The sequence below is a fragment of the Amblyomma maculatum genome, chromosome 10 (assembly GCF_055883805.1).
Source record: "Amblyomma maculatum isolate TAMU_Amacu chromosome 10, ASM5588380v1, whole genome shotgun sequence".
NCBI lineage: Eukaryota > Metazoa > Arthropoda > Arachnida > Ixodida > Ixodidae > Amblyomma > Amblyomma maculatum.
The window spans coordinates 62,918,482-62,986,288 of record NC_139353.1 but is presented as its reverse complement, the minus strand read 5'-3'; the positions used below and the strand labels follow the sequence as shown (position 1 = coordinate 62,986,288).

General features: G+C 43.9%; 3 long non-coding RNA genes across 5 annotated transcripts; 1 reads left to right on the top strand and 2 right to left on the bottom strand.

Moving 5' to 3' along the window:
• Nucleotides 1-14,335: 14,335 nt before the first annotated feature.
• LOC146176677 (uncharacterized) lies at nucleotides 14,336-31,757 on the bottom strand. Of its 2 annotated transcripts, none has more exons than XR_014701198.1 (4): nucleotides 31,640-31,757; nucleotides 29,791-29,863; nucleotides 28,633-28,734; nucleotides 14,336-14,441 (listed from the first exon to the last, which is right to left on the bottom strand). It is a non-coding gene; the product is annotated as an uncharacterized LOC146176677 (long non-coding RNA). The 2 variants fall into 2 exon arrangements; XR_014701199.1 differs by lacking the exon at nucleotides 14,336-14,441 and adding an exon at nucleotides 27,460-27,572.
• On the bottom strand, nucleotides 15,623-17,914 carry LOC146176678 (uncharacterized). Its single transcript, XR_014701197.1, has 3 exons — nucleotides 17,822-17,914; nucleotides 16,983-17,055; nucleotides 15,623-15,726 (listed from the first exon to the last, which is right to left on the bottom strand). It is a non-coding gene; the product is annotated as an uncharacterized LOC146176678 (long non-coding RNA).
• A 12,967-nt stretch (nucleotides 31,758-44,724) lies between the features above and the next one.
• Nucleotides 44,725-47,913, top strand: LOC146176676 (uncharacterized). 2 transcript variants are annotated; one of them, XR_014701195.1, is made up of 4 exons: nucleotides 44,725-44,821; nucleotides 45,480-45,552; nucleotides 46,599-46,700; nucleotides 47,744-47,897. It is a non-coding gene; the product is annotated as an uncharacterized LOC146176676 (long non-coding RNA). The 2 variants fall into 2 exon arrangements; XR_014701196.1 differs by having other exon boundaries at nucleotides 44,768-44,821; nucleotides 45,483-45,552; nucleotides 47,744-47,913.
• Nucleotides 47,914-67,807: the final 19,894 nt, after the last annotated feature.

The window sequence follows — 67,807 nt, the reverse complement described above, 5'->3', positions numbered from 1 at the left end:
CAAAGATACATAATATCTCCAGCTGCGGATGACAACAGCGGCGTCATTGCCTTGCATTCAGAAACCTCATTTCCTTCGCTGTTAGAGCCACTGAAGCGCTACTAAGACAATCATCCTCTATCTTCGTGATTTCAACGGGTTACACGGGTTAGCTGATTGCGGTGTTTCTTTATCACTTTCGTTTGTTCAAATTGTGGCGTGCAATTATCACAATCCCTGCAGTGAATGCCAAGGTGCCCTTTCACTGCTTCGTGCACATTGTAATGATGTTCTTTGAGGCGTTCATTGAGGCAACGTCCCGTCTGCCCGATATATTGTTTACCGCAAGAAAGCGGAATAGTATAAACAACACTTTCCTGACAGGGCACAAATTGTTTTTTGTGTCTAACTGAGCAACGTTGTGCAACGAACACGGCGTTGTTAACTTTCTTGCAAATCATCCCCAGCTTGTTGGGTGTCGAAAGGGAGACTCTGATACTAAATCAGCTTCCTATTTTCTTCAACTTGTGTGAAAGCCCGTGAATATATGGAACCATTGTAACTTTTTCTTTTTTCTGAATGGTCGCAGGTGGAGCCTCGTCCTCATTCCTTTTCTTCGACCTTAGACCTGAAAGAATTGATTCTGCTGTTGTGACAAGCAGCTGCTCAGGATACTCGGCATTCACTAGATGTTGGGTTTGATACTCGAAGCTGTCTTTCATGGAATGGAAGCATGACTTTTTAAGTGCATTGATATAACAGGACTTGACAACAGCTCTTTTTACTAGTTTTGAATGAGATGATGCAAATGGAAGTAATGGTTTACTGTTTCGTGGTTCGTACATCCAGCATGTATGACTAGGTGAAAAGGACAGCTTGAGGTCAAGAAATCTGATCGTGTTATCTTTAGGAAACTCACAGGTTAACATCAGCGGATAAAGGCACTCTTCAAAAAATAGATGTAATGTCTGGCATAATTTTCTCAAAGTCATTACGTTAGTGTCGATCAGGACAAGAAAGTCATCAACGAAACGGAAGCACTGCACAACCTTCGACCCTTCCAAACTATTTCTCAACTTTCTGCCTTTTTGCGCTAAACGAAGATCACTTAGCAATGGTGCAATACATGAGCCAATGCATACCCCTTGTTTTTGCAAGTAGGTTTCGTTATTCCAGGTGGCAAAGGTGGAAGTCAGATACGTTAGTAATAATTCTAAAAAACCTGCCACAGACAGGCCTGTCTCGTTCTGGAACGACAAGACACCTTGACGGTCAATACAGTCTTCTATGCACGAAAGGAGCTCGTCGTGCGGTAGCGAGTAGTACAAATCTTTCACGTCAAACGAGCAAGCCATTAGACCTTTGTTCTTATGCACTTCAAAAAATTTTAACACATGCTCCGAATTCTTTACCTGGAAAGGGTCGTCTAAGGTTAATGAATCTAAGATTTTCTTTAAATAAGTTGCCACAGAGCTTTGCCACGTGCCTTTCTCGGAAACAATTACTCGAAATGGGCAGTCTGGTTTATGGGTCTTAGCGCTAAAGAATAACTGTAAACTAAGACCTTTACTATTACCAAGTGAATTTACCACACGACGAGCTACTTTCGTGCATAGAATACTGTATTGTCCGTCAAGGCGTCTTGTCGTTCCAGAACGAGACAGGCCTGTCTGTGGCAGGTTTTTTAGAATTATTACTAACGTATCTGACTTCCACCTTTGCCACCTGGAATAACGAAACCTACTTGCAAAAACAAGGGGTATGCATTGGCTCATGTATTGCACCATTGCTAAGTGATCTTCGTTTAGCGCAAAAAGGCAGAAAGTTGAGAAATAGTTTGGAAGGGTCGAAGGTTGTGCAGTGCTTCCGTTTCGTTGATGACTTTCTTGTCCTGATCGACACTAACGTAATGACTTTGAGAAAATTATGCCAGACATTACATCTAATTTTTGAAGAGTGCCTTTATCCGCTGATGTTAACCTGTGAGTTTCCTAAAGATAACACGATCAGATTTCTTGACCTCAAGCTGTCCTTTTCACCTAGTCATACATGCTGGATGTACGAACCACGAAACAGTAAACCATTACTTCCATTTGCATCATCTCATTCAAAACTAGTAAAAAGAGCTGTTGTCAAGTCCTGTTATATCAATGCACTTAAAAAGTCATGATTCCATTCCATGAAAGACAGCTTCGAGTATCAAACCCAACATCTAGTGAATGCCGAGTATCCTGAGCAGCTGCTTGTCACAACAGCAGAATCAATTCTTTCAGGTCTAAGGTCGAAGAAAAGGAATGAGGACGAGGCTCCACCTGCGACCATTCAGAAAAAAGAAAAAGTTACAATGGTTCCATATATTCACGGGCTTTCACACAAGTTGAAGAAAATAGGAAGCTGATTTAGTATCAGAGTCTCCCTTTCGACACCCAACAAGCTGGGGATGATTTGCAAGAAAGTTAACAACGCCGTGTTCGTTGCACAACGTTGCTCAGTTAGACACAAAAAACAATTTGTGCCCTGTCAGGAAAGTGTTGTTTATACTATTCCGCTTTCTTGCGGTAAACAATATATCGGGCAGACGGGACGTTGCCTCAATGAACGCCTCAAAGAACATCATTACAATGTGCACGAAGCAGTGAAAGGGCACCTTGGCATTCACTGCAGGGATTGTGATAATTGCACGCCACAATTTGAACAAACGAAAGTGATAAAGAAACACCGCAATCAGCTAACCCGTGTAACCCGTTGAAATCACGAAGATAGAGGATGATTGTCTTAGTAGCGCTTCAGTGGCTCTAACAGCGAAGGAAATGAGGTTTCTGAATGCAAGGCAATGACGCCGCTGTTGTCATCCGCAGCTGGAGATATTATATATCTTTGATTATCAGTGTCTTTACGTTTTCTTTTGTTGCTTGTTTCATGTATATATCTTCGCGGGACAAACGGTAAAGCGAGTTGAAAGTCAGCGCTCGTTTGTGTACTTCGTTCGTCCTCGTCTTTATTGCGCTGTTTACCCTCAATGGATTACCAACTTGCCCAAGCGTCTGTTTTAGCCAGTGTTAGAAAAGCTGGCCACCCTGTATACGCAGTGCCTGGTGTCATCGACGGTACCGGAACCATGGAAGAATGCAAACATTATCCTCATCCATAAGAAAGGGGACTCTAAGGACATTAAAAATAACAGACCAATCAGCTTACTTTCTGTGACGTATAGAGTATTTACTAAGGTAATCGCTAATAGAATCAGGACAACCTTAGACTGCCATCAAACAAAGGATCAAGCAGGTTTTCGGAAACGGTACTCTACTATCGATCATATCCATACCATCAATCAGGTGATAGCAAAATGCTCGGAATATAACCAGCCCTTATACATAGCATGCATTGATTACGAAAAAGCATTTGACTCAGTTGAAACCTCGGCGGTGATGCAGGCATTGCGAAATCAGGGGCTAGACTAGCCGTACGTGAAAGTGCTGGAAGATATATATAGTGGCTGCACAGTAACCATAGTTCTGCATAAAGAAACAAAATTCCCATAAAGAAAGGTGTTAGGCAAGGAGACACAATCTCCCCAGTACTATTCACAGCTTGCTTAGAGGAAGTATTCAGAGACTTGGAATGGGAGCAGTTAGGGATAAGGGTAGATGGAGAATACCTTAGTAATCTGCGATTTGCTGATGACATTGCCTTGCTAAGCAACTCGGGTGCAGAACTGCAAATAATTATTGGTGACCTAGACAGGAAAAGTAGAAACGTAGGCTTGAAAATCAATGTGCAGAGATTAAGGTAATGTTCAACAGCCTCGGAAAGGAACAGCAGTTTACATTAGGTAGCGAAGTACTGGAAGTAGTAGGCGAATATGTCTACTTAGGACAGGTAGTAACCGCAGATCCGGACCATGAAAAGGAAATAACAAGAAGAATAAGATTGGGATGGAGCGCATTTGGCAAGCACTCACAGATTATGGCTAGCAGCTTACCGGTATCGCTAAAGAGGAAAGTATATAACAGTTGCATCTTACCTGTACTCACCTATGGGGCTGGAACGTGGAGGCCAACCAAAAGAGTTCTACTTAAGTTGAGGATAACCCAGAGGGCTATGGAACGAAAAATGGTAGGGGTAACATTAAGAGATAGGAAGCATGCAGAGTAGGTCAGAGAAATAACTCGGATTACCGACATTCTAGTGGAAATTAAGAAGAAGAAATGGGCATGGGCAGGACATGTAGTGCAAAGAGAGGATAACCGATGGTCGCTTAGGGTAACAAACTGGATTCCAAGGGAAGGAAAGCGTAGCAGGGGGCGACAGTACGTTAGGTTGGCGGATGAGGTTAAGAAGTTCGCAGGGGTCAAGTGGATACAGCTAGGACAGAACCGGCCTAAGGGAGAAATATGAGAGAGGCCTTCGCCCTGCAGTGGGTATAGTCAGGCTGATGATGATGATGATGGTGGTGGTGGTGGTGGTGATGATGATGATGATGAAAGGTTCCGGTTCCTAGCTTTACGCCATGGATCGGCCGTCAACTTCTCAAATGAGTGCTTGGCAGCATCATTTCTTGCATTCTCCACATGAGATGGGATCGATATGATTCCTATCTTTCTCAAGATACAAGATTCACTAAAATGCTGTAAGTGTACCTCTACAGCAGAACCGGGGCCCTACCTCTAGCGACTTTAATGATCAACAGATTCGAGTTGCTCTCTATGGAACATCAGTAATGGCCGGACGGCCTCTTCTACGACTAAAGGTCTGGAGATAGAAACCGCCTCCGCCAAAGGTAGTCTTGGCTGGATGACTGCATATAAATTTCCACTTAATACTAAACAATTATTTCACACAAAATGTACATTTCAATGTCCTGTAGTTTTTTTAGCATTATTGTTTTTATTAATCTGACCTTTCTAAGTAATGCATAGTGATGCGATGTTGTGTTTCAGTGCGTGTGATTTAATGACACCGTAAATTTTGTTTTGTACAGAAGTGCCTATTTGTGCAGACGAAATGCCAAGATAGGGGCAGGAACCTCGTCAAGCTACTAGTAGAGTAGCTTTTTGCTCCTGTCCTAGTATTTTTGTATAAAAAATGCTGAATAAAGGATTTGATTTTATTGTGGTTTTAGTATTTGTGGTCATTATGATTTGCACAAAATGACTGAATAAAACTATTAAGGAGATAATACTTTTGCGTTCCATTTCGTAGATATCTTTTCTGAAGTTTTACTTTTCTTAAGTATCGTAAATATTATTCTGCTCGAGATATCTACAAAAGACCTACCACACGAATACGTCGTTTTGTCAGAATGCACTTTCATTTCCGGTCACTAGATTGAACGTCTGCCATCACTCTATATTTTGCTCGCGCACCCACAAAATATAAATGCTTAAATGAAGTTACTTCAAGGGCAACGGTATCTCGGTTTATATTCATATATAGCTGTGTGTATGTACAATACATCACCCTAGCGCTGTACAGCTTCATATTATTTCTCATTTCTACCGTACACTTTATTTTCTGCGCATATTTGGGTATAGTTTTGCCTTCTGTAAGTACTCTTGAATACCGAGTTTCCCCCAAGGTGTTAGAGCTGGTTTCATTCAAAATGTTATCTGCACTTAACCTGCGTTCTTCAAATTTTTTTTTTTACAATGCAAAGGACCATATCAGTCACATCTAATAATCAGGTACTGGGCCGGAAACGTTCGAGGGAACTTCAGCTTTTCTCTTTTTTTTTTATCACAAAATGTCACCTCTCCAGTTCCCTATTACCAACACCTCTTCGAGTGTTCAAACCCTTTTTACTGCTTGTCTGTGTAAGGAAGGAAACCATGGACTTTGTTCTCAAATAAGGCACAATCGAGAGTTTCAGACGACACTTTCGAAAAAAGCTCAGCAGCGACCTAATATGCAATGTAACTAACAAATGAAGTTTGCAGAAATTTCATCTTGAAAACGTAAAACTGAAAGTGTGAAAATTGCATACGATGTCCCTACATTCAGAAAAAAGAGCTGTTCATTACAATTACGATGACTTGTCGGTCAGCGTAATACTACTCATGGTACTATCCAATATGTAATATGAAATATTAAAGTATAGTAAAAGGCTCACGGAGACCCATTAGCAAAAGAACCTGCAGAACACTCGTGGTTGCTTTTATAACCAAAGATAGTGTTCAGCCAGTCTGGCAGGGAACCCGCGAAGTTTCTAGTGGCTGCAGTTGGGAAGCTTACGATTTAGGAGAAGAGCAGAAAAGCAATAAGGTCTGCGAAGAGATACCCACGTATGTGTGGTACCCTCTAATAATTAAAACATCCGGAGAGAGTCGATAAGGAGGCCTAGCTGCCTGTGTGCGATTACAGAAAGCGAAAAGGGGTCAACAACAAGGGCTAACGCGGAAATCCCGCCGCCGGATCAGCTTCATTAGCTCGCATCTTATGCAACGTGCTAACAACCACTGGCGTCTATCTTCTACCACGCAGCGTGAGGCTAAGCAGTTCCGCTAATTACTTCACCCACACCCTGATAGGCCGAGCCTGGCATCGCCGCCGATGCAGGCGGTCATGGACACAGGATGTTATTCAAAGCTTTGATGGCTGTGCATTCAGATTGGCTAGGATGTTTTTAAATTTTCTTCTAAGGGCTTATGGTGAAAAAGATTCATGTGTGGGAGAAGAAGAAGCTTTCTGACCCGCGACACGCTAGATTCCCCAACTTCACGAGCAATGCTTGCTGTTCAATAATTTCAGCTCATGTATACGAGGCATGCCTTGTTTTTGCTATAGCATGCGTTTGATTGCATAATTTGTAAGCGCCCAACAATGACTGGTCGTCAGTGACATGTTTGCTCAGAATCATACCTAGTTATTGGCGTTAGCCGCAAGCATATATATTTGATTTTATTTACTATACCAGTGTGTCAGCCATTCCGGGTAACGTTGATCATGTGGCAGCAAGGGGTGCGCTGTGTTACCCGCGTAGTGCAGCGATGCCACTAAATGTCGCCTAATTAAGGCGTCAAGCCCGATACCGGTGTGAGAGTGACTGCCAAATTCTGATTGATGAAGGGGAGCCGCGACGTAGGCACGACATTTCAATTGCACAGTAAAATAAATTACAAGCTTAAGGGCATGCATCAGCGCCTGTAAGTAACATCTTTACACCCAAAGTAATATTATTTTTGCTTGAAAAGCCTAGTTGTAAATGGCAATTTTCTAACTTTACCCTTTTTCCGGAAGAAGAGAAAATGGTGTTCTAGATACGAAATTTTATTCCGTATCACAAAAGCTAGCTCAGTGTAGTGGAAATATAGGTTCCATGCCATCTCTACTGCCTGCAAAGGTAAAAACTGTTATTATACAAAGCACTGCTGTGCTCTATTCATAACTACTGCAATTCTGGCTGCGGAAAGGTCCCATGTTCTACCTCACAGATGATTCACCTTCTGCAAAACAAATATACGAGTCATATATACAATGCTCCTTATACACGTCTCAGTGGGAAGCTTTCACGCGCTTCAAGAATAATTAGAATATACAACCTTCATACATATCGGTTAAGCTTGAGAGTTAAATAGGAAACCAGAAACAATATTGACCACTTGCATAGGATCGCCAAAATGAAAAACGAGACTACGCTTATAAAACGAGACACAAAGAGACCTGGCTCGTGCCCACCCCTCACATAAATCTGTGAAAAGAATAGCTTTGTTGCCTATAGTTCCGCCTTTACTAAATGAGTATGAATTGAATGGCTTTGTATTATTCTGGTGAACGTATAAGGAGCTTCGCTCCCTGCACGAACACATTGTGGCATAAAAAATATTTTGAGCATTGCTATTTACCTGTGACCTCCAAGAGTGCTGTAACATATTGCTAAGATGACGAAGCGGGCAGTAGCGCGGGGCGGAGCGCTCGCGCTAGGCCCGCTGGCCTTTAAAAGCATATTTCGTCGTCATGTCATCACGTCGTTGTTTCTGTCGTGTCGCCGTGTTCCATCGCTTGTAATGCCACCACGTGACATTTGGTTGGAGGTGCGGGTCATCCCCATCCTCGCCTTGCACCATCGAAGCCAACCGTACGCCGGGTCCATCTGCCAAAAGACCGTGGAGATCGCCGTCCAGCTCTACCCCAGCCCTTTTTGCTCAGACTGGACCAGCCGCTGTCCCCAGCCTCGTCCCTAGCCCTGACCACAACACACGACGACCAGGAAGAGCCCAAAGCCGGCCCTACCGACCCTACCGACCCTACCGACCCCACGACGAAGCGACCTCACGACCATTCGAGCGAAGACAGCATCCCCCGCCCAAGCCATTCGGCGTGTCCATGAACCTTGGCCTTCGGCAAACGGTGAAGACTGGACTTGATGCTCCGGTGCAAGATTTCTGCCCATCTTCGCATTCATCGTGGTGTCCAGCGTTTCATGTCCCAATCCTGTGTCTGTGTTCATCGTCACGCCATGCATTGGATTTCTAGCAATCGATCGGGACGATCGCTCGGTGGCCCCGTGTAATGCTACGAAGATGACGAAGCGGGCAGTGGCGCGGGGCAGAGCGCTCGCGTTAGGCCCGCTGGCCATTAAAAGCATATTTCGTCGTCATGTCGTCACGTCGTTCTGTTTCGGTTGTGTCACCGTGTTCCATCGCTTGTCATGCCACCACTTAACAATATTGCATGTTTATTTTTTTTGTGACCTTTGAATAGTTTCTTGTGTGAGCGTGTGTGCCTGCGTTTGTTTATTTTTTCCCCTTTCGATTTGCCTGCAATACTATTAAAAAAAATTTTTTCTCTTGAATGCTTTAACGACGACAAATCGTATTGTATTTCTATGGTGTACTGTACACGAGTTATCTTTCTTTTTGCATGTTTATGTACTGGTAACGGATGCTGTCACTGTGTCAAACTTGATGCTGCGGTCCATTCAAGCTTCAAATGGACAGCTTTTTCTTGCAGCTCGCCTCCATTCGGAAATTTCTAAGTGGAACAAAATTAATGGGAATAGCAGACATCTTCAACCTTTCTTACCCTTTTTCAACTTTGCACTTTTTTGTACCCTTATTCTTGGAGAAAGATTTCACTAATCTTTATAGAGCAATGTGATACTGAGGTACTTGCCGTCACAAACACGTACCATACGCCACGGTGTAAAACACCTAGCCGTAGGCTAAAGTGACCATGGCGTTATTTTCTCTCCTTCGCGCTGTGAATTTGAGCGTAGAACGTTCGAAGAGGGCAGGTAAACATTCGAGAATGGCAGATAGATCTACAGAAACATCTGTGAGCATTTAATAATGAACCCTTACAAACCCGCAGGAAAAGCACATGTTCCTGACATAAGCACATAAGAGTGTTCGAATATGCAATATAAGTGACAAGCTTCTAATGTGGTTGTCCCAGAATCAGATCACTGCTACGAACATTTGGTTTGCTTTGGTTGAAAAGTTTAGCGTCCACGAGCGACTCAGGCTATGCCAGACGCCGTTGTGGAGGGCTTCGGAAATTTCGACCATCTGGGGTTCTTTAATCTCTACTAACTTCGCACATCACACGGGCGCTTTGCTTTTCGCCTCCATTGAAAAACAGCCGCCGCGGCCGAGATACGAATTTGTTCTTTCTCTTTATCCGCATCTGGAAGGTCTTGAAGTTTATGAATGGAGTCCTGTAAAAGTAAGTTGTGAAAAGTTGCATCTTCCTGAGGGCTACGGAGTAATTTCGACCACCTGGGGATCTTTGACGTGCACCGACATCGCACAGGGGCGTCCGCGTGCTGTGCGATGTCAGCGCACGTTAAAGAACCCCAGGTGGTCGAAATTACTCCGAAGCCCTCCACTACGGCTCCTCTTTCTCTCTTTCCACTTTCACTCCCACCTTCCTCTTTTCCCTTAAGGCGCGGTTCAGATGTCCACAGAAACAAATATGACAGATACTCCGCCTTTCCCTTCCAGTGAATCAATTATTATTATTATTATTATTATTATTAATATTATTATTATTATTATTATTATTATTATTATTATTATTATTATTATTATTATTATTATTATTATTATTATTATTATTATTATTATTATTATTATTATTATTATTATTATTATTATTATTATAGTAAAGGCGTCATCATCGATAATGTTTAATTGTCTGCAGATTGTTTATAAAAACTCTCAACGATGGTTTGATAACACCCTTATCACAGAACAAACAAGGTATCACAAAAATTCTCCGTAAAAAATTTAGATCAATCTAAGATAAGATATTTGCTATTTTTCTATGCAGACTGCAATATGCTGCTTCTGAATAATTTAACAAATTCGAAATGTTGGTGTGAAATACAAAAGAAGAAGAGACTAACAGATGAACCTTTTTGTTTTCTTGCGCATTGTCTTCAGCTACCTATAATACATTTTGCTTTGTGATGAATATTCTCATTAGTTGACTTTTCTTTTTGCCTAATTGCTTTCTTTATCATCTTTGCAGATTAGATGCGGAAGGGTTGGATTAGAGGGAAGCTAGAGCCACTCCTGGTTGGGAAATATGCTACCTTACTGCATGTTAAAAGCAAAAAAAAAATTCTTTTCACATGGTTAGGACCTTTACCTAGCAGAGCCAATTTGACGTAAATCACACTGCAACTTACCTGTTGCCCCGCCGGGGTGGCGCAGTGGTTACGGCGCTCGACTACTGTTCCCAAGGACGCGGGATCGAATCCCGGCCTCGGCGGCCGCTTTTCGATGGAGGCGAAAAGCAAGGTGCCCGTGTGCTGTGCGATGTCAGTGCACGTTAAAGAACCCCAGGTGGTCGAAATTTCCGGAGTCCTCCACTACGGCGTCTCTCATAGCCTGAGTCGCTTTGGGACGTTAAACCCCACAAACAAACCAAACCAGCAACTTACCTGTAGCAGTGAACAAGTGCTGTGCAGTTAGGGTCCCCTGTTAAAGGAAACTTGCGATCAAATCGCCTACATTTTTCGCACAGCTCTGCCCCCGACAACTGGCGAGAATGGACGGCACCCAAGGCATGCTGGAGATGAGCAGAGGCGGCACCCACTTTTAAGGCGAAAGCCTTTAATGGCTCATGCTGTCGAGAATAAAATGTGTCCCGCTTTTGCGGAGGCTCTGATTGGACGAAGCGGAATGACTTTTAGAGGTCTCTACCAATCACAATGCAACACCACAGTACGGGCGAATGCATGCCTTATATGGCCATATGCCAATCAATAATCAATTACTCATTAATGAATATAAAATGTTTTATTAGGAAATTATTATTGGCATACAAAATAATTTATTATTAACTAATTATTGTCTATCGAATAAATAGGTAATCAATTGCCTACTACTGACTACATAATCAATCAAATAATTATTAGATGACATAAATTATTGATTACTAATTACTGTCAGTTGCTTAGCAGAATGCGGAACTCAGGCTTTCGCCTTTCACTACTTTAGTCGCTAAAATCCCGCGTAATATTTGGTCACGTTTAGCCTTGTCTGACTCCGAGCCTTCCTCTTAGTGGGCGCCGAGGCTTCTTTTCAGTGTGGCAGTCTCTTGCGGCGCTGAACGAAAATTTGTTAAATAGAGCAGAAGAAGCTTGACGCCCGGCGCCAGCCGGCACCAGTTCGGCTCCCGTCTTCGACTGCTGGAGGAGCCGCGCCAACCTCCGCTGGGGCACGGATCATAAAATTATCTTAATAAAGAGGAGCGCACTGCATTGGTATTTAATCCGAAATAACTGGCCACCTATTTGACCCATGTCCAGTCAAATATTATCGACAGGCCTCTGCAGCCGCCAGAGCTCTTTATTATTACCATTTGAGGGACTTTCTATAGGGACCATGTATAGAAATCGGCGGTCTTATTGGTAAAAATTTCCGATGTCTATTAATAGTGCCGGTGCCCGTGGACATTAAAAGGAACGGTGTATATATTGCAAACTTTCAAATTTTTATAAATGCATGAACAGCACGAAAAAGAATATGTTCAGGAATTTCAGGAGCGAGAATTCTACAATAAAAGTGGCAGAGATAATTAAGGTGAACAATAAAAACAAAGAGGCGATATCCCCAAGTCAATAATGGCAACAGCAAAAGGCTTCTATTAACCGCTCCAAGATGGCGAGACAATTCATAGGCACCCGAAAAGTGAGCAATAAAACCGGTCACTTTGTGAAACAGTTTCCCGACAGGTATGGCTCAGAAAGCAAGCCCAACGTAGGCGGACTGGGAAATGGCTTTCTCCAGCTGCGGGCTTGCGTCACAGAAGAACTTCTTTGCGAGAACTCGGGAAGCGTCATCAGCCAACGAAGTCCTGGACTGAGGGCCCACCTACACCGCCCTTAATCCATAATCCATTTTCCTAAATAAATGTTCAATACTACTACTGCTACGATCAACCATAGAATAGTTTGACCCCGCCGGGGTGGTGAAATGGTAAGACACCTGACTCCGGGTTCAAACCCGACCTCGGCGGCTGCGTTTCGATGGAGGTGAAACGGAGTGGCGTCCGTGTGCTGTGCGATGTCAGTGCACGTTAAAGATCCCCAGGTGGTCGAAATTTCCGGAGACCTCCACTACGGCGTTTCTCATAGCCTTAGTCGCTTTGGGACGGTAAACCCCACAAACCAAACCAAACCAACTATTCAGTTCAGTTCAGTCGTTCAGTCGTGTCCGACTCTTCGTGACCCTATTGACCATGTCACGCCACGCTTTCCGGTCTCTCACTATCTTCCTAACATCACATAACTTCATCTGCAGCGCCTCGAGGATGCCATCTAACCATCGCGTTCGCTGCCTACCCCTTCTCCGGCGACCCTCAACCTTTCCCAACATCAAATCTTTCTCCAGCGACTCCTCTCTTCTCATCAGATGACCAAAGTAGCTGAGCTTTAACTTTAGAATTTGACCCTCCAATGAGCAGTCAGGGTTTATGGTCGACAATATTGACTGATTTGATCTCCTGGCAGTCCAAGGAACTCTCAAGAGTCTTCGCCAGCACCACAATTCAAACGCGTCAATTCTTCGGCGGTCAGCCTTTTTCACAGTCCAACTCTCGCATCCATACATCACAACTGGAAAGACCATAGCACGAGTTATACGGATCTTGGTTGGCAGACTAATGTCTCTGCTCTTTACTAGGCGGTCAAGGCTAACCATTGCTGTCTTTCCCAGAAGCAGGCGTCTCCTAATTTCATGGCTGCAGTCTCCTTCCGAGGTAATCTTGGAGCCCAAGAAGAGAAAATCTGTCACAGCTTCCACTTCTTGTCCCTTGATGCTCCAGGACTTGATAGGGCAAGACGCCATGATCTTTGTCTTTTTAATGTTCAGTTTAAGCCCAAACTTCTCACTCTCTTCTTGTACGCGCATCAGAAGTCTCTTGAGTTCCGCTTCACTTTCTGCCATTAAAGTGGTATCATCCGCATATCTAAGGTTGTTGATACGATACCAACTAAAGTATGATCCAAAATCTCTGCGTAGCCGCTACAGAAGTAAAGATGTGCGCTGTTCTTTGAAGAATCGCTTTTCAAAATTAAGCCTGTGCTATTCACGCATACGCTTACAACGCCACAGATTTTTGCCCAACGCTGAAATGAATTCATATACGCGGTTATATCATACTACGTACTTGGTTGAAGGGACTGGTTATGAAGTGAGGGCACCTTTTGTGTTTACCGTCTGCCGTGTAAGATCGATTTTTGTCTGTTATTTGTTTTTCTTGGATTGACGAAGATACGGCTTTGTGCCCTTTATTAGCGGCCAACTTCATTAATCTATTTTCAATACTGCAGACACACAGCATTGCTTTTTCAGTACGACTGATATTTTGATTTCATTATAACATCACAAAATTAGGGATCATAAGCTAAGAACACAAGAGTAGAGATGCCTCGGCTACACATGGGTGTTAGAATTGAATAAATATTATTTGAAAAAAATAATTCGAATATTTAAAATATACGGTCCTTCAAGTTTGCTGCACAGAAACTCAGAGGAATTGTTTCAGCACCCCCGTCAATAAAAAAAATGTGTGTGACAATTAATATAAAAGTGTTTCCCTCTACGGAAATTTAGAGCCGGTTGCTGTTGTATATGTACAATTAATACATTCAGTAGTGCCAGATGCGCCTTAAAAAAAAACGACACACATTTCTAAGATGGGTTGCTCCATCACAATTTTTTGTCGCCTGATTCAGCACACTTGAGTGGAATCGTTATAATGTGTTAGCAGTGTCTTCAAAGCGCGAACGTAAGTGAATGTATTAAAAGGAAAAATATTATATAAAGAATCTTTGTCTGAAGTATCGCTGAAGTACGTGCTGCAGATAATTCCAAGTTAATGACACAGCCGAACAAAAGTAAGCAGAGAAACGTTTATTGGTGTCGTGCATCAGACGAGCTATTCTTCCTCTTCGTTGTCTGGAAATCCTGAAGCCAGACGTCCCCAGCCATCCTCGCTGTTAGGCATGTAATCTACAAAGTGAGGAACTATAAAAAGGATCTGTAAGTGTCTTGATTTAAAAGAAAACATGCTTGGCCAGCTGCAAGCTGACATAGTATGCGAGAGTTAAAACCTATAGACTGGAACTGAGACAGCGCTTAAATAGGTTGCGGCAGGTGAGGTCAATTATGTCAGGTCTACAAAATGAGGCTGATGAAAACAGTTTGACAGTGGTTATGCATGTTCTTTCAGTGCTTCCAATAATGTATCAAAATATATATCTTAAAAAGAATGTTTCCACTTCAATTATTAAAGCCACTTTTTTCAACGCTCAGGAATCGATGTCTAACCCGCAATTTCAATGCCTAATTTCTACAGTAATGCAGGCCAGCGGCACGTTAAGCAGTCCGATCTTTCGGAGGCGCTGCAACCCTGACTCGGAACATATTGCTACGAAGATGACGAAACGGGCAGTGGTGCGGGGCGGAGCGCTCGCGCAAGGCCCGCTGGCCATTAAAGCATATTTCATCGTGATGTCATCACGTCGTTCTGCTGCTTTTGTGTCGCCGTGTTCCATCGCTTGTCATGCCACCACGTAACAATATGTGCTTCTCTCAGCCTCTGAAATGAGCTATGAGCTGGGCGGACAACTTTATTGAAGAGGCAATCATCTTGGCTTATAATGATGACAAAGGAGTAGGCGTAGTACCCATATCACCTCCACGAAACGCTTTCCCTGGCGCTAAATTGAAAGAGAACAGGGTGCAGTTCGATTAAAGTTCAGGTTGATGTTTTTGGCCCATGCCATTTAAAGAAAACGACCAGCAGGATGTGGCAGCTTCTCTTTCGCGCATTTCCTCATACTTAAGAATTGAATTACCATGCATTTTGTCGGCATCAGTGGCCGAAGGCGCCAGCCAAAACCGTATCTTGAGGAAAGGCATGCAGGGGAAAGTGTGGCTTCTCAGCCTGACGGTGTAGGGTGAAAACGCATTTCAGTTTCAGTAAAGCATAGGTTTTAGCACGCGGTTGCATAGCAAGGTCGCCAAAATGGGAGCAAGCGTTCAAGACCGTTGGCGCGATCGCTGAGATGTTACGTTGGTTAAACTGAACCCAGACATTATGCTCAGCTTAACGACTGCGGGCGCCATCTTTGTCTTCGCCTTGGCATGCATTATTTGATTTCTATCCTCTTGAAATCAGAACAGCACTCAAGGCATCGGCACTCGCACGAGTTTCTAACACGGGGGCAGACAAGAACGTGGAAGCGAGGACATTCTTGGTTGAGCCTCGACGCGCAGGGGTTGTCTTCAGAAACTGTAGAGGAAGGTAGAAAGAGTAAACATTCAGTAAAAGTAAATATGAATGAACACAGTTTCGTACCTCTTCTTAACGCTAGGAAATATTTGTTATCCACGTAAATCTAATCAGGTAATTTAGTACGAGATCTGAATGCAATAACGACCAGAAAATATTCTCACAATGAAGCAAACAAACAAACGTAAGCATGCTTGTCCTTCAGCACAGCTAGAACATGGCAAAATACGAGATGGATTGAAACAAAATATTTCAAGGCGTAGATAGGGTAGGGAAGCTACACATAGTTAAGGTGATAATATTGCAGTGTAAAATTTGCGGTAAATAAGATGGATGGCGTTGTTTACACTGAATGCCAAATTTATAATCTCTGCACTGACTTCATTAACTCCGCATTTTGAAAACGGGCATTCAGATTTATTCCAATCATAGAACACTTGAATTTACATGTACTAAGTCTGTTGGGCTGGCTACTGAAGAATACACAAGCGTAAACTAAGTGATGTATAGTGCTCGTGTCGCGATTGTTTTAGCCAGGTGACCCTATTATAAATGTCGCCTTTAACTAAACATTATACTACGTTTCTATCAGACCTACAACTTATACATCATAGCTTGCATAAGGGTCATAATTTTCGTCTTGCTATCATAGAGGTGTGCAAAGTTGTCTCGAGTCCATTGCCAACGATTGTGTTCTCCATTTAAAGCAAAATCGAAGTTACAATATTCGACTCACTGGAAGTTTTCAGTGAAATTGCTATTCTGATTTCACAATTTAGGCTTTCATAGATGCACCCAGCACCACCACCAGAAAATGTAACGAGTACAGGGCAGCGATCGCTGTTCGGAACAGTTCCACGCACTACATTCAGTTTTCGTCCTCTTTGTCCTCTGTACACAGAGGCACGCGGCAAAATATATATATTTGTGTCTCGAATTCTCCATATATGTTTCTCACGCCAACTTTACGTGTCTGGCTTTGGTTGGTGACCTCCTGTTCGCTTTAACCTCAACGCCTTCTATGGCGTGTACGAAAACGTTACGAGGGAATACGCAACACCGCGCTCTCAGTAGGGAGCTGGGGTGCCGCAGTAAAACGCTTTACGAATTTTAACTGTAGCTTTGTGGCGTCAGTAAACATTAGCATAAAGACGTAGATCAAACCGCAAAGTAAACATGTACGTATTAAAAGACTAGTGAAATCTGTAACTTATAAAAGGCACTAGCGGGTGTTCCTTAAGTATGAGAAAGCTTACCTGAAGCAGCCGTCGCGAGCGTGCCGAGCAGCAGGAGCCCTAGACAAATGTACAGTCCCTTCATAGTGAACTGCTGGAAAAAAAAACAGTCGAGCGCTGTGAGACTCGCGTCAACAAACGTCTCGACAGCAAACTGAGAAAAGGCGCTATGATTCCAAGAAATTGGTTAGAGGACACAAGGAAAGCATGGCCGCCAATAACTGTTGAATATTTAGGTTTGGTTTTCTTTACAGAGCTTAAAGTCCCAAAGCGAGTCCGGCGAAGCGAGAAGCTGCAGGGTTCTGCAAAAGTCCACCACCTGGGGTTCATGGACGTACACTAATATGACACAGCACACGGACGCCTTGCTTTTCACCTCCATCGAAAAGTAGCCGCCGCGGCCGGGATTCGATCCCGCATCGTTGGGTGCTGAAGTCGACCGTCATAGCAACTGCATCACATGGCTAGGCATTATTTTATATTTAGTATAGTCAGGTGCTGCAAATTAAACTCCTCTTTGGGGACTTGGCAGTCTGGCATGCCACAAAATATTAATTTTGGAATCCCACAAATCCTATACTCACAACTCTGTGAATTTCCCTCAATATTTGGAGCTAAATGACGTCGAAGAAGGATGCTTTTTCTTGGATCATCAAGATCTCAGCTACAGTGATGATTATTTTGCCATCTCAAAGCTGCTATTTGTTAAGAGCTTCATGCGCGCAAAAAGCAGCATACAAAACGTGAGTTTGGTTTGCGCTTAAGAGAAAATAGAAAAACAAGCTTGTAGGCTATCACTTTTGTGAATAAAGTGGACGAATGCTTCGCGCAGGTATTTAAAGGCAACAAAACAATCCTACCTTTGAGCCTCCTTGTCGAGTCTGAGTGTCGGTGCACTTTGGTAGCGCGAACTCTGCGACGGCAGTAAAAGGGTCGCCTTTTATCTGGGGGCCCTGTTCCGAAACTAAACGTCTCTTGTTGCTCTGAGTGGACTAAACTGCATTGACAGCGCACGAGGAAATATCATTGAGGAACTAACGCACCAGGTTTCCCGCGATAACCGAAACCTTCTCTAGTTCGCGGTTTGCATAAGGTTGCCTGGATGAGGAAGTGACTGGTTGTCAAGAAATGCTGATTTTCTTTTAGCGCATTATCACAAGGCAATCCGTCCAATGATAAGATCATGCTTGTGTGTCTGTCTAGTGCCAGAAAAACTAACACAAATATATTTAAAAAAAATGGTTGCACTGTGCCGAGACAGGGTATTTAATCCGCTGTGATGCGAAGGCAATCGCTTGCCTGTCTATTGCGTGAGAAAAAGCGAAGCTTGGGATTGGAATGCACGGTGGAGAGTTATTAAGCCTATATGCTCGTTGCGTAAGAAAACTATCTTGTCTACACATTTTCTCCAACCAATAGTCCCTTGTGATTAATTAGCATCTCTTTGATATCATTCGCGCGTTCATGTCTATATCAACCTCCGGCGGTGCGGATTTAACTTAAAACGCGCTGTTGTCGCATTGCGCTCTTAGGTGTGGTTAACGGTTCCGAAATTTTCTGTTGCTTTAGCATGAGAACCACAGTAAAACAGTCAACTTCAGACAAGGTTTCAATATTCTTCTCGTTGAAAATCATCTATCGGAAAGTTCAGAGTGATTAGCTTCTTGCACTTGTTTCACATTCACGAAAGCTTTCCAGACAAGCGGCACTGGGCAAAGGTGGATACTGCAACGCTCCAGGCGTTACCATGAAATGTAATGTCCCTCGGTCAAAGGTTCGGCGCACAGGAGAAAGGTGGCACCTTAAAACACCAACCCTCCTTGCTCTTTCTACCACACTATGTCACTCGTCTTCTTCACACGGTGTCTAAAAAATATAATACTACAAGAAGACATTTTGTATAAATAATGAGTCCAAATGACTCTCTTTCTCGACCGAAACAGTCCATTAAAAAGGCTTGGGTTGACAGTTTTCTGTAAAAATCACCAATAGCCTGCAAGAAATCGCCAACACCGAGATGGAAGAAATATCCCTCAGTATTGTATTTTCTTGCCAGCTTTGCAAGCGCTGATTGTGAGGTTAGGCACAGGGTTGCTTCGACAATATTGAAATCTCAGCTTGTGAAGTCTCTGTGCTCCTGTTCTCCAAAATCCCGCAAGAATTGCAGTGGCGCCTGGAGCGATGGCGGTCATTCACTGGCAACGCCACCTTTCGCGTCTCGCAGGCGTATCGATATGTCAATGGCACACGGCGTTTAGCGTCGCTTCGGCCTGCCGCCTCGTTAACTCATACGCAGCAGGACCCGAAAGCATAGTCTGATCTGTCACTGCCGGGTAGTGCGGAGAGCGGCTGGCAAACACTCCGGCAAATCCTTCTTTGGGGCCGTGAGCTCTTCGAGAGAGTATTGGCTAGCAAACCGAAGATCAGATGTCACCACGAGATAACAGAGCCTCCGAGTCGGCAAGGACTGACAATCACCTGACAGTGTGTGCTTGGCTGAGGGAGTGAAGAGGAAAGAAAGGAAGATGACAACAAAGTGCACGACGCGGGTGCGGCCTCTTTGAGCTGAATAAAGGCAGCTCTGTGCCTCTTTCGATCTCGTGTTCTTTTCGGGCCGTAATGATGACAGGGCTATGAAGGGAAATGTTGTAGCCGGCGTGAGGCTCGGCTTTTCTAGGGGTGTGCGTTTGGGAGAGGCTCCGTAAACCCCGCTGCGCGTCCCTCCTCCGCAGTGATCCCAAACCCAGTTTCGAACCTCGCAGCCTGCATAGGTGGTTCTGTTTGTCTTTCAAAGGTACTTCCTTTGAGAGAAGCAGAGAACCCGAAGTGAATGCAGTCTTTGCGCCGAGCACAATACTCCACAACCTAGTGCGCGGCATAGTTACCCTGACAACCAGTATACCACACACAACAATGGCTCGGTATTGCGAATCTTAAGAAGACGCGAGCACGCGAAGGCTCCTTGCTCAGACTGGAAAACCGAGAGTCTGTCCTCCCGATCAAAACGAGTGAAGGCAACGAATCAGAAAAAAAGAATTAATCGGACTTCTTAGCTTGATGAAGATTATCTTGCAAATACTAATCTGTGTACGGCATCGCTGATTGTTGTTCGAACCCTTTTATTGAAATCAGGGTTGTTTCGATTAGTCACTGAAATGCCTGTTTGACATTTCAGACTACTTCCACATCCGCCCAGAGCTGAGCGCTGAAGCGGACAATCAGGTGGAGAGTTGAAGCATTTGTCTACTATCTGCTTAAATTAACAGCCCCGGTATTCGTTGCAGGAGACAGCAGTTGTAATCGTCCAATCAGAAGACACCGCTCACCACAGTTTGAAGTCAACGGGTGGACGCAAAGTTCAACCGCCCGATGCTCGCGACCTATTATTAAGGGCTGGTGAACAGGCCGGCACAGGTTGAGTGGCGCTAGACAGATGATTCAACAGGGACGCTGTGACAGGTCGGGATTTCATTGCGCACTATGGTTTCTTCGTGCGGTGCTGGGCTTGATAAGTTGCAACCGAAATCCTTACTACGAAATAACAGCGCCTCCCCCTCCAGACAATTCACCAGAGAGGCGAGCTGCTTCCACTTGACTCGGATGTCTGGCGGACTAGTACGTCAGGCGCCCCTGAGTTGTCGCCCGGTGTTCAGACACAGGTGACTTCACGTTCTTTTGCGCAAACAAGTGCCACTGGTTAGGTCAGGTTCACCGCCTTGCCTCAACGCAGATGTCAAGACCACCATTCCTCGGTTTTTCGAAACATTGTTCACATCTTGCCCAGAGCCGACCGACTGCACGTAATACCCAACACGAGCAAGTGCCATCTGCCACCCCTTAGCACACCAGTCTAAAGCAGCAGCGTAATCTGTCTAAGTACTTCACTATTAAAAATTGTGTGCTTCTGCGTATCGAGGTGCATTTGGCAGAGAAGCCTTTTACCACTGAGGCTCAAAGTGGAATCATGTTAGTAACACAACGCATGTAATCAAGGAAATACGAAGTAATTCGCCCCACCGCGGTACTGCAGTGGTTCATGTGTTCGAATACTGTGCCCAAGGATGCGCGATCGATTCCCGGCAGCGGCAGCCGCTTTTAGATGGAGGCGAAAAGCAAGGTGCCCGTAGGCTTCGCGATGTCAGTGCACATTAAGGAACCCAGGTGGTCGAAATTTTCCGAGCCCACCACTACGGTGTCTCTCATAGCCTGAGTTGCTTTCGGAAGTTAAAGCCCTTAAACGAAATCATACAAAGTAGTTCCGTCTCTTGAAATCACTCCGGCAGGAATACGTTTCGATGTGCCTGCCATGGAAGCCCCAGAAAACTCATTGGATCAAAATTGATCTTTCTCCCCAACGTATACAAAATCCTTTTAGTGACTTAATCATATGCAACTGGACAGAGCCTGCAAATAGTTCATGGACAGCATCTCTGCTTTGAATTCGCGTGTCCAATAGCGGCGTTTAACACCCTTTTAATTAACGACAAATTAACTGTAATGGCACGGCTTCTGCATGGCCCATTGCGTTGCAGCTCAGCCTGTCTGCTTTTAAATAGCTTTCTATTGAGTTTGTAATGAAACACATGAACTCGCTTTAATCGCTTTGTAAACGACCTGCTCTTCTCCGTACAGTTTCCGCGAGCACGCATATTCTTTTGTGGACGGCGTTTCTTTTCATTTTTTGTGGGTATCAGTTTCCTCCCTTTTCAAGAATGCTGGGTTTCTGCATTCCCGAGCACATCCTTCCCCCTGAAGTGTTGGCGTTGTTTGGAGGCTTTCTGACTTCCGTCAGCCATGGCACAATGATGTGCAAATTCCTACGAACTGAGTTCAGCGCTGTGTCTGTCCCATTCTCTTGTCTAGGCTTCGTGCCGTTGCGCTGCACCACTTGAAGATGTCAGACTGACCACCCCTCCAGTTCATGTTGTACAGCTACCTAAGATCATTTATTTTATGAGCTGCCTAACATACTCAAGCCAGCCGTCTTCCCCAGCGTCTCTGACTGCATAATTAGTGCCTATCTTTACCAATTAAAATGAGGTCGCCAGAGTCGATCGTGCACACAAGTGTGCTTTTGTTTTGCGGTGATCCGGCGACTTTGTTTCTACATGTTCTGAAAAATCAGTGTTCTCACCTAATGGGAACCATGTCGTCAACTCCTCGTTGCCGTGACATGTTCCTGCCGAATTCGAGCGGACATCTTTTTCCATGTCGGCTTCTCCATTGGGACTGTGCGCAAGGACACGAAAAGCCCTGGCTTGTCTCTAAACTCTCGCTGTAAGCTTCATAAGTGTGACTCTCTGCAGCGCCCACACACATCATCATGGGTCTACCTTCGCTGATCGAATCGCATCGGCTTTTCATCTGCGTCCATTCATTTTCCTCCATGTCATCCTTTATTGCGATGCTGACTTGGAAAGTTTAATTTCCCTCATCCCCTAGCCCTATTTTAAATCCACCTGCTTCTACAACTTATGCACTAGACTTGACAGTTGATCTTCAGATTCAGATCATGTCAGTTATACATTATAACTAAAACAGCATCATTTTCTGCGACATAGTTGAAGGTGACGAGATATATAAATATCTTTATTATAACCTCAGATTTGATTGAGTTCTTGCCTACAAGTTCGGTTTCCTCTCTGATGTAGTTCAGTCTATTATAATGACCAACTGGCGGCTCGATTTAAGTAACGCGAGTGGTTTGTATCCGAAGTTAGGTCGGCTCACAGCTTGGGAAACGTTCCTACGCTGGTTTCTCAAGCTGTGTTTCACGCTGTGGTGCAATATCAACCACAAGCGAGAGCTTCCGCGTTTGAAATCGTGTGAGGCTCATGCACTCCAGACTGCCCAAAAAAACATTTGTCTTGGTATTTTAAAGCCTTCTCTAAGGTATCAGGAAAGCGATAAGACCGGCAAGGGTGCCTCACTTTTAAGCTTACTGAAACCGTCTTCAGTGATCACTTTATCTCCCGAAAGGGAAACCCACTGTTCCTTGCCAAATTGGCTTATCTATGGATATTCTTCCGTATGATTATTTGTTGAAAAATTAATAAAGATGAATATACAACCTCCCTTGTTGCTGCTTGGTCCCGAAGTGTTTTACACTTCTCGCCATCCACATTGACCTAGAGTATATATGCTTCCAACAACACCATGTTCTTTTCTATTTCTTGAATTCTCACAAAAGCAACCACCTGTTTACAGTGCAGAGCAATGTGCCCTTCCTTTTTTGCAATTAAACTTCATTAGGTGCGTCCGTAACTCGAAGGCCTGTTTGTAATTAAAAAACCGCTTGGAAACTTCCCACGCCTCATTTTGCACTTACCGCCGGCTGTTTTTCTTAAGAGATGGTCGTTTTAGAAGGGAAGACGAAGATGCAGTTTCGATTTATTGGGATTCATAAATATGTCGGCTGGTGACACAACCGTGAGGTACCTAACGTATAGCTTCGAACTGTATGCTAATAAGAATGTCGGAGATAAAAAACAAAAACAAATTGAAGGTATTGGTAATGAACGAGAAACTGCACAGGCAATGAAGATAGGAGCCAATAACGCGTTCGAGTCACAACGATCAAAGATCGAGCTATTTTGTTTGCTTTTTTTTTCTCGTCAAATCAAGAAGAGTCAGCGTTGGTGTTTAGTAAAAGATAATGTATTCTGCTCTGCTTTTATGACTCCTATAATCAAGTCTGCTCGTTTCAGACTGGTTATATCAGTTTAAATGCTTGGGCAAATGGCTGCAATGGTTGCGCATAAGTGACCACCATACTTCATCTCAGAAGCTATTTGCAGCACTGCATAAGGCAGTGGCGACCTTGTTCAATCAGGATCATGCGTACCAGAATAGGTAATTATGCTCCTGCGCTCTTCTCGCCCCCTCGAATTGGTGGGAGGGACAGTACAAGCACAATTACCTATTATTGAGCGCAGGGACTGAGGCATGGATGCCCTTAGGAGCCCGATAACCTATCATTGTGTGAATACTCCTGCACAGGCCAAGCGTCCTTGCTTTTCGCAATGCTGCGAACTTATTGTGACACAAAATATAGGTTCACTGTAATTGTACCACGCACCACCATCTAACCTATTTTGTTCTGCTCCTATATGCTGGCCTGTTTCGGTGTCTGAAACCTAGCCATTCGAGGAATCAGCGCAAGCTAGCAGCGAACAAAATTGTTATGCTTTAATATATTACGGTGACTCAGGGTGCACTAACCCATCAGTTGAAATAACTAAGACATGACTTTGTATACGTCACTTTTCACTGTACAATCGCGCGAAAGAAACAATGCTTCCATTGGACTGTTTATATCACGGGTAAAAATGTTCGATTACCAGAAAACAGGGGCAGTGATTTTCAAGGCACATTCATGGGCTAGTTGGTGGAATTTGCTAATTTTTGTACATTATTCCTTCCCCCTTGATCAGCTACTTGCTTCTGTGGAAGACAACATTGATTTTTTTGGCTTTGCAGCTTTTTAAAATGCTGCTGAGGTATCGCAGGTAGTTTTCATAGAACATAGGAATGTTTATTTGAGTGCGGCCTACGCTGAGCGGAACGGTGTTTATTTAAAGAAACAGAGCGTCTGCATAGCGTGCTTCTTAGCGCTCCTCCTTAGCGACCTCTGTTTAGCACAATGTTTCAGGTTGATTGCCACCAATCTATTTGATTTTAAGGTTTTAAAGAATTTTCGCTACGCTGATATGTTTTTTTTTTTTTTAGTTAAAGTCTATACTCTTTGAATGACCACTCCTTTAATATGTGGCGAAATATCACACATTTGTACTGACGTGAAGTCATAAAATAACACGTTATCCAGGGACCAGTCTAGAGCAGAGCCAATCCGACAGTGATATAAGGCCGCGCTATATCCAGTGCGCACGAAAAAGCCTGCATGGCTTAGGAATGGTGTACTTGATTCGGCATCGGTCAGAATTTGAGTGTTGACTTGTAACCAACACTGCCAACTCAAATGAGGGAGTCTGAGTTGGCAGATGCTCTCCACTTTGCGATATTATGTGGCCTCGTTACCTTACAGAATCCATCAATGAATGAGTGTTCAGCCATGTTGCATGTCAGCCGCCAGCTGCCAGAGCTGTGCCCGTGATGTTTCGCTTAAACTACAAAGCCCACACCCGCCGACAACGTAAGACTTCCTGCAAAATGAGGCTGTTATCACTATAGCAGTAACATATGTCCGCACTTAATTGTTGGTGCATTGCGCGTCTTCATGTTTTCGGCACCAAAAACCAAAAGTGTGCAACATTGTAAGTTGCAAAATTCTGAGCTTTTTGGCAAAGAAATGGGAAAAGAGAGAAGACAGGGAGATCAGTGAATCGAAACATGGCTACTGCATCAATCTCTGAACAATGGAGGTTAATTACTAAGGATAGCATATAGGGTCGTCGTTGCCTTTACCGGCTATTTCCGGGATTTTGTCGCAGACCAGCCTCAAAGAAAGGAAGATAACTGGAAATTTTTTGCGTAAATGCCAGCGATTCAACTTTGAAAAACATATTGTATTCAAGCGCTGTCTGCCAAGTATTCTGAAGCAACAAAAAAAAACGTGATTTTGCCCTGCAGATTTTTGACTCTGAAAATGCTCGTTTTTCATTTATGAAAGTCCAGCTTCGGGTATTTCACCAAAACGGCTTCGAGAATATGCGAGAGGCGATACTCCATTTGCTCATTGAAAACGAAGCAATAGTGCTGATTTAGCTACTTTAGGCCTGCTCGCTCTATCACTTCCTTACCAATCTGGCAATCATATTTGACATCGTCAGGAAAACCTTTCTTTAAGTTCGATGGTTTTCCTAACGACTGCTTATAAACAGGTTTGAGGAGCCTTTATAGGCTCAGTGGCAAGCAGACGCTTTATTTTTAATGAGAGAGGCATAAAATGTAGCTAAGCATTCGTGTTTGAAACAGTGCGGAGATGATTTTACACAGGCTCTTACTGAATATATAGCGTCAAAAGCAAACATTTGGAGACTGAAGACCAAGGGTTTGTAGGAGTATTCATATAAGATTGCGGCTAATTACCATACCTAGGTGGCCAAATTCTGCTCTGGCGAGGGAGTGTGTTTCCGGAGGGGTTCACCTGCATTCGGTGGCACCCCTAATCTGTTTGTGCAAAGCCATCGACACGTGGATATCTTTTTTAATCAGGTGAAATTGAAGACTACCAAAAATGGTTCTACTTAAGTTGAGGACAACGCAGAGAGCTGTGGAAGGGAAAACTGTAGGGGGTAAAGTTAATATATAGGAAGGGGGTAGCGTGGATCGCCTAAATAAGGCCAGTTAGGGACATTCGAATAAAAACGTACAGATCGGCACTGGTAGTACATGTAGTGTGAAGAGAGGATAACCGATTAAGGATTGCAAGGGAAGGAAAGCGTACCAGGAGTGACAGAACAGGGTTGGACAAATGAGGTTAAGTTCGCAGGCGTGAATTGGGTGCCGCTGGCTCAGGAGTCGGTTAGTTGGAATAATATGGGAGATGCACGCCCTGCAGATAGGCATAATCCGGCTGATAATGATGATGTTGCTGATTTTAACTAGCAATGTTTTAAAACCGTTATTCTTATTGTGCCAGCACTCATGCTTCCGGTCTCAATAAAACTGTTGTTTGAGCGCCTGAAGCTTCCAACATTTAAAGGAATAAAAAATGTTTCTGGGGCGGAGTTGTCATCCCACACCAGGCCAAATAATATAGCTGCGCTAGCCGTTGCACAAGATATCTATAATTTTGTTCTTAAGTTGCGTTTTGTGGTCTCACAATTTTATTTTGCGGTACCAAAAGGTTCCCTAAGGCCCGATCTCAGTGATCTTTTTTTGAATCTTCCCCTTCAAAACCGTGCGCCGAACGAAAATCTGAGGGACACCCGACGTGGTAGAGTACCTAGGTCGTATTTAACCAAAATACTTGTGCTCTATATCCCCGCTATTATAGTCCACACTTTTTGATCAGTTCTCATTCTTTACTACGGCCAGCCTTCACAGCTTCTTCATTCGCCACGACAATGGGGCTGGAACTGAGCTCGACTCCTTCATTGCTTGTTGTGTCCTGCCACAAACATCACAGAGGGGATGAGCACGAATGATCGGTTGATTGATATATAGAAAACATTCAACCGAACATTGACATTAAGAGTGTGCGGGCGGTATTATTTCAGAAATCCGGTTGCTGCCATTGCCATTTTAACATTGTCGATGTGCTTGAGCTGACCTGCAATACTGCTAGTCAGTGCTGCCACCCACTGTTCGAACCAACGTTACTAGAACCAGCTTAAGTATAAGTACTCCGGAGCGTTTGGCGAAGAGTGACGCTGCAGTCGAACCAGGCACCATAAAGTGTTAGCAGTGTCTTCAAAGCGCGCACATAAGTGAATGTATTAAAAGAAAAAAGAATATTTAAATAATCTTTGTCCGAAGTATCGCTGAAATGAGTGCTGCAGATAATTCTAAGTTATTGACACAGCCGAACAAAAGTAAGCAGAGAAACGTTTATTGGTGTTGTGCCTCAGACGAGCTATTATTCGTCTTCGTTGTCTGGAACTCCTGAAGCCGAACCTCCCGAGCCATACTCGCTGTTTGGCATGTAATCTGCGAAGTGAGAAACGATAGAAACGATCTGTCAGTGTCTTGATTTAGGAGAAAGCATACTTGGCGAGAAACAAGCTGCCATCGTATACGCGAGGTAAAATCGTCTAGACTAGAAGTAAGACAATGCTTAAATAGGTTGAGGCAGGTGTGGTCAATTATGCCAGATCTACAAAATGATGCTGATGAAAAAAGTTTGTCAGCAGATATGCATTTTTTCGGTACTTCCTCTAATGTGCCAAAATATCAATCTTAAAAAAGAAGATTTCCATTTTAACTCTTTAGGCTACTTTTTTCAATGTTCAGGCATCGATGTCAAACCTGCAGTTTCACTTCGCTTATTTCTACAGTATTTGAGGCTACTGGCCCGATCAGCAGTCCAGTCATTTGGAGGCGCAGTGGCACAGAGTTGGAATATGTATGCTTCTCTCAGCACCTGAAGTGAGTTATGAACTGGGAGGACAACCTTATTAAAGAAGCAATCATACAGGCTTATAATGATGGCGAACAAATATGGTTACTGTCCAATCACCTCCACAGAAACGCTTCCTCTGGCAGTCAATTGAACGAGAATTGTTGTAGTTCGGTTAGATTTCAGGCTTACGGTTTCGGATTTGTCTTTTAAGGGAAGCGTCCGACAGGCTGTGGCAGGTACTCTTATGCTCATTTTCTGATACTTATGAATAATTGCATTTACATAAATTTTGTCGGCATGAGTGGCCTATTTGCGCCGGCTAAAACCGCATTTGGAGGGAAGGCATGCAGGGCAAAGTGTGGCTTCGCAGCATTACGCTGCAGAGTGAAAAAAAAAATATTTCAGTTTCAGCAAAGCCTATAGAAATAAGCTTCCCAGCGAGGTTGCTCAGCAAGGTCGCCGAAATGGAAGCGAGCGTTCAAGATCGTTGGCGCAGTTGCTGAGAAAGTGCGTGGGTTAAACTGAACCCAGACATTATGCTGAACTGCGGGCACTATCATTCTCATCCTAACATTAATTATGCTAACATTAATTATCCTAACATTAATTATTTCATTGCTATCCTCCTGAAATAGAAACAACACTCACTGCATTGGCACTCGCACGAGTTTCCAACAGTGTGGCAGACAAGAACGTGCAGCCGAGGACATTCTTGGTTGAGCATCGACGCACAGGGGTTGTCGTCCGAAACTGCAGAGGACGGTAGAAAGAGAGAACATTCAGTAAAAGTAAATATGAATGAACACAGCTTCGTAGCTCTTCTTAAGGCTAAGAAAGATTTGTTACCCTCAAAGATCTATTTTATAAGGGTTTTGGTATGAGATCGAAATGCGATAACTACCAGTACATACTCACAAAAACAACAAACAAACGAACATAAACATGCTGATCCTTCAGTACAGCTAGAGCATGGTAGAATATAAGATGGAACGAAACAGAATACTTCAAAGCGAAAAGGTTGGGACGCTACGCATCGTCAAAGACATATTTTCAGTGTCTGAGAACGATTCGCGATAAATAAGATGTGTTTTCGTTCTTTACCCGGAACACCGAGTTTATCACATTTGCACCCGCTCCGGTCCTGATCCACGAGAAAGAACCGTCATTAACTTGGCAATTTGAAAGCGCTCATTCAAATTTATTCAAATTATGGGACGCTTAGATTTACGTTATTAAGTCTGTTTGGATCACTGCTGAAGAATGCAGTAGCGTCATCTAAGAGACGTATATTGCACTTGTCGCGGGTGTCTTTGCACAGTGACCATATTATAAACGTCACCTTTATTTAAACATTCTATAACGTTTCTATCATACCTACTACTTTTGCATCATAGCTTACATTATGGTCATATTTTTCTTGTTCCCATGGAGGTGTTGAGTGTTTTCTCTAGTTCATTGCTAACGATTGTGGTTGCCATTAAAAGCAAACTATATCACATTCATCGTTCCTTCTTGTCACGCAAGCATAGAGTCTTGCCGTAGCTGATGTCCTCCAGTGAACTTTAACCCCGACGGCTTCTACGACGTGCACGAAAACGTTACGAGGAAAGACGCAACACTGCGTCCTCAATAGGCAGCCAGGTATGCCGCAGTATAACGCTTTACAAAATGCATCTATAGCTTCTTGATAGTAGCATGAAAAAGTGGTTCAAGCTGCGAAGTAAGCACGTGCGTATTGAAGGACTAGTTCGTTCTGTTACTCATAAAATGCACTGAAACGTGATCCTTAAATGCGTGAAAACCTACCTGAAGCAGCCGTTCCGAGCGTGCCGAGAAGCAAGAGTACTAGACAGATGTACAGTCCCTTCATTGTGAACGCCTGAAAAAAAAAAAAAATAAGCAGAGGCATGTGCTTTTACACTCGCGTCTCCGAAAACCTCTAAATGAAACTGAGAACCTCTAAATGAAACTGAGAACCTCTAAATGAAACTGAGAACCTCTAAATGAAACTGAGAACCTCTAAATGAAACTGAGGACCTCTAAATGAAACTGAGGACCTCTAAATGAAACTGAGAACCTCTAAATGAAACTGAGAACCTCTAAATGAAACTGAGAACCTCTAAATGAAACTGAGAACATCTAAATGAAACTGAGAACCTCTAAATGAAACTGAGAACCTCTAAATGAAACTGAGAACCTCTAAATGAAACTGAGAACCTCTAAATGAAACTGAGGACCTCTAAATGAAACTGAGGACCTCTAAATGAAACTGAGAACCTCTAAATGAAACTGAGAACCTCTAAATGAAACTGAGAACCTCTAAATGAAACTGAGAACATCTAAATGAAACTGAGGACCTCTAAATGAAACTGAGAACCTCTAAATGAAACTGAGAACCTCTAAATGAAACTGAGAACCTCTAAATGAAACTGAGGACCTCTAAATGAAACTGAGAACCTCTAAATGAAACTGAGGACCTCTAAATGAAACTGAGGACCTCTAAATGAAACTGAGGACCTCTAAATGAAACTGAGGACCTCTAAATGAAACTGAGAACCTCTAAATGAAACTGAGAACCTCTAAATGAAACTGAGGACCTCTAAATGAAACTGAGAACCTCTAAATGAAACTGAGAACCTCTAAATGGAACTGAGAACCTCTAAATGAAACTGAGAACCTCTAAATGAAACTGAGAACCTCTAAATGAAACTGAGAACCTCTAAATGAAACTGAGGACCTCTAAATGAAACTGAGAACCTCTAAATGAAACTGAGAACCTCTAAATGAAACTGAGAACATCTAAATGAAACTGAGAACCTCTAAATGAAACTGAGAACCTCTAAATGAAACTGAGAACCTCTAAATGAAACTGAGAACCTCTAAATGAAACTGAGAACCTCTAAATGAAACTGAGAACCTCTAAATGAAACTGAGAACCTCTAAAGAAAACTGAGAAAAGGCACTACGAAAGCAAGGAATTTGTTAAAGAACACACGGAAAGCATAGCCGTCACTAACCGTTTCATATTTAGGTTTGGTTTGGTTTATTGGGCTTAAACTACCAAAGCGATTCCAGCAATGAGACATGCTGCAGTGAAGGCCTCCGGATAATTCCGCCGTCGGGATTAATTGAACGGGAATATACATCGCACAGCACACGGGCGCCCTGCTTTTCACCTGCATCGAAAAGCAGCCGCCGCGGCCGGGATTCGATTCCGCATCCTTGGACGCAGAAGTCGAGCGTCATAGCAACTGGATCACACGCCTGGCCATTGATCTATGTTTAGTATAGTCAGGTGCCGCAAATTAAACTCCGCTTTGCAGACTTGGTAGTCTGACATGCCACAAAATATGACTTTTGTAACCGCACAAATTCTATACTGTTAATCAATGCATCTGCCTCAACATTTGCAGCTAAATGTCGTCGAAAAAGGATGCTTTTGCTTGGATCTTCATGATCGCATTGAATGACAGTTACAGCAAGGATCATTTTACCATCTCAAAGCTGTTAAGAGCTTCATTTGCGCAAAAAAACTACGAAAACAATGCCAGTTGGTTAATGTTTAACAGAAAAATGAGAACACAAGCTTACCGTCTTCTCTTTGTAAACAAAGTTGACTTCGCCCAGGTATTTAAATACAACAAGGCTAGCTTACCTTTGAACCTCCTTGTCAAGCCTGAATGTCGGTTGAGTTAGGAAGCGCGAACTCTGCGACGGCAGTAAAAGGCTCGCCTTTTATTTGGGGACCCTGCATTGAAAACAAACGTCTCTTGTTGCTCTGAGTGGACTAACGGCACTGACAACGCACGAAGAGATATCATTCAGGAACTCACGTACCAGATTTCATGCGATAGCCGAAGCTTTCTCCTATTCGCGGCGTAATGTTGGGGGTCACGAGGAAGTGACTGGTTCTCAAGAAATCTTAATTTTCTTTACGTGCATTATCACAAGCCTCTCAGTCCAATGATAAGCTCTTGCTTGTGTCTCATTCGAGCCAGCAAAACAAACAGAAATATATTTTCAACAAACATGGTTGCATCTACCAAATCATGACTTTACTGCGCGGTGAAACGCCGGTAGCCGCTTGCTTTGCTATTGCATGAGAAAAAGTCGAAGCTTGGAATTGGAAGGCGTGGCGGCGAAAAAAATGGCCTTGTCTACACATTTTTGTTCCAACCAATAGTCTCTTGTGGGTAATTAGCATGTGCGTGATTATCATTCGCGCGGTTCCATCTAATTCAACCTCCAGCGGCGCGCGTTTAATGTAAAGCTCACTGTGGTGTGTTAAACGGTTCTGAAGTTTCCAGTTGAGTTAGCATGACCACTGCAAATTAATCAACTTCAAACACAGTTTCAATATTCCTCTCAATGAAAATCAGCTAGCAAAAATTTCAGAGTGATCAGTGTCATGCACTGCTTTCACATTGAAGAAAGCTTCTCAGACACGGAGCACTGAGCATAAGTACACACTGCAAAGCTACAGGCGTTTCCCCGAAACGTAAGTAATGTCAGTTGGTGAAAGGGTCGACGTACAGGAGCTAGGCGGCACCTCAACACACCAACCCTTCTTCATCCTTCTTCCACACTGTGTCATTCGTCTTCTTCACACGGTCTCTAACAATCTAATACTACAAAAAAAAACTTTTTGTAAAAATAATGAGTCAAAATGTCCCTATTTGTACCTCAACAATCTAGCCCTTCTATACCTTTCTTTCACACTGTGTCACTCTTCTTCTTCTCCCGGCATCTAACAATATAACACTACAAGAAAACATTTTGTATAAATAATGAGCCAAAATGTCTCTATTTCTTAACGGAAACAGAAAATTAAAATTGTTCAGTAGAAATCAATAATAGCGTGGAGGAAATGGCCAAATCCAAGTTGGAAGAAATATCCCTCGGCATTGTTTCTTCTTGCCAGCTTTACTCGCGCCTGATTATAAGCTGAGGCACACTGTTGCTTCGACAACACCGACATCGCAGCATGCGAAAGCTCCGTGCACCTGTTCACCGAAATCCCACAGGTATTCCAGTTGCGCCTGGAGCAATGGCGGTCATTCACGTATGTCTGGGATATCGATATGTCAAAGCCACGCCACGTTTAGCGTTGCTTATTTCCGCAGCCTCGTGGACGCACACGCTGAAGGGCCCAAAATTATAGTCTGAGTATTGCCATAGACAGGCATTCCATCTCGGCTGGAAACCGAAGCTCAGACGTCACCGTGAAATGACAGAGCCTCCGATTCGGCCAAGCACTCACCGTCACCTGAAAGTGCGTGCTAGGCGGGGGAGTGGAGAAGGAAAAAAGAAGCTGACGGCTAAAGCGCACGACGCGGCTGCGGCCTCTTTGTGCTGAATAAAGGCAGATATGTGGGTATTACGATGTCACCTTCTTTTCGGGCCGTAAGGATGAGAGGGCGACGAGTGAAAATCTTGTAGCCTGTTCAGTGTCGTGAACAAAGGTACCTCGCTTTTTTCTTTGTTGCCTGCGTGGTTTGGTACAGACAACGCAAAGTGAATGCAGTACGCTCGCCGAGCACAATACTCCACACCGAGTGCGCTTCAAAGCTGTCCTGCAAGCAGTATATCACACACAACAACTCTGCATTACGAATCTTAAGAAGACGCGAGCCCGCGAAAGTTCCTCGCTGAGCTTAGAAAACCAAGCCTGTTCTCACAATCAAAACGAGGTAAAACCGACGAAAGAGAAAAAATACATCAGGCCTACTAAGCTTGATGAAGATTATCAGGCATATGCTAATCTGGATACAGCATCCATGAAGGTTGTTCGAATCCCTTGTTTGTGATCAGAGTTGTATCGATGGTTCACAGAGATGATGGTATGACACTTCAGACTGCTAGGGAGTGTCGGTAGAGGTAGAGCTATCCTGGCAGGCAATATATCACACACAAGCGCAGTTCGGCAATTCTAAGAAGACGCGAGCGCGCGAACACTCCTCGCGATGCTTGCAAAATCGAGCGTCTTTCCTGTCAATCAAAATGAATAAGACAAACGGAAGAAAACAAATAAATCATACCAACTTAGCTAGATGAAGAGTATCTAGCAAATACTACTCTGAATACGGCAACAGCGATGATTGTTCCAAACCCCCTTTTTGTGCTCGGAATCGTGCGGATGGTTCACAGAGATGCTGGTTTTACATCTGACTGCTGCCACAGCAGCCAAGAGCTGAGCGCTGCAGCGAATAGGTCAGAGGAGACTTGAAACTTCCATTTGGTGTGTACCTAAATTAACAGCCCCTGTATTCGCTGTATTAGTCAGAAGTTGGACACGTCCAATAAGAAGACATCCCTGATCCCGATTCGAAGTCGATGGATGGACGCGAGGTTCAACCGCCCGATGCTCGCAACCTATAAGGGCGGTTGGAGATAGGTCAGCAGCCTCCCACAGGTTGATTGGCGCCACTTAGATGATTCAACAGGGACGCAGAGACAGGTAGGGATTAAGCTGCGCGCTAAAGTTTCTTCTTGCGGTGCTGGTCACGATAAGACGCAACCGAAATTGGTACTGTGGACCAACAGCGCCTCCCCTTCCGACAATTCGCCAGGGAGGCGAACTGCTTCCATTCGACACGGATGCCTGACGCACTGGTACGCCAGGCGGCCCTGAACTTTCGTCCGGTGTTCAGCCACAGGCGACTTCAAGTTATTTTCCATAAACAGGTTCCACTCGTCTGGGCAGAATCACTGCCTTTCCTCGGCATCCAGTTTTCTCGGCCAACCTTCTTCGGTTCTTCTGAACATCTTTCGCATCTTGCCCAGAACCGACCGACCTCATGTTAAACCCAACCCGAGCAAGTTCCATCTGCCACCCCTTAGCACACCAGTCTCTAACAGCAGCATAATCTGTCTAACTACTTCACTATTAATAATTGTGCGCCTCTACTATCGAAGCGCAGGTGGCAGAGAAACCTTTTACCATTGGGGCTCTAAGTGGAATCACGAAGTAGCACAACACATGGAAAGTAGGCAATACGAAGTAATTCACCCCAACACGGTATTGCAGTGGTTAGGGTCACGATACTGTGTCCAAGGATACGTGATCAAATCTTGGCAGCGGCGGCCGCTATTAGATGCAGGCGAAAAGCAAGGCGCCCGTGTGCTTTGCGATGTCAGTGCCCGTTAAGGAACCCAAGTGGTTGACATTTTCTGAACCTTCTACTACGGCATCGCATAGCCTTAGTCGCTTTTGGACGTTAAACCCCTAAACGAAATCAAACACAGTAAATTGGTCTCTTGAAATCACTCCGGCAGGAACACGTTCCGACGTTGCTGCAATTGAAGCCTCAGAAACGTCATTGGAACAAAACTGATGTTCTGACTCAACGTTCGAAGTAAAATCCTGTTCGTGACTTAGTGATATGCAAATGTACGGAGCCTGCAAATAGTTCATGGACGGCACCCATGCCTTGAATTCTCGTGTGCATGTAGTGGCGATTAGCTCCCTTTGAATTAACGCAAATTAACGTTAATATTTCGGTTACTCTCATAGCACATAGTGTTGCAGCTCCGCCTGCCTGCATATAATTAACTTTGCGAGCTCCCCTTAATCGCATTGTCTAACGACCTGCTCTCCTCCTTACAGTTTGAGCAACTGTCACGCTTATTCTGCTTCCGAGCACGTATCTTCTTTTGTGGACGCCACGTATTTTGCTTTCTTGTGGGTATAAGTTTCCTCCATTTTTAATGACAGCTATTTGTATGCTGGCCGTTTTGCTCTTTTCGGCGGCAAAACTTTGGTGCTTGCTTTCTTCTCCTTTATCGCAGCCGCTGTCGCTATTTCGCTCTAGGCCAATGCTTCGCTTCCCCCCACAACACCCTCAGCGTCCTGATTCGGCCAACCTGTAAGCACGTATTTTATGAGTTTCCTTATATAGCCACGCCATCCTTCTTTACCAGTTTCTCTGAGAACACATTAGTGCTTATCTTTACCAATTGAAATGAGATCGCCAATGTTGATCATATCCACAAGCGTGCTTTTATTTTTTCTGTGAACCAGTGCCTTGGCTTCTACATGTTCTGCAAAATCGGTGTTCTCGTTCTCGAATAATGGGAGAAATTTGGCCAACTCTTCGTTGACGTGACACGTTCCTGCCGAATTAGAGCGTATATATTACTTTTTTTTTCAAAGTCGGTGTCGCCAATGAGACTGTGCGCAAGGACAAGGAAAGCCTTGGCTTGTCTCTAAGCTCTCACTACAAGCTTTACAACTGTCACTCTCTGCGTCCGCGCACTCAACTTGGGTCTACCTTAGCTGATCGAATCGCATGGGCTTTTCATCCACGTTCATTCATTTTCCTCAGTGTCATCCTTATTGCGATTCTTACTTCGAAAGTTTCATTTCCCTCATTCCCTAGCCCTATTTTAAATCGCCTGCTTCTTCAATTTCTGTTTTTGACTCGACAGTAAATCCGTGGATCCAGTTTGTATCAGTTCTACATATTAAGTAAAACAACATCATTTTCAGTGAAATAGTTCAGGGTTAAGAGATAAAGAAATATCTTTATTATGCCCTTAGATTCGATTAAGGTCTTGCCTATAAGTACGGTTTTCTTAAGGAGGAGGACGAAACTTTATTGAGGAGAATTGGGAAAGTTCTTTCTTCGTGGGAGTTCGCTTCCCCTCAAGCCGCCCCAGGGGTGGTCATCGCTCGATGGCGCTCGACGACCTCCTTGGCCCAAGCCGTGATGGCGTGTTGCCGGCTTGGATCAGAGCTAAGCAATGCGGCCTCCCACTGTTCCGAATTGGTAATCTGCAGGCCCTCCGGCGGATGCATGCTTTCACATTTAAACATGATGTGTTCGAGATCTGCCCCTTGGTCACCACAAAGTGAACATGAGGGACTGTATTCGCCTGGATACCATTGTGCTAGCTTATAAGGATGCAGCTCAGTCTACCTGTTTGACCAGCAGCGGCTCGATTTAAGTAACGCGAGAATTTGTATCCGAGGCGAGGTCGGCTCACAGCTTGGGCAATGTTGCTAGGCTGCTTCCCTAAGATGAGTTTCACGCCGTGGTGCAATATCAACCACTAACAGGAGCTTCCGCTTTTGCTATCGTGTGAGGATTATGCCCTCCAGGCTTCCAAAAAATCATTTGTCTTGGTATTTTACAGCCTTCTCTAAGGTATTAGAAAAGCGATAAGGCCGACATGGATGCCTCAATTTTAATCTTAGTGAAAGCGTCTTCACTGGCCACTTTATCTCCCGGGAGACAAACCCACTGTTCCTTGCCAAATAGATTTAGCTACGAACAATCGTCTTAACAGTTGTTGAAAAAAAAATAAAGGCGAATCCACAGCTCCTTAGTTGCTGCTGGGTCCCAAAGCGTTTTACACTTCTGTGCGTCCGGGACTCGAAGGCCTGTTTGGAATTATAAAACCGCTGGGAACTTCATTAAATTCCTGCGCCCTATTTTGCACTTACCGCCGACTGTTTTTCTTAAGAGAAGGTAGTTTTCGAAGGTAAGGCGCGGATGCAGTTTCAGTTCACTGGGACTTATAGATATGTCGGCTGGTGACTTACAACCTTTAGGTAACTGACGTAGTTTGGAACTGTATGCTAATAAGAATGTCGGAGATACTAAAGCAAAATTATGGTATTGGTAATGAACGAGAAACCGCATGGGGAAAAATAAATGGGAGAAAAAATTTGAGGGCCCCTTGGATGTCTCTTAAGAGGAGAATGGCGAAAGCCTGCCCTTTCTACCCTCTAATTTGCCTTACATCGTTAGCCTCTTGTAGGCATTCGTTGCAGTGCTACTTATATTTATAATTGGTTTAAAGGAAACGAAAGGCGCAGTATATATCCCACTTTCTCCGGCAAGTGTGAATTTGGATGATACACGATCGCTCTTGTAGCGTGGCGTTCTTCGCGCGTGTTCAAGTGTGGCATTGTGGCATTGTGGCATTTTGGAGGGCAGGGACGTATCCCGCCTCGGCCAATCAGGACGCCGCCAAAGCGGAACACATTTTGTCCATGACCGTAGAGCCATTCAAGGTTTTCGCCTAAAAACGTATTCGAGTCACAACAATCAAAGATCCAGCTATTTTGTCTACTTTTTTTCTCACCCAATCAGGAAGAGACAGCGTTGGTGTTTAGTAAAAGGTGATGCATTCTGCTCTGCTTTTATGACTCCTATAAACAACTCTGCTCGTTTTAGGCTGGCTATATCAGTTTAAATGCTTGGGAAAAGGACTGCAAGATTGCGAATAAGTGAACTCTATACTTCATCTCAGAAGCTGTGTGCAGCCCTTGCATAAGGCAGTGGCGACCTTGTTCAACCAGTAGTAGTAGTAAAAGACTTCATTGAGGCGCAACACCTAGACGCCTAATACATCGATCGACTGCTGGACGAGCAGGCACTGTTCTTCTTCACCCTCAGCACCAAGCCAGTCTACCCAGGTCCAGATAGTATGGGAGGAGGTGGGTAAGATTCCCGGTTGCAATGCAACCGGGCATGTAAATAGGCAGTGTGAAAGGTTGGCATAAAGGGAAGGGCCATTGGGGCATGATGGATCATGACGGAATTTGTAGAGATATAGCCGTGCAGGGGTTATGAGTGTATTCAATTGTATTTGCCGAAGGACATGAGCCTCCCGAACGGAAAGATTAGGATGAAGGTCGGGGTAGAGCTTGCGGTCTAATCGAGCAGCATTGCAATATTCGCTGATGGTGGCGCGAAGAGACAGTCTCGACCCACCCTCCAAGGATCTTGACCAGGGGATGAACGGTGCCCGGTTACGAGTTTCAAGGGCGAGCTGGTTCGCCAGCTCATTGCCGTCAATCCCCGAGTGTCCAAGGTTTCATCGGAGGAAGACGGGGCAGGGCTGCAGCGCAACAAGTGCAACCTCGAGCTCCGCGGACAGATGACGTGTTAGACTTTTAGACTGAATGGCACGGATAGCAGCCTGGGAGTCTGTGTATATAATATACTGAGGCACAGGTGGGAGAGAATGGAAACTTCCAGGATCATGCGTACCAGAATAGGTAATTATGCTCCTGTGCGCCTATCGCCCCTTCGAATTGGTGGCAGCGACAGTGGGAGCACAATTATCTATTGTAGCTTGTAATTTGCAATCACGTACCAACTAGCTCAACTTTCCGTATTACTGCAATTATCTATTATCGTGTGCAGGGGCTAGAAGTACTTAGTAGAACAACAACCTATCATAGTGCGAATAATTCTCAATAGGCCAGACTTCCTTGCACTTCGAAATGCCACAAACGCATTGCGAGACGAAGTATAGGTTCAGGTAAATTGTGCCACGCTCCATCACCTAACCTAACAAGCTAGCAGCCGACAAAATTGTTATGTTATGTTAAATAACGGTGAATCAGGGCACACAAACCCATCAGATGAAGTAACTAAGACATACGTTTGTACACGTCACCCTTCACTGTCAATCTCGCGAGAGAACCATAGCCTACAGTAGACTGTTTATATCGCGGGTAAAAATGTAAGACTCCCAGAAAGCAGAAGCAGTGATTCCCAATGCAGATTCATGGCCCAGTTGATAGAATGTGATAATTTTGGCCTATTGTTCCTTCTCCCCTTGACCAGCTGATTTCTCCTGTGGAAGACAGCATTGAGCCTTGGCTTTTCAGCTTTCTAGAAAGCTGCTTATGTATCGACGCTATTTTTTTTAATTTTCAACGTTTATTTAAGTGCGGCCTACGTTCAGCGGAACGGTGCGTATTTAAGCAAACAGAGCATCTGCACAGGGTCCTGCTTAGCGCCACTCCTTAGCAACCTCTTTTTGGCCAACTGTTACAGGTTGCCACCAGTCTACTGGATTGTAAGGTTTTAAAGGTCTTTTGCTATGCTGCTGAGTTTTTAGTTATGGTCGATACTCTCTGAATGGCCACTCCTTGAATATTTGCATATATATCACGCACTCTTATCGGTATAATGTCATGAAATACAACGCTATCTAGGGAACAGTCGTAGGCACCGCCAATCCGACAGTGATATAAGGCCGCACTTTATCCAGAGCGCGCGAAAGTGCCTGCATGACTTAGGAGTGATATACTTGACTGTACATTCATCAAAAATGAAGTGTTGATTTGTAACCAACACTCTCACCTCGAATGAGAGAATTTCAGTTCGCAGATGCTCTCCACTTTGCGATATTATGTGGCCTCGTTACCTTACAGAATCTATCAATGAATCAGTGTTCGGCCAGGTTGCATGCCAGTGACCAGCTGCCATAACTGTACCCGTGATTTCTCGCTCAAACCACAAACGCCACACACGCCGACAACGTGAGACTTCGTGCAGAATGAGGCTTTTTCCCCTATGGCAGTAACACATGTCCGCACTTGTTCGTGCATAGAAACTTCTCCACGTTTGCGGCACCTAGAAGCAAGCCTGTTTTAACGAAGAAAAATTATGCTTTGTAATATGTTATCTAACTAATTCTGAGCTTGGGCAAACGAGATTGGAAAAGAAAGGAGAGAGGGAGATTAACGAAGCGAGAAATGGGGCATTCCCCATTTCTCGCTTCGTCTACTGCTTCTACTGCTTCTACTGCTTCAATTTCTCAACAATGATGGTTAAGGACCAAGGATATCATATCGGGTCATGGCTTTTGCCTTCTATCTACTGGATTTTGTCTCAGATCAGCCACAGAGAAAAGAAGATAACAGAAAACTATTTGTGCAAATGCCAGCGATTCATCTTCGAAAAATATATTGTAAACATCACTCTCTGCTAAGTACCCGTATTTGGAAGGAGGACAAATTTTGCGTGGTAGCATGATGAAGCTGAAAAAGGCTCGCTTTTCCTTACTGAAAGTCCAGCTTCGGATATTTCCCCGCAGCGTCTTCAAAAATATACGAGAGTGGACATTCCATTTGTTTGTTCAAATTGGAGCCACAGTACTGATTAGCTTTTCCAGGCCTGCTCGCTCTTTTACTTCCTCACGAAACTGGCAATCATGTCTTGACTCGTCAACAAAAAACTTTTCTTTTAGGTTCAATGATTTTCCTAACTCCACATTATGAACAGGTTTGAGGAGCCTTTAAAGGCTTGAGTGACAAGTTGACGCTTTTTTTACATGAAATAGGCATAAAAGGGAGCAAAACATTTGTCATTGAAGCAATGCTGAGGTGATCTGCCGTATATTTAGGGTACAAAATTAAAAAGTGCCGAAGACCAGAACTAAAACATCGAACTCGTGCAAAGCGAGATGGAGACATCGTTGACCTTTGAGTGAGCGGCACGTTTGAGTGATAGACTGCGCTTTTTTGACGCGCCCACTGCGGTCACTCCTACTTTCGAACCCGACCTCGGCGGCTGCGTTTCGATGGAGGCGAAATGAAGTGGCGTCCGTGTGCTGTGCGATGTCAGCGCACGTTAAAGATCCCCAGGTGGTCGAAATTTCCGGAGTCCTCCACTACGGCGTCTCTCATAGCCTCAGTCGCTTTGGGACGTTAAACCCCACAAACCAACCAACCAACCAACCAACTCCTACTTGGAGTGTGCGCTTTTATAATGGGTGATAAACTTTATGAACTAGAGAGCGATGTCTATTGTTATCAAGTAGGCTAAGTTATCCCTGTGCGTACCTTCAATGTATAAATTGGGTCTCGAGTGTGGGATCCATGAGTAGAAAGGTATAGTACCTGAAACGCCGCCGTCAAGAGACAATGTTGGCAAGGCTGGCGGCAAGCGTGCAAGACGGCGGCTCCGGCGCTGATCAAGTAGGGATCCGTCTTCGGGTTATCTGGTGAACGGATACCCCGGACTTCTCAATAAGATGCTACGAGCAAGATTTATTTACCGTATGACGCCAGATGAGTTGTTGTGGCTGTTGTGCCCTGTCGTTGTAGTTGTTGACCAAATAACTTATGGTACATAGTCCCAGCAAGACCGCCTCTCAGTCATCCTCCTCTTCACCTTCGTATCTTTTGATGAGTAAAATTATTGATGTGGTACTGTATGGGCAGCCAGCACGAAGATCAACCCCAAGCACTTAGTTCCTCTTCGTTTTTTCTTCTTCTTCTTCTTCTTCTTCTTCTTCTTCTTCTTCTTCTTCTTCTTCTTCTTCTTCTTCTTCTTCTTCTTCTTCTTCTTCTTCTTCTTCTTCTTCTTCTTCTTCTTCTTCTTCTTCTTTTTCTGCCTTGATATATGGCACATACCCACGAAGGGGGACTGGTCAAGGCTTAGTTTTAAAGTATATTTTGGTCTCTTCTTCTTCAGCCACAGTTTTTTCGAGTGCTTCCGTGAAGGAGGTTTCAAAGCCCGCGATGAAATTCAAGAATTTTGGATGTAATGCTAGCAAAATATTTATTTCGCGGGTGTTCCTTTATTGCTGCCATTGAAGATTTATTTTTTCTTTTAGGGGTGCCTTCTATCAATCGCACATTTCAGAGTACCACTGTGCAATATGGTGGTCTCGAAAAAAAAAAAGGAAAGCACCGTACGTAGTGCGAATTGACAACAGTTTATTAGACATATGCCACTTGAGCTTGGCGCATCATTTATGTATATTGAGTACAATTACCATACTAAACTAAGAGTAGAAGTGCCACTATCCATTTTTGATCAGTTCAATCTCTTATTCTGTTATGGCAATTCAAGCATTAATAATGCAGTCTTAAGAAGCAGCCTTGGAGGTGACAAAAGCTGCTTTGATCTATGTTTAATGTTTCTCACTCTCACACTTCTGAAATTTCTTTTTAGAGGGTATATATTATCTTCAGCCTTCTAGAGCGTCCCTCATTATACTTGCTCATCCCAAGTTTATAAAACTTCTTTTTAAAGGATATATCTTTTTTTGGTTCGTTTGCCTTCACTCGTTTCGATTGGAAGGACAGACTCGGTTTTCCAAGCTGAGCAAGGAGCCTTCACGCACTCGCGTCTTCTCAAGATTCGTAATGCCGAGCTGCTGTTGTGTGTCATATACTGCTTGCCAAGATAACAATGCCGCGCACTCGGTGTGGAGTTTTGTGCTCGGCGCCCAGCCTGCAATCGCTTCACGTTGTCGGTACCCCACCAGACAAACAACAAAAAAAACAAAAACAAGCAGGCACCTTTGTTAACGATACTGAACAAGCTACAACATTTCCCCCAATCACCCTCTTATCCTTACAACCCGAAAGAAACACGAGATCGGAAGACCCACATACCTGCCTTAATTGAGCTTTATGAGTCCGCAGCCGCTTCGACGGCTTTGCCTTCATCTTCCTTTCTTCCCTAACCACTCCCTCGGCCAAGAACTCAGTGTCAGGTGATTGTGAGTGCTGTGGCGAATCGAAGGGCCTGTGATCTGGTGGGGACGTCTGAGCTTTTATATGCACTCGAGATGGAATGCTTGTCTATGGCAATACTCGCTCGGTGAGCTCCCGGCGCCACCGGAGGGCCAAGCGTTTGACGGGCACTTTCCGCACCACCTGCCAGTGACAGATCACACTGCGAGTTTGCTTCCTGTTACGTGTGCATCAACGAGCCTGCAGGCAGAAGCGACGCTAAACGCGATGCTAATTGACATATCGATATCCCGGCGAGACGCGAAAAGTAGCGGTGACAGTTAACGACAGCCTTTGCTCCAGGCAACGGTAGAATACCTGCGGAATTTCGGGAAACAGGTGCACGGAGATTTCACATGCTGACATGTCGATGTTGTCGAAGTAACAGTGTGCCTCAGCTCACAATCAGACGCGCGCGAAGCTTCAAGAAGAAACACGGCTGAGGAATATTTCTTCAACTTCGGGGTTGGCATTTTCTTCCACGCTTTTAGTGATTTCTCTGTAACACTGTCAGCCAAATCTTGTTTAATGGACTGTTTTGGTCGACAAAGAGAGAGACATCTTGACTCCTTATTCACACAAAACGTTATATTATAATATTATATTGTTAGAGACCGGGGGGAAGAAGACGAGTGACAGAGTGTGGAAAAAGAGTAAGAATGGTTGGTGTGTTGAGTGGTCGCCTAACTCCCGTCCACCGACTCTTCGACCGAGGGAGAATAAGTTTCGTGGTAACGCCTGGAGACTTGCAGAATCCACGTTTGCTCAGCGCTTCTTGTCTTGGAAGCTTTCTTCGATGTGAAAAACAGTGCAAGAACCTGATCCCTTTGAAATGTCTGCTAGATGACTTACATCGACATGAATTTTAATGTGGATTGTTTTGCTTTGGTCATTACTCTAACACAATACGAAATTTCGGAACCGTTTAAACCACCTAAGGGCGCAAAGCTAGATCTTGACCTACACGGGAACGCGCAACTGATATCACGAAGATGCTAATTAGCTACAAGGGACTGTTGGTTGGAAACCATCTGTAGACAAGATAGTTTTTTCGTGTAATGCGCATTTACGCCTATGTATTCCCCCCACGCGTTCCAATCCAAAGCTTCGATTTTTTCTCATGCAATGGCCAGGCAAGCGGTTACCTTCCCTTCACCGCTGATTAAACGCCCTGGCTCGGTACAATGCACGCGTGTTTGCTGAAAATATAGTTCTGTTTGTTTTCATGTCCCTAGACAGACCCACAAATATCAGCTTATCATTGGACTGAGAGCCTTGTGATCTTGCATAAAAAGAAAATCAGGATTTCTTGAGAACACTTCCTCGTCCACCCAACCTTGTGCAAGCCGCGATAGGAGAAAGGTTCGGTTATCGTACGAAACCTGATAAGTTAGTTCCTGAATGATATCTCCTCATGCGCTGTCAGTGCAGTCAGCCCACTGAGAGAAACAGGAGATGTTTGTTTTCGGAACAGGGCCTCCAAATAAAAGGCGCCCCTTCTACTGCCATCGCAGAGTTAGCACCAGGGAGTTCCCCGAAACTCAGGCTTGACAAGGAGGCTCAAAGGTAGGCCATGATTGTTGTATTTAAACACCAGTGCGGAGGGTTCGCCCACATTATTTATAAAAAAGAGAGTGTAAACTTGTGTTTTCATTTTCTCTTAAACGCAAAACAACCTCACGATGATCCAAGCAAAAGCATCCTTCTTCGACGTCATTTAGCTCCACATATTGAGAATGCACTGACTAAAGGTATAATTTGTTCTCTTCCAATACTAATTTCTTGTCTCCTGGGGTTTTCATTTGCGGCATCTGACTGTACTAAAAAAAGATCAATGTCTAGCCTTGTTATGAAGTGGCTATGACTCTCGACGTCTGTGCACACCGATGCGGGATCTAATCCCGGCCGCAGCGGCTCCTTTTCGATGGAGCTGGAAAGCAAGGCGCCTGTGCACTGTGGGATGTCAGTGCACGTTCAAGACATCCAGGTGGTAGAATTTTCCGGAGCCCTTCACTGAAGCATGTCTCATTGCTGAAATCGCTTTGGTACTCTCAGTTCTAAAAACCAAACCAAATCTAAACACGAAACAGTTAGTGGAGGTCATGCTTTGCATGTGTCCTCTAACCAATTTCGTGCTATCGTAGCGCGGTTTTTATGCTTCCTTTAGAAGCTTTCGAAGACGCGAGTCTGTCAGCGCAAGCCTCTGCTTATTTTTTTTTTTCAGCAGTTCACAATGAAGGGACTGTACATCTGTCTAGGACTCTTGCTTCTCGGCACGCTCGCAACGGCTGCTTCAGGTAGGTTTTCACGCATTTAACGATCACCTTTCAGTGCATTTTATGAGTAACAGAAGGAACTATTCCTTCAATACGCATTTGCTTACTTCGCAGCTTGAACCACTTTTTCATACTACTATCAAGAAGCTATAAATGCAATTTGTAAAGCGTTATACTGCGGCATACCTGGCTGCCTATTGAGGGCGCTGTGTTGCGTCTTCCCTCGTAACATTTTCGTACACATCATGCCGTGGAGGTTAAAGTGTACTGGAGGCCATCAGCTACATCGAACCGAAATGTTGGCATGAGAAGCGGATATGAAGAATTCGATACACAATTATATGCTTTGATTTTAATGGAGAACACAGTCATTGGCAATGAACTCCAGACAAATCTGAACACCTCTATGAAATGATGACGAAAAATATGTCAATAATGCAATCTATGATGAAAAAGTAGTAGGTAGGATAGAAACGTAATAGAATGTGTAATTAAAGGCGACATTTATAATATGGTGCCTTGGCTAAAACACCCGTAACACGTGCGCTATACGTCACTTAGTTTACTCCACTGTATTCTTCAGCAGGCCGCCGAACAGACTTAATATATGTAAATCCAAGCGTTCAATGATTTGAATAAGCCTGAATGCCCGCCTTGAAGATGCCAAGGTTATGAAGCTAGTGAAGAAGTTGTAAACTTGACGTTGGGTGTAAATAACGAAAACCCATCTTATGTATCGCAAATAATAATCAGACGCTGCAAAATTATCACCTTAACGATGTGTAGCTTAACTACGTTCTCTACGCCTCTAAATATTCTGTTTTATTCCATCTTGTATTCTGCCAGATTCTAGCCGTGCTGAATTAAGGGCATGCTTAGGTTCGTTTCTTTGCTTCTTTGTAAGAATATTTACTGCTCGGTATTGCATTCAGATCTCATACAAAATTACCTGATAAAATAGAGCAGCGCGCATGACAAATAAGTCCTAACCTTTGGAAAAACTGCGAAACTGTGTTCATTCATATTTTATTTTACTGAATGTTTCCTCTTCCTACCATCTTCTACAGTTTCCGAAGACAACCCCTGTGCGTCGATGCTCAACCAAGAATGTCCTCGGCTGCACGTTCTTGTCTGCCACACTGTTGGAAACTCGTGCGAGTGCCAATGCAGTGAGTGCTGTTCCGATTTCAAGAGGATAGAAATCAAATAATTAATGCTAGGACGAAGACAAAGATGGCGCCTGCAGTCATTCAGCTCAGCGTAATGTCTGGTTTCAGTTTCAGAAACCTCTCAGCAACTGCGCCAATGATTTTGAACGTCGCTCTTATTTCGGAGACCTTCATAAGCAACCTCGCTGTGAAGCTTATTTGCATAGGCTTTACTGAAACTGAAACATTTTTCACTCTTTTGTGGCCAAGTTGCGACTCCACACTTTCTCCTGCATGCCTACCCTCCAGGTGCGGTTTTGGCCAGTGCCATTTTGACACTTATGCCGAGAAAATGCATGTAAATTCAGTTCTTCACGAAAGCAAACGCGCATAGGAGAAGCTGTAACATCCTACTTGACGCTTCCCTTAAAAGTCATGGGCCAAAAACGTCGACCTGAAGTTTAAACGAACTACGTTCACTTTCTTTAAATTTATCTCCAGAGGAAGATTTTCTGTGAAGGTGATGTGGGCATTACGCATAATGCTTCATCATCATTATAAGCCACGGAGATTGCCTCTTTAATAAAGTTGTCCTCCCAGTTCATAACTCGCTTAAGGTGCTGAGAGAAGCAAACATGTTCAAACTCTGTGTCGTAGTGCCTCCAAAACATCGGAATGCTGATCGGGCCGCTGGCCTGAATTACTGTAGAAATTAGCGAAGTGAAACTGCAGGTTAGACATCGATGCCTGAGCATTGAAAAAAAGTAGACTAAATATTTATAATGGGAATCTGTTTTTAAGATAGATATTAAGGCACATTATAGAAAGCACTGAAAAAAAAAAGTGCATATCCACTGAAAAGCTGTTTTTATCAGCATCATTTTTTAGATCTGGCAAAACTAGCCACACCTGCCGCCACCTATTTAAGTGTTCTCTCAGTTCTAATCAGTTCTAATCTAGGGGCTTTTCACTCGCGCATGCGCTGGCAGCTTGTAGCTCACCAAGCATATTTTCTCCTAAATCAAGACACTGACAGATCTTTTCTATCGTTTCTCACTTTGCAGATTACATGCCTAACAGCGAGGATAGCTGGGGACATCAGGCTTCAGGAGTTCCAGACAACGAAGACGAAGAATAGCTCGTCTGAGGCACGAAACCAATAAAAGCGCCTCTGCTTACTTTTGTTCGGATGTGGCATTAACTTCGCATTGTCTGCATCATTCGCTTCAGCGGTACTTCTGGCAAATATGCTTTAAATACATTCACTTACTTTCGCGCTTTGAAGGCACTGTGAACACATTACAACAATTTCGCACATGTGCGCTGGCTACCTTGTAGTAGCAATCTGGCGACAAAAAAATTGTGAATGAGCAACCAAGACTAGAAAATGTGCGCGTTTGTTCTCGGTCACCCCTGACACTACTGGATTTATTAATTCCACATATACAACAGCAACCCGCTCTAAATTTTCAGAGATGCAAATCTCTTGTATATAATTTTTAACAGCTTTTTTTTTTTGGTGACGAGGATGCTGAAACGATTCATCTTAGCGACTGCGTAACCAATTCGAAGGTCAGGTTTGTTTTTCCAATATTCGAACAAATATTTCGAATATTCGATAATTTTACTCGAAAGCAGATGTGTGGCTGAGGCATGCGTGTTGTAGCTGTGCTGAAGGAGCTAAATACTTACGTTCGGTTGTTGTTTTGTACAAATGTTTAGCGGTCACTTACTTCTTTTTTTTTTTTGTTCTTTTTCTTCGATTCTGATCCCCAATTTGTGATGCTACGATGCATTAAAGTATCAGTCGCAGTGAAAAACCAAACCTGCACTTCTGCACTTATGGAGAGCGGGTGAAGGAAGTTTTTCACTACTCAAGCGTACAAAGCCGTATCTTAGACAGTCTCATAAAAAAAAAGTTGGTAAAAATTGAACCATGACGCCAGATGGTAAACACAAAAGGTGCCGCCATTGCATAACCAGTCACTTCACCCTATTAAGTAGCATGGAGATAACCACGTATATGAATGAGTTTAAGTATTAGCCAAAATCATTTATGCAGGTTCGTTTCCTGCTATCCACTGGTGCATACTCTTCAGCGTGTAGTGCGGATACGGGAAGGTGTTTTAGAGAGCACCGCACGTCCTTACTTCAGTTGCAGCTACCGAGCCCTGGCGACAGTATTTCACTTGACGTTGATTCAATATGTAGGCAAATATTTCGAAATAAATGCAAATTCAATCTGCTCCTCTTTATTCTGATAGAGGTGTAGCGATCACGTTATGAGCCCAGGCTGGCATGGCACCTCCAGCGGTCGAAAACAGTAGCCGAGCGGGTGCCGGTGGGCATCGAATGTCAAACTTCTCCTGCTAACCCCCTTTAACAAGCTTCGGTGCTGTTCGCGCGAGGCTACGCACTGAAAGGAAGCCGGTGCGGCAGGGAAAGCTGAACGTGACCTAAACTGAGTAGCGCCTATGCCAGGGCGGCTGGCGCCTGACAGGTCATGCACGTACAGCCTTGGAAGTAACCTGTAATGCATTAGTCAGCAGAGGAGACCGCTAGTCAAAAAGCAAAACCAGGAAGTAAAAATAGCAAACGAAACTTTATCTGACAAGCAACTAAGGTTAACAGCATCAGGCATAAAAAAATAAACACCCCGTGCAGCACTGAGATTAAAATAAGTTAGTTTAACTCATCCTGACAAAAATTCTGGAAATTCTGGATTTCCTCCTCGAAACGACGAATGGCTTCCAGAGAACACAGAGAATCTAAGAAAGCACAGATATCTCAGGAGGAAATAGACAGCAAATGGGCATCCTATCGGCCGAGGAAACTGGCAGAGCAGATACTTGTGCAGGGAAAATAAAACAGCACACCAATCACTGGATGACCGACGCGTGCGACTCAACTATAGAGGCGAAAGAAAATGTCTGGAGCTATATAAGCTGCCTGGGTAAAAAGAATCAGAGGCAGCAGGAAAAAACTCAAGACGCAGAGGGAAAATGTCATTTGGGGGATCCCGCTATAGAATACATCGCATCCATTATTACCGAATCACTTTGGCGCGATGATCGGGTATCGACACCAATGAAGAAACAGTATCAGGCCGCATGAAGGAGAGGAGCTTGCAACTGACAAATCCTAACTGTAAGAAGTCGGAGACAAATATTTCTGCATATAAGACCACAGGGATGGACGAAATTGCAATCAAGCTAATAATGGTTTCGGTCCAGAAGCCAAGGACACTTTAATAAACGAATTGGAAACAGTCATAACAAATAAAATAACTCCGAACAAGTGGTGTCTGAGTGGGACGAATTCAATCTATAAAGAAAACGCAGATAGGCAGAACATAAAATCGTTTAAACCGATCACTACAATGTCTGTACAGGCTGGCAAAGCGGAAAACTGAGCGCTGTTTTTAGCCTTTCATGACATGAGTGGTGCGTACCATTTTTTGGACGAAGTGGTGTGTAAATAGGTCACTTCTGCGGAACTTGCTCGAATATGAAGGCATCGATGAAGAATTAATTGAAGGCATGTATGTATTTTATGTATTTATGTATTTTATTGTACCACTGGCGTTCCCAGCAAGATTATTTGTCATCTCCCCCCCTGTAATAATGCCTTCGGGCGCTGCAGGAACCTGTAATAAACAAATAAATAAACACGGCAGAAAGGTGTCGCTACCTACACACCTTAAAAGGGACAATTCTTGTATTTTACATTTCTTGCTCTCTTTATAAAAGCTGCTTTCGGGAACAGCGTGCAAAATATTTGACTTCGCTCAATGACCTTGCAAACAGGTTTGTATTATTCGCCACTCTGGAGTTTGGATAGCGATTCTCTGGTCTGGCAGCTACTCGACACTATCATACTGAATTCGTATTTGTAGTTTCAAAAATTGTCCATTCATTAGCATCTCACCGCCGATGCTGGCAGACGCCGTGGCCTGCGTCATAAGCCGTATGACCTCCTGATCGTGTTTTATTGCTGCCATTTTTAAAGGACGTGATAGAGGTCAAACAAAAAGCTACTGCTTGAGTAGTCCTAACTAAGGAACATTTTAGGTGCTCTTTTCTTGGCCAGAGCTTTTGCTGCAAAATCCAATGCATTCCCCGTTGAAGGCGAACGAGGTCGGTAAGTTTCTAAGTCATTACGGTTAAAAATGTAGAGCGTCAAAATATGCGTTTTAGATCTTGATTCAATAGAAGGTTATTGCTAGTTAGTTCGTTTGTTTTCGCGGAAGTTTAAAGGTGCGAAAAAAAGGACGGCAAAAGAAAAGGAACATTCTTACTTTTTGTGCTCGTTCTTTTTCGCATTTGTAACCTCATTTCAGAAAGATCGGTTTCTTAGTGATACATTCACGAAATAGCACTGATTCAGCGCATCATAATGCATGTAGTTTGCATGTTTTAGCGCATATAGGATTACAATAGAATTTAATTGACTATATACTTGCCCACTAATGGCGTTATGCAACGTCCATTGCAGAAATACAGCGTCAACAACCTTACAGAACCATTTTTTATGTTGGCTAATTCGAATTACAAAATCTTGCGGAAGGTAAAAACAGGTCAGTTTTGAACGTTCACAACTGTTGTTACAGGAATGAAAAACATCACCCCAATATCACAAACAAAAGGCTGACTGGGTGATACTCGCAGGTGGTCGTCTTTTGCTTTATATCTTTTGCGTACATAGCGCCCAGCTTGCAAGCCAATTTAAGCTCCCAGGTTGCTGAACGTATCCATGACACTTTAAATAAATATTCACATGTATTAAAAGCCAATCGTCCGATATATTTCGCAGTTGGAGATCTTCCTTTGCCTTTTAATATACTCTCAAGCCAAATAGCTTCGTGTGGCTCTGGGCTCGACAAGACGCAACCAAACTGCGTTTTGTGGCCAACAGCACCTCCCCATTCCCCCAAACAATGCGGCAGGGAGGCAAGTCTCCCATTCGCCTCGGATGCGTGAAGCCCTGGTACTTTGGGCACCTTTGAGTTTCCCCCCTCCCTCCCCAGACAATACGGCAGGGAGGCGAGTCTCCCATTCGCCTCGGATGCGTGAAGCCCTGGTAATCCGGGCACCTCTGAGATGTCATCCAGTGTTCACCACAGATGACTTCAAGCTGTTGTTTGTAAACGGGTCTCACTCGTCAGGCCAGGATCACCACCTTGCCTTGCCACCCAGTTGTCTCGGCCAACATCTCGGTTCTTCCGAACGTCATTCGCATCTTACCCATACTTCTGTCACACGGGCAAGATCCAACTCCTTCGAACTTCTTTTCCATAAAGGACCACGGAGGGAGTTCAGCCCTAAAGGAGTTGTCGCCGTGTCACACGGCTAAGAACCGAGAACCGTGCCGAGACGCCGTCGGTATCCCATTAGGCGCTGTTCGTTTTGTGTATACATATAAAATAATCAAGTTAAAAACATGTTAAATAATTTTTAGCTGCTTTCTTTTCAACAGTTTGAATTGACTTTAAAATATAAATGTATCTTTATTCATGTGAAAGGAATGCGCTGTTACCTTTACTAGCATATCGTGTTTGTCTGTTCTGCTGGCCACAATGTGCTTGTGAAATTCTTGCGTGCATGCTTGGATTTTTGCACATTTACTTTTTTTCCATGCTTTGCGTTATGCTGCAGTATTAAAATTCGTTAAAAACGCAAAATTAATGCATAAGTACTTCTATTAAAACTTGCATAAAGCTCGCGGGGAACCAGAGTACTCCCTTTACCTGCTCGAGGGAGATGACTGGAGCTCCTTACGCTAGGAACTTCCTTTCCTAAAGGACTGCCGTGTGACATGGTGCGTATCTCCATTGAGATAAAGACTACCTTGGTTGAAGGGAGTTAAAAGGAGTTCAGCCGTGCCCGTGTGACAGCAGTATTACCCAGAGCCTACCCACTACAGGTAAGACCCAACACGAGAAAGTGCCATCTGCAATCAATTAGCACATCAGTCTAAAGCAGCAGCATAATCTGCCTAGCTACTTAACTATTACCAGTTTTGTGCCTCTACATCTAGAGGCGCATGTGACAAAGAAACATTTTAATATCGGGACTCAAAGTGGAATCATGAAGTGGCCCAACGCATGGAATCAATGAAATACGAAGTAATTCGCCCCGTCGAGGCATTGCAGTGTTTAGGGCGCTCTAATACAATGCTCAAGGATGCGGGATCGAATCTCGGCAGCGGCGGCCGCTTTTAGATGGAGGCGAAAAGCAAGTCGCCCGTATGCTGTCAGTGAAAGTTGAGGAAACAACGTGGTCTGTACGGCCTTTCATAAGTTGAGTACTGTTCAGACGATAAACAAATTGAAACTGAATTCTGTTCCTTAAAATCACCCCGGCAGGAAAACGTTCTACATTTGGCTGCAACAGAAGCCTCAGAAGCCTCATTGTGAAAAAAGTATTGTTTTTCGCCAACGTACGAACTAAAAACCTGTCCATGATTTAATGCGAATAGTTCATGGACGGCATCTTTGTCTCGAACATGTGTATACATGTAGTGGCGATTAGCTCCCTTTGAATTACCAGCAAATTAAAAGTAATGTTTCAGTTTCTGTCACGGCCCATTGCATTGCAGCTTCGCCTGTCTGCTTTCAATTTACTTTCGAGTTTGTAAACATTTGAGCTCGCCTTCATTACTTTGTCTTATGAACTGCTCTTGTCCTTACGGTTTGCACAGCAGTCACGCTCCTTCTGCTCACGATCACGCCCTTTTTCTTGTGGACGCCATTTCGTTTCCTTTCTTTAGGGTATACGGTTCCTCCATTTTCGATCACAGCTTTTTGTGTAGCGGCCTTTTCGCGCCTTTCGGCGCCAATACTTTACTGTTTGCTTTCTTTTCCTTTGTCGCAGCGATTGTCGCTTTTTCGCACTAGGCCAAGGCTTCGCACCCCCCCCCCCCCCCCCCTCACCCCCAAACCATCAGCGTCCTGATTCGGCCTACCTGTAGGCATGTATTTGCGAGTTTCTAACATACACACGCCAGCCTTCTTTCTAAATGCCTCTGAGTACAAATCATTGCTTATCTTTATCAACTGAAGTTATATCGCAGGAGTCAGTCCTGTCCACAAGCGTCCCTTTGTTTTGTTTTGAACCACCGCCTTGGTACATACATAATCTGTTAAATCAGTGTTCTCGCCTAATGTGAACAGTCGTCGACTCTTCGTTGCCGTGACATGTTCCTGCCGAATTCGAGGGGATATTTTTTTTTTTTCAAAGTCGGCGTTGCCACTGACACAGTGCGCAAAGAAAAAAAGCCCTGGCTTGATTGTAAACGCTCGCTGAAGTTTCACAAGTGTGACTCTCTGTAGCGTCCACACGCTGAACATTGGTTTTCTGATCGAATGGAATGGGCTTTTTCGTCAACTTCCATTTACTTTCCTGCATGTCATCCATTATTGCGGTGCTGACTTTGAAAGTTTCATATCCATCATTCCTTAGCCCTTCGACAGAAGATCCGTGCATTCGGATCGTGTCAGTTTCACGTTATTATAGGGAAAACAGCATAACTTATAGCAACGTAGTTCAGGGTTGAAAAGGTAGAGAAATATCTTCTATTAGTTTACTAGTTTGACTAGCAGATGGACCGATTTAGGTAACGCGAAAGGTTTCTATCTAAGGCTAGGTCGGCTTGCAGCTTGGGCAACGTTGCCAGTCTGCTTCCCCAAGCTGAGTTTCACGCTGTGGTGCAATATCAGCCACAAGCAAGAGCTTCCGCGTTTGCAATCGTGTGTGGCTCATGCGCTCCAGGCTGGCAAAAAACCACTTGTCTTAGTATTTTAAAACCTCTGAGCTATTAGAGAAGCTATAAGGCAGATAAGAGCGCCTCAGTTTTAAGCTTACCGAAAGCGTTTTCAGTGTTCATTTTTCCTGCCGGGAGGCAAACTCACTGTTCCTTGCCAAATTGCCTTATCTACGCATAATCGTCCTAAATGTTGGTAAAGAAAGTAAAGAAGAATGCACAACCTCCTTAGTAGCTGCTAAGTTTCGAAGTGTTCTGCACTTCTTGCCATTCGAATTGATGTAGAGTATATATGCTTCCAACAACACTATGTTATTCCCTTGTTCCGGAAGTCCTGCAAAAGGCACCACCTATTTATAGTGCGCCGCAATGTGCCCATCCTTTTTGCAATAGAAGTTTGTTGAAGAATTTCATGACACGAATGTCTGTTTGGCATTAAAGTGCCGCTTCGGAGCATATAAATTAGGCAGAATATATTTATACTAACGAGAAACCGCATGGAGCACTGAAGATGGAGGCAATAACGCCTTTGAGTCACGGCCATCAAAGAGTAAGCTTTGATGGCTGCTTTTTGTTCGCCGAATTCGGAAGGTACACCCTGTGTAATAAATAAAAGATAGTGCATCCTGCCCTTCTTTTAAGACACGTATATGTGATTGTTTAATACAGGCTATATCAGTTTAAATGCTTGAGAAGACGGCTGCACTGATTACGAAGAGGTGAACACTATACTTCGTCTAAAAAGCTCTTTGCAGCACTGAAAATGGCTAGGGCGGCCCTTTCCAATGAAACTCATGCTTGCCGCAATAAGTAATTATGTTCCTGCACGCCTCTCGCGCCCTCTAAGTGGTGGGGGCAACAGTAGGAGCACAATTATCTATTATAGTGCGCATGTGCGAGACGCACTTGGAGCATAATAACCTATCATAGTGCGCATAATCCTGAACAGACCAAATTTCCTTGTTTTTTCTCAATGCTACAAACACTTTGTGATACGAAGTATAGGTTCACGGTAACTGTGCTACTCACCACCACCTGATCCATTTTCTTCTGTTTGTTTACGCTCGCGTGCTCTGGTTACTGAAACCTAGTAATTGGGGCAAGTAGCACAAGCTAGCAGGGAACAATAATTGATATTTTATGTTCAATTACGGTGAATCATGGCACTAGCACATCACTTCAAGTAACTAAGACATTACTTGGTACACGTCACTTTTACATTTTGCGATTTCTAGAGAAAACAATTGCTGACCTTTGGAATGTTTGATATCATGGGTAAAAATGTACAACTCCTAGGAAACAGGGGAAGCAAATATCAAGGCTGATCATGGGCTAGTTGGTAAACGTGACAACTTGATCTGACAACTTGCAATCAACTATGACAGGTTGATTGCCCCCAATCTACAGCAGTTTAATGTTTTAAAGGTTTTTCGCCACGTTTATGAGTTTTCAATCGTGATCGATGCTCTCTCAATACCCACTCATTTTTTGATATCACACATTCTTGTCGGCGCACAGTCTTAAATTGTCACGTTGTCCAGAGACCATTAGTAAGCAGCGCCAATCCGACAGTGATATAAGGCCACACTCAATCCAGAGCACCCGAAGGCGCTTGCGTGGTTAAGAAGTGGGGTGCCCTACTCGGCATCCATCAGAATGGGAATGTTGATTTGTAACCCACGCTCCCACCTCAAAGGAGAAATCTGAGTTGCAGCTCCTCTCAACTTTGTGATATTATGTGACGTCGTTACGTTACACAATTCATCAATAAATCAGCGTTCGACCATGTCGCATGCCATTTACCAGCTAGCAGAGCTGTGCCCTTTGATTTTTTGATCACGACATCGGCGACACCCACGCCGACTTAGCGAGTTTCTGCAGAACAAGATTTTTACCTCCATGGCAGTAACATCGTAAGCCGCAGAAATTATCGGCCTAATATTGGTATTATATTGGCAATTGTGCACTTGTCCTGTGTTCTACCGGACATGCCCAACACAGTACCAATATTGGGCCAATGAACTGTGCTACCTATGTCCAAGCTTGGTGGTGCATGGAAATTTCTTCGTGTTTTCGGAGCGCAGAACCAAGGTTGTTTTTAACACACACAAATTATTCGCCGTGTTATGGCGCCTAATCAAATTTGATTTGAGCGAACTTGAGATGGAAAAAAAAAGAACGCAGGCTAATCATTTAAGCAAAGAATGGCGAATGGGAAAAGTATATTCCTTCAATTTCTCAACAACGGAGGTTACGGACCGAAAATACCATATAGGGTCATTGCTGTTACCTGCTATATCCGTGATATGGTCGCCAATCAGCCTCAGAAAAAAGAAGATAACTGAAAATTATTTTACAAATGCTAGCAATTCATCCTTGAAAAAGATTTTGTAATAAAGCGCTCTCTCCGAAATATTTCGAAGGAAAAGTATTCCATACTGCGCGGCAGGATATCTATGTCTGAAATTGCATGTTATTCCTTTATGAAAGCTCCAGGTTCGTCGATTTACCCACATCCGCCTCGAAAATATTCGAGTGGCGACCCTCGATTTCTTCGTTCAAAGTGAAACAATATGACTCATTAAGCTACTCTAGGCCTGCTCGCTCTTTTCTTTCCTCGACAGTCATGCCTTTCCTCGTCTACAAATTACTGGTTTGAGGAACCTTTAAAGGTTTCAGTGGCAGGTGGACGCTTTATTTTTAATGAGAGGGGCATAGATTGTAGCGAAACGTTCACAGATCAAGAAATGCGGAGATGGTTTACACGCGCTCTTACGGCATATTTACCGTCGGCAGTAAAAACTTCAGAATATCGATACTAAAACATGAAAATATTGCAACGCGAGATGGAGACCTCGTTTGTTTGTGTGAGCTGCCCGGTTTAGTCATAGACACACATGTCGCTTCTGGTCTCACTCCTACTCGAAGTGGCGCGTTTATGATAAGCGACAAACTTTGTAAGTTCCAGAACGTTGTCCATCGTTAGAATTTATAACTGCATTTGGCAGATTATGACTGGCAGCCTAACGGTTTCGCTCAAGAAAAAAGTATGCATTTCAGGTGTACCAGTTGCATTTCAGGTGCACTGACCTATGGGGCTGAAACGTGGACGCTAATGAAAAGACTTCTATTTAAGTTGAGAATAACACAAATAGCTATGGAACGGTAAATTGTAGATATAATGCTAAGAGATAGCAAGCGTGAAGAGTAGGTGAGAAAAATAACTTCAGTTAATGAAGTTCTAGCGGAAAGCAAGAGGAAGATAAGGGCAAAGGCATGTGGTTATTCTCTCTTCGTACGTGGTGCTAAGAGCGGATAACCAATGGTGGCTAATAGTAACAAATAAGATTCCAGGGGAAGGAAAGCGTAGCAGGGGGCAGCAGAAAGTTAGGTGGGCTGATGAGTTAAAGTTCACAGGAGTCAAGTGGATGCAGCTGGCCCAGGACAAGGTTAATTGGAGGAATACGGGAGAAGCCTTCGTGCCGCAGTGGGTATAGTCCAGGTGATGATGATGATGATCATTCGAAACTAGGCTAAGTTAGGCCTCGGCCAGCTTGCAAGTTATGTATCGGGTCTGGAGTGTGAAATCTCGTAGTTGCGAGGTATAGTCCTTGGAGCGTCGCCAACAAAAGATCGTATACGGACGGATGGCGAAAGGCGTGCAAGACAGTGACAGGCGCTATTCAACCCGGAGATCCATCTTCGGGATATCTGGTGAACTTATACCCCAAACCTCTTACCATGATGTTACGAGCGAGATTTATTGACTGCAGGGCGGCCGTCGAAAGCAATGCAAGTTCTCTTGAGACTCTTTGTTGTGCCCTGCCCCAGCAAGATCCGCCTCTCGGTCATCTTCTATTGCCCCTGCGTCTCTTCGTCTCCTTCGTCTTATAATACTGATCTGTATTGCTGTGGCATTGTGTGGGCAACCAGCGAGAAAAACTATAGCGTAGTGGTCTAAGGCAGAAGCTGATCACTTTTCTTAAGTTGTAGTCCGAAACCCACAGGTAGCAAGTTTCTTTCCCGGAGGAGGTTTCAGAGCCACCAGGCGAAATCTAAAAATGCTGGTTATAATGCTGTCGTATTATTAATTTTGCGGGTGTTATTTTTGTTGCTGCAACTGAAGTTCTGTTTTTGTTCTTCTAGTCGTTTTTCAGCCTTGTATCTGACTGCAACGATTAGCGAGGCACTGCGCACAGCACTGAGAACAAAAAAAAACGAAGAGTTAGATATGAGGTTCGAATTGAAAACTGTTTATTCTACATGTGCAACTTGATTTTTGGGAGAGATTTTTTATTTCTGTGTCCGATTTCGATGGTGAACTAAGAGCAGAAGTGCCGCTATCCATTTCTCATTAGTTCAATCTTAGATTATGTTATTGCAATTGAAGAATGAAGTTTTAGGAAGCAGCCTCGCAGATAGTGAAGGCCGCTTTCATCTATATTTCTAGTCTTTCATTCCCACACATCTAAAGTTTCTATTTTAGGGGGTATATTTTTTGTAGCCTTGGAGTGCGCCTTCAATAGGGCAAAACCATTAAAAATAATTACATATATATAGGCCCCAAATTATCACCCTGATAGGCGACTTTATAATTTAGCACAGCTCTGGCCCGCCAATGTGACGTAGTTTGTCAATCTGCTGGTACCAGATGAAAGCCAAACGGGCCCTCACCATCGATATCTTGGCATATCTTAGTCGAAGTACGCGGGGTGTTCTCTCGCCACATTAACCAAGCCCGTGCGCACAGATTCATTTACTGACCCTTCACCGACTATCCATTGTCGTACGCTGGCTGCTGGGAGAGAAGGTCATGCCCTGGTTTAATTAGATCTTCGGTAATGACGATTGTTACTCTACCGCGTCCAGTACGCAGTGCGAGCAGTCATCTCGCTCGCAATTGGGCTAAAAGCGCCCAGGAGGAGCGATCAACGCCGGACACACTGTACTAGCACTGTACTACGGTGCGAAGGCGTCTGTCAGGTTTACATCTGTAGGTGTAGTAACGGGTGGTACGATTTCTTTAAGAAAATGTTTTAGTGCGAAATGTTTTAGTGTTTCATTGAGAGTTTAGCACTATGTGTGAGCACCAACGCTCACCCATAGTCAAGCGCCAACTGAGGGGTGCATCGCGGGCCCAAATAAAGGCTGAACAAAGAGAGTCGGGGAGGGAACCGCGCATCCGGAGTCCTTACTGTCGACAGACCTGTCAAAAGTCCCCTCCGTCACACCTCGGGATAGGGGTCATCGTCGAATTATCCGAACAACTGCACTGTCTTCCTCGTGGCGCACCGACAGTGACTCGGCCCCGACGCGATGAGACAGGCATCGTGCTGCGCGCCATGGGTGCTTGCATAGGCGCACCGTGCAATTAAGACGGCACGTCAGACCACGCCGGGATGTCGAGTGAGCCGGGTCCTTCTATTGTCTCGGCCGAAGGAGCGTGCTGTGTCTGGCGGCTTGAGTTGGAACGGGAGAAATGACGCCGTAGACATGAACATGTTGCCTAATGTATGTATATCCTAGAACGTAACCAAATCAAAACTTGCAGCAAAAAAAAAAGCACCGACCAACTGTGTAACCGAATTACATTCTTCAATGGCACGTCTAACGCGGTTTAACCATGGTTGAAACCCTGCTCATTTTTTTCTTGGCTAGACTATTTCATGGGCAAGCTCTAATTCATATATGCTACCTACATCCAAACAAACATTTAAAATGTTAAATAACATTTGCACCGAAACCTTCACAACTTTATTTGCTGTTTTTTAACAGCCGCCAGTATGCGGCCTTATCACTTTGATTCCGGCACGCGTATCAATTCTGTATGCTGTGTTTGTTCATGCTCGTTGTCGCGATACGACGTGTTATTTTCTTTGTCGCGAACGATGCGCCGAGATCTGTCTCGAAGATTCCGATCACTTGCATATGTTTCCACAATGTTACAGGGTGCATTAGTAGCAGTTTGCGACGTCATCTAGATTGTTCTGAGCAGCCTTTAAATTGAGCGTTGACGAGTGTGACGGGCATTCTTTATTGGACGATCGACGAGCACGTTTGTTGCTATCGCCTCCGCCGAGTTGGTTCTTTTTCGGGCGCAATCAGCCCAATAAAAACTTGATTTCAGTACCATCAAGCCTGTGTCTTTTTGGTGTCTACGGCCTTGTCACCACTACGTGACAATTTTTATTTGGCGAACTCATTCAAGCGTCATGCCTCCTACCTGGTATCCGCTGTTGCACCAAATATACCCTTAGGTCTTAAACAAATATAAGCTCTGTTGCCTATCTTTAAAATATTAGGACCTTGTAAAAAAATCGCCCGCTATTTTTTAGCTACATTAGCAAGAGAAGAAGCGAGTCTTTCTTGCTTTGCCTGCTTTCAGCTACCGCTGTTGAAATTAGCCGCGCAATGTTCAACCACACTAGGACCCAATTGCAGCACAACTTAGGACAACTAGATGCAATCTGACGTTACGGTCAGTGAGGTGGCGGCGAAAGCATTCCTGTGCACGCTTTCTGCTACAGGCATATTTACCAATGACCAAGTCTGCCAAGCTGGAATTTCTACCCGCCATGAGTATGTTTTGAGGGCTGTAGAAATTCAGAAAAAATCTACAAATCAGGTTTTATTCAATTATAACATCAAATGCTCTGTACAGCCATTTGAAGAGTTTTTTTTACAGTGACAGCCTTAAGCAATTACTGGAGTGCAACGTGGCTAAACCTATAGATTGCGAATACATTGCAATGGCGTACTTTATCTTGGTAGATGGTAGATGTAAGTGACGTTGCTACTATCTTCTTTAAATAACCTGACAGATGTATGCTCGTCAGGGAGACCGTAATGTACGTTGGCCGGGTTACCAGGTGCGACACAGATATAAAACCGCACTGTAACTACGCCGTATACGAACGGGACTACATTGCCTTTAAGGTATACCGTGTTTAACTCGAATTTAACGGTCCTGGAAGGATAGATTCTGACCTTTGTCTGCTGTCTTAATTGCGAAGCCAGCGTTGGTAGCTCCTGCCAGTTCGACGATTCATTGAATTATGAGTCGGTTAGACCTCGTGAAGTAGTGTTTTCACCAATTGTCCACATGCTGCACTTTGGAGCATGCTAATTAGGTGGTCCACTGGCGTCCGGTCTCATTCGACGATCATACATGCAGTTGCTAAATTGTGTTGCTCATCCACTTCTTCACCTTGCAACTGCCACTCTCTTAGAGGCACAGTCAGGTAAAGTGACATTTGCATGAAAGAGCAGGTATGGTTGAGTCCCCACCGTTCTCATTGAAAAGAATTGCCGCAGCGCGAGAACAGTCACCAGATGCATATTTATTGGATTTCGTGCTTCAAACGAGCTGCCTCCCCTCTTGGTTGCCGGTATTTGATCTAGCAACCTATGTTGAGGCTTCTTCGCAGGCAAGCAAAGGAGCTGAAAAGTGATGCACAAATAGCAGAGGTTAGTCAGAATTAAAAGGCAAATCAAAAGCTATTTTCGCAACGCAAACATATTTAAGCTAGCTTCATTAGCACAAAATGCATGGGCGATCGAAAATGATGCTCCTGATCTCTCCCCTCAGGCAGGTCAGCCCGCGCCGGTGTACAAGAAAAGCAAAGAACAAAAATTGCGATGGCACCCCACCATGCCTCATCCCGTCCGCGTAACCTGGGAGCGTCCAATCAGCAGGCGCGGCTAGGGAGCCCCGGTAACGTCATTCGAGAGGTTTTCCTGCGGGTATGTTTCAGCCAAATCGGTAGCAAGTGGTCTCAAGGAGCACATTCTTTAAATTATTTGTAAATTATAGGCTCCACGCAAAGCTTTGAATTTGACTCGAATTGTCACAAAGGTTAGCTTTAAGTCTAACAACTGAAAAACATTATTGTCCGGTAGTTATCGGTTCCTGTGCATCTCGTCTTCGTTCGATATTGCGGTTTGCATTGGTCCGCATAAGTTTATTTACCAATTCAAGTATGCAGCACCTAGCCCGGGAAGTGCGTAACAATATGTTAATTTTTCGACTCTAGTCCAATCTAAAGTGTTTTTGGGCTGAATTTGTCTGAAAGAAATCATCGCTTCAACGACATTTATTACGCACCCCGTAAGTTTTGTGGTAGCAAGGTTACACTATATGCATAAAGCCCCGATTTAATCAAGTCCTTACGAGAACGCCTACTTGGCCTAGATGTAGCATGTCGTGGTCGAGATGCAAGGGTCTCGGAGGGTTCCGTCCCCGTATATTTCCTCCCACCTGAAATGAGCTGCATGAATTGGTATTTCCTGCCAACTTACTCATGTCATGTGGTCCTCTGACGCCCCACAAGCCACCGACCAATCCGAGCCAGGCCAGGTAACCTGCCAACTGCAACCTGGCAGATGCATGTGTTCGTGATTATGTGATCTTTAGGTCTCATTCCAACAACGCGGACGTTGAATGAAGCCGGTTTTCAATACGGCACCTTTGAAAGCGCAGTTCTTCACGAAATCGAGCGTAAGCGCTGTTGACACCGACGTTTGCGTTCTAAGCGAACACTCGCGGGTGCGGCTCTGATGTGCTCGTCGGTATGGGACAAAGTCGTCCTCTGATAAGTTATTGGGTGGTGTGATGTCTCAGCCCCACGGGACATGGACAAGTTTGCAGGATCTTCATGTTAGAGCATCGTACGTCTTTGAGATGAGAAGGTGAGATTTGATTCCAGGCTTCCAGCATCCTTCGATCACGAATCCTATCACGAGCAAGTCTCCGCTGAGTGGCATGTACTATGGGTCATTAGCTAGTGCGGAGGCCACGGAATGTTGAGCCATCTGAGAGATACTACGTGAAATGAAAGGTGTTTAACGTTACATAAACCTGGGTATAACGAGCAAAAGCACATTCTTCTGTGGCTCAGTTCATTACGCAAAACAACTTCACATCGACAAGTTTCACAATGGGACATACCTTGTCAACAAGGGTCCAATCAAGAGGCAATGAAGATAGCATCCCTAAGAGTGAGCGGGGTTGGAGCTAGGCTTGAAGAGTCATCGTGTAGAAATTGCCCTTTGCAGAAACAATAGATTCACAATGTCTGTCCATCACGCGCGTTTTCCAGAAGCTGTGTAATCCAATTAGAAAAAATATGTCAAAAGGCTCCTCAACAAATACTAGTGGAGTGACGTATCGTATACAGAAGGCGGTGTCAAATTCAGTGTTTTATTCAACGTTCTTTGCATAACATCTCATAACTGTATTGCATCCTTGCAATCGATGAAGCAATTGTCAATGTTTTCTGGAGAATCACACAGGCGGCAGTTTACGTTATCCATAAAAATTCCCAGTTTTTTTTCTAACGACGTTTTAAGGGGTAGTCTCAGTGTGGAGCTTGTAAAAGAGTCTTCGTACACGGCGAGTCAGGCATTTTTTTGCACTCTTTGGAGTACATCGGGTTTTTCTAATAATCTGTACATAGTTGGGTTAACAGAATATTGTTTCAGTGTAATAAATGCCTTGTTGAAGACAAAAGAAGCCCGGGGATTATTATAATTGCTATTTAGTGTTGAGCGTATTGTGTCGAAGAAAGGCAATGAAGAAAAAAGCCTGTGTGGCTCACTATAAGACGGTCAGCTACCGAACCCAAGTACCTGGGTTCGAACCCGACTAGTTCCAGCCAGATCTGATTGTTTCTAGTGTTCAGCATTGTCGCATGCAAACAAGAACGGTTGGCTCATATTGTAATATTTCACTTACTTTGCTGTAAATATTCATGCTTCTTTCACTAGCCTGCCCCACTGCTATGTATAGCGCCAATGTGTAATGGGTTTTCGCTAAACCACTATAGAGTGGTTATGGTGAAAAAAAGGAATGGCCGCTGCACGATGTATAGAATGTAGGAGGAAGTGAATAAGTGAGGACCGAAAGAAGTGCCGTAATTTAACAGAGCAGGATCCAAAATAATTTAAGTTATTTGAGGCATGCAAGGAATGAAGGAGAGGGAATTAAAAATGAATCCCGAAAGCAGAGCGTTCAAAATACCTGACCACAGTTCCTGAAAATTAGGTGAACTGCACGATTACGAACAACTTTCCTAGTTTTTGTTTATTTCTTCTATTCTACAATTGGCAAATTCACTCACAGCATTGACATTTACACGTGATTCCCTCAATGGTGCATTTGAGAATGTGGTGACAGGGACAAGGGTGGCTTGAGAGCGATGCACACGGGTCCTCGTCCGTCACTGACCGGAGGAAGAGAAAAATAGAAGCATTCAGTGAAACGCACTGAGAACGGACTCTGTTTCTCATATGCTGCAGAGTTGCGAAACATTCGTCGTCCTTAATAATTTCCTTGCCATTCTGAATGTTATATACTGACTGGGAGTTTCTGAACACATTTACTGCCGGTTAATTTATACTGGAAGAAGCAAAAAAGGAAACCATCTATGAGTGTAAGAATTAGAAAGTGCAGAGAATACGGACAAAGCAAAGAGTGCATGTTTAAGGCAAGAAAAGTATTGTGCATCTAAGGTTAAAATAAAAAATTCTCCGTCTCTATGAAATCTTATGAAGGACAATTATACGTTTTCATTGTTCAGGCAATCATCCAAACTTACCACAGCTGCATTGGCCCCGGTCCCGGTCAATAAAACAGGCGACCTTGGATCCGGCCTGGCATTTTAGAAGAGGGCATTCCGGTTCAACTAGAAGAACCAACGCAGAGGGTTTGTTTTTAAAATACTCCTCGGACTGTGTCGGTCTTTATGGAATCTACTGTAAATATGTAGGGCATCTAAACAAGCTTTTAGCGAAACGCGGGACAATATGTTGTTAGCTTTCATCAAAAATAAAGTTACATGTTTGTATGGCAAGCATTATACCGATATTTTGTCTTGTGATGAAGATTTGTTGAGGATGCTTCTGTTTAGTTTTAGCGCTTATGTTTATTGTTCGAAATAAAGGAAACTATATTCAAGGCTTGCTGCGTTCCAATGTTTCACGCAATTTTATGGAACACGTTTTGTCGATTACTCCGGATTAATTTTGACTTCGTGAGGCAAAATGTTTATAGACAAAACGTTACACCGCATACTTGATTAATAATTACGTACGGTATAAGTGCAAGGTTTATGACTCCAAACGAATTGTTCTACTGATGATATCTTAATATAAAATAATGACGATTAAAACTCGGATATCAACTAATACAGATGGGAAAAGCTAGAGTTTTTGGGCGTTTCAAAGCACGTCTCTGGGTGCTGGTTAAATGCATGAGTCATTGCCTAAACCAGCCTTTGTCATCATGCCGAGCAGCAGCAATCCCACAGCAATGTTCTTTCCTTCCATGGCGAACTGGAGGGAAAGGCACAATGATGTTTAGACACATGTTGTAACATGTGCATCGCATTAAAGGAGGAACAATTTTGTGTGAAATATTAGCAGGAAAAGTTTAAGGAAATAGGGAAGCATTTCATCCCCCCACTTTTCAGGCATTCATGCACCTGCATATGAGGTTATTATTTAAACAAAGTACAACCTCGCATGCGACAACAAATTATTCCCTCAGTTAAACGAATGGCCCACAAGCTCTTACTGCGATGCAGATATCATTTTCAGTGCTGCTGGCGACGCAATAAACTCATGGTTTTGCTAGGTATACCAAAATAACGGTGATGGGGCTGATAACTTTATCATTATACTGCACTCCTGTGCGATAAGAGCTAGACTGCACGAATTATATTTAGCGACATGTTTAGCCAGAACGCGTGATGGGCTTCGTACAATAAAAGCTTTATGGTGCCTACGACGATAACCTTCCAAATGTTAGTATTTCGAGCATTTTAGGAGACCACATTTGTGGATTCGTAGGCGAATATATTTGTATGTTTCTACGCACGCCTGGAAATTGTGTTCTTAGCAAGTATAAAAAAAATACATTGGGCACGTGTTATGCAGCATAGCTTGCGTACCTTTGGGCCTCTTTAGAGTTTCGACGAAGTTCGCTAGCGTCGTTTGCTCTTCCTTTGGGGCTTTGCTGCGCACAGTCAGACGTATCTCATTCTACTGTATGTCCTAGATGTTACCAAGCTTCTGGCGGTTACCAAACGAAAAAAAAACCTCTGCGTGGCATATTCTATGCGAATGAAATGGTTTCCGGTCGCCTTGTTGTCGCAGAACTACATGAAGTGCCTGATTGCCAAAAACAACGCTATTTTTTTCTTTCTTTCGATAGTCCATTTTGTTCGATGTGTTTTCTCCCGCTCGCGACCAACCTGTGTGCTGTGCATAGTAAGGGATAAAACTAGCTTCATCGCCGAGCACACAAAAGTAAGGACGCAGCAGCTTTTTCCGTGCATACCAGCGTATTTTTATACGTTTGCGGAGACTACTGCAGTAGGGTTTATAAAAGCGACGAACAATATGAACACAAGGATGAAGGTACTTCTGGGACGCACCTCTACGCGGCCTCTATCTGCGAAGCAGCTGTTTTTAAAATTCCTGGCGTTTGATTACAGTGGGACTTTGTCAGTAATGAAACTGAACGTTCCTGACACCAGCTCACAGAAACAACTCAAGCTGCCGGTAAACACTATTCGTTATTTAAAGTTCGCAACTGGCGCATTATGGCGCACATAGGGCCATGGTTGAAGATACATTTGTTACCCTTGTACACGTCACTCGTGACGATATTGAAATAAAGTACAGGGTGGGTGACTATTTTACCTGACGGGTTAAAAAGGCACGGCACACACAAAGAGCCTTGCGATGGTTGCAATCGCCAAATGCCTAGCTTTCAAAGTTTGAGGATTATGTTCTTGGGTGGATAAAGGGAACCCTATGTTCGCTATTCAGAGCTGAGTTAAAATGCATAAGACAAGAAAACCTGTTTTCAAAACGGCCCAGGATATCCTAACCATTAGTGGCAAACACCACTTTTTCGCCATGACAGTAAGTGCATTGAAGCTTTGTATCAGTATGCGACGTGGACTGGCGAACCACCTATTGTAAATACTATGAATACTTGCAGAATAATGCTCTTAGGAGAAGCTGTATCTTGTTATCATTGGAGATAGGGTACTGTCTTTTCATATTACAGGAGTATGTCCACTCGATTTAGCTGGTACTAATAGACTTTGTTACACAGCTATTGGCGAGTAGTTGAGTGCATGCGGGATTAACATGAAGTGTGCTTAGCGGTATCAAGTGCTTAGTGTTATTGTGATGCACACTTTCGCCTTTCACGTTCTTGTTATCGTTTCGCCAACAAGTACAGCCCCATTGCTTTCTTGGAAAGACCAAAACTACTTTCATTGTATACCTTCAGTTAGACTTAACCTCGAGCTATATCATATTAACCAAACCCTAGCGGCTGCTAACAATTCACTAGG